Below are 65475 nucleotides of genomic sequence, written 5' to 3' on the forward strand. Positions count from 1 at the left end.
AACTGATGGAATGATCTGGAAAGTGCAGAATACATACTTAATTTTAGGGATTGGAGAAGATTCACTGAGTCCTGCAGGATTCTATCGAACCTCTGCAGATGCAGCACAGAGGGTATCCTGATGGGCTGTACCTCAGCCTGAACAGCTTCAGAATCATACAGTACGGAAACAGGCCATTCGGCCCGACAATTACCTACCTGAGCTATTCCCATTTGCCCGTGCTCGGCCCAAGTCTCTCTGAACCCTTCCAAACCATGTACCTGACCAAACATATTTTCAACGAGGTTCAATGTTTGCAAGCCACAGAAGTAAATAAATAGTGTGAAAAAATAACAACGTAGTTCATGGACTGTTCAGAAATATGATGGCGGAGAGGAAGAAGCTGTTGCTGAATCTTTAACTCCAGGACCCTGTACCTCCTCCCTGGTCAAGTCAAGTCAAGTCACTTTTATTGTCATTTCGACCATAATTGCTGGTACAGAACACAGTAAAAATTAGACAATGTTTTTCAGGACCATGGTGTTACATGACACGGTACAAAAACTAGACTGAACTACGAAAAAAAACAACATGGAGAAAGTCTACAGACCTACACAGGACTGTGTAAGGTGCACAAAAACAGTGCAGGCATTACAATAAATAATAAACAGGACAGTAGGGCAAGGTGTCAGTCCAGGCTCTGGGTATTGAGGAGTCTGATAGCTTGGGGGAAGGAATTCAGAACTGAAGCAGGTAGGTACATAGGAAATTCCATGTTGATGATGGTCTTCAGTCATTCTCTAATGCAGAGGAAGCGGTCTCTGTTGTTTGATAGTGGTTGGTTGTGGAGAGCAGAATGGAAGGGGAGCTGCCCAACTTGTCTTTGTTATACTCTTTGGAGGAAGACCTCATCTTTGATGAAAGGTGCCAGTGACAGACCAACTTGCCTGAATCTAGTTGAGCAAAGCTAAGTATGTCTAGGTGCTTGGTTTGCTCAGCTAAAATCTTTTTCATATAGATTCTAGTCTGACAGGTTCTGGAATGACGGGTACCCGTTATCCAGGATATTAATCTCAAATGTACTGCGAATGGGCCGAAGAGCACCATCAAGGTAGGCTTCACCCACTATGACCCAACACAACTCCAGTCATTGGGCATAGTGTGCACTGTCATCTGCCTGATGGAACTGACCCTCTAGTTTGCTGTGGTTTTCTCAATTGGCATCCAAGAGCTTCACAGAGATCATATTTGCTCTCTTGTACAGTGTGAATCAGTTGGGCTTTATGATGACCTACTGACACTGAATTTTCCAAATTTCACACCTCAAGAAGGGATGGCACCCTCAAACGTGGCATGTAGATTGCACATCTTTTTCCTGGGGGTGTAGTTTCTAGTTTTCTGGTAGAGAAAAAGAAAGAGAAAGAACCTCCTGTATCGGAAAAGTTGACATTGAAGATTTTGACTCACCAGTACCAGAGGAATGGATAAAAGGAATGAATTGATAAGATGTTGGGACACAAAGGTGTCTTTTCTACTGTTGAATATGAAGCTGATTTTTTTTTTTCAAAAGTACTTTCTACCCTATCAAGGTGACAGAGGAAACAGCTTTCTGAGAGAGGTCTTTCAAATTAACACCAGCACGGGTTGAAGATGTTACACATCTCCTGCTGAAAATGAATGAAGCTAGAATTGTCACTGAGTTAAGGAGTCCCTATGTGTTATCTATAATTGTTGTGAGGAAAAAGAACGGGAACATATGAATGTGTGATGATTATCACTGAACAGACATATAATCCCAGACCCACACACAGTTCCATTGTGATAGAGGATACTCTGGCCTACAGAAGTGGAAGAAAATGATTCAGTGTGTTGGATCTAAGAACTGGGGATTACCATAAGAGCATAAGATATAGGAGCAGAATTAGGCCATTTGGCCCATTGAGTCTGCTCCACCATTTCATCATGGCTGATCCAATTTTCCTCTCAGCCCCAAACTCCTGCCTTCTCCCCATATCCCTTCATGCCCTGACCAATCAAGAATCTATCAACCTCTGCCTTAAGTATACAGGTGTCTATCGTAAAGCATTCCACAGATTAACCACTCTCTGGCTAAAGAAATTCCTCCTCATCTTAGTTCTAAAAGGACACCCCTCTTTTCTGAGGCTACGTCCTCTGGTCTTAGACTCTCCCACCATAGGAAACGTCCTTTCCACATCCACTCTATCAAGGCCTTTCACCATTCAATAGGTCACACCACATCGAATATAGCAAATATTACCTAATACCAATGGTTGAATCTGCTAAAGGAAAAAGAGCATTCTTATGTCCTCGGAGTTTTTCCCAGTTTGAAAGGATGCCCCGGGGCATATCAGGAGCACTGGCTAGCTTCCAACGTGTCAGGGAGCAGACTGCTGGAGACATGAACCTGCTTGAAGTAGTTGTGTAATTGGATGATCTCACAGTGTTTGAGTCAACACTGGAGCAGCAGGAGACCAGGCTACTGAAGGTGTTAGACTACCTGAAAGCTGAACGTTTAAAACTGTCTCTGGACAAATGTCAGTCTGTAAAACATCAGTCAACTATGTACGACACATAGATTCTCAGAATAGAGGGGCTACAGATCCTTCTAAGATAGACGTGGTAACCACATGACCAAGAACTGTGAGTGCTCTGCACTCATTCCTTGGATTCTGTGCGTACTACTGGAGATTTGTAAAGAACGACTCCAGAGTGAGTCACCATTTGAATCAACTCCTTGCAAGACTAAAGAGCTGATTATGGAGCAATCACAAGGAAATCTGCAGATGCTGGAAATTCAAACACACACAAAATGCTGGTGGAACGCAGCAGGCCAGGTAGCATCTATAGGGAGAAGCACTGTTGACGTTTTGAGCCGAAACCCTTCGTCAGGACTAACTGAAAGGAGAGATACTAAGAGATTTGAAAGTAGTGGGGAGAGGGGGAAATGCGAAATGATAGAAGACAGGAGGGGGTGGGATGAAGCTAAGAGCTGGAAAGGTGATTGGCGAAAGGGATACAGAGCTGGAGAAGGGAAAGGATCATGGGACGGGAGGCCTAGGGAGAAAGAAGGGGGGGGGGGGAGGGAAGCACCAGAGGGAGATGGAGAACAGGCAAACAATTAAATATGTCAGGGATGGGGTAAGAAGTGGAGGAGGGGCATTAATGAAGTTAGAGAAGTCAATGTTCATGCCATCAGGTTGGAGGCTACCCAGCTGGTATATAAGGTGTTGTTCCTCCAACCTGAGTTTGGATTCATTTTGACAATAGAGGAGGCCATGGATAGACATATCAGAATGGGAATGGGACGTGGAATTAAATTGTGTGGTCACTAGGAGATCCTGCTTTCTCTGGCGGACAGAGCGTAGGTGTTCAGCGAAACGGTCTCCTAGTCTGCGTCGGGTCTCACCAATATATAAAAGGCCACAACGGGAGCACCGGATGCAGTATACCACACCAGCCGACTCACAGGTGAAGTGTTGCCTCACCTGGAAGGACTGTCTGGGGCCCTGAATGGTGGTGAGGGAGGAAGTGTAAGGGCAGGTGTAGCACTTGTTCCGTTTACAAGGATAAGTGCCAGGAGGGAGATCGGTGGGAAAGGATGGGGGGGATGAGTGGACAAGGGAGTCACGTAGGGAGCGATCCCTGCAGAAAGCAGAAGAGGGGGGAGGGAAAGATGTGCTGGGTAGTGGGATCCCGTTGGAGGTGGCGGAAGTTACGGAGAATTATACGTTAGACCTGGAGGCTGGTGGGGTGGTAGGTGAGGACAAGAGGAACCCTATCCTGAGTGGGGTGGCGGGTGGATGGGGTGAGGGCAGATGTGCGGGAAGTGGGAGAGCTGATAATGGACTTTAGGAAGGGTAAGACGAGGGGAAACAAACCAATCCTCATAGAGGGATCAGAAGTGGAGAGAGTGAGCAATTTCAAGTTCCTTGGTGTCAATTTCTCTCAGGACCTAACCTGGATGCAACATATGGGTGCAGCTATAATGAAGACAACATAGTGGCTATATTTCAGTCGGAGTTTGAAGAGATTTGGTTTGTCAACTAAAACACAAAAACTTCTACAAATGTATCATGGAGAGCATTCTGACTGGCTGCATCGCAAAGGACCAGAAAGCATCCACAATTGCAAATGCTTTGTTGGGAGAAATACTTTATTCATTACGGCCTCCCGAGCAGGATGCACAGTGATCAGGGAAAGGATTTTGTGAGCAGTCTCATACATGTGTTACTGAGCATGTTTAGAGTCCAGAACTTCAAGGACAATGTATATCATCTTCAAGATGATCCTCAGCCTGAGAGATTCAACAGGACATTGTTAGACATGCTCGGAACTCTTGATGCCAAGAAGAATAATTAGTGTCAGCATATTGGACATTTGGTACAGTTGTAACTGTACTCAGAATGAAGCCACTGGCTACTCATCATACCATTTAATGTTCGGACGTGAAGCCAGATCACTCCTGCAGAAACACCACTAGTCTCCAGTAGCAAACCCAAAAAGCTCCCCTTAGTCCCATTCTTTCAAATTTTCTTTTGACTTGCCGTGTTCCTCTAGCATTGTGTGAGTATTACTCTGGATTTCCAGCATCTGCACTCTCGTGTATTATACAGAAAAGAACAGGAAATAGGGAGGTTAACAACCAATGCCATTCTTCCTCAGCACAAAGGTTTGAGGGATGAAGAACATGTCGAACATAACTGCATTGACCTTGTATTCAGTTTGTAGAAAGTCATGCAGGAAATTCAAGGGGAACCTTTTCACCCACAACTGGTGACTATTTGGAACCCATCACCACAGGGAGAATGAGAGGTGAAAAGCAGGGATGGATTTAAAAGCATATTAGTGGAACAGAAACATGGGCGTGGACCAGCTGGACTTTGTTGGTTCCGAATGGTAAACTGGGTGTGTTGTAGATTAACCAAGTAACTGAGACAATGTTTAAAATAGAACTCATTTATTTGTCACTGATCCAAAATATTAAACTCCATTCCCATTTTATCAACATTAAGAAACCCCTCCCATCTCAGTGACTAGAGCAGCAATCATTACAGTCTGACACCAACAGTCACTTTTGAACTTGTCTCTAGATTCAGAAACTGTGAGGGTTAAATATCCAGCAGGCTGCTTATTTAAACACTTTCCCGAGTGTGAACTCGGTAGTGAGTCACAAGGTGGGCTGACTGAGTGAATCCCTTCCCACATTCAGAGCAGGTGAATGGTCTCTCCCCAGTGTGAATTCGCTGGTGTGCCAGCAGGTGAGATGACAGAGTAAACCCCTTCCCACATTCAGAGCAGGTGAACGGCCTCTCCCCAGTGTGAACCCGCTGGTGTGCCAACAGGTAAGATGACTGAGTAAATCCTTTCCCGCATTCAGAGCAGGTGAATGGCCTCTCCTCAGTGTGAACTCGCTGATGTACCAGTAAGTTAGATGACTCAGTAAATGCCTTCCCACATTCAGGGCAGGTGAACGGTCTCTCCCCGGTGTGGATTCGCTGGTGCCTCAGAAGCATAGAAGACCGAGTAAATCCCTTCCCACATTCAGAGCAGGTCAATAGCCCCTCCCTAATGTGACCTCGCTGGTGTCTCATTAGGTGAGTTGACTGAGTAAATCCCTTCCCACACACAGAACAGATGAACGGGCTCTCCCCAGTGTGAATTCGCTGGTGTGTCAGTAGGTTAGATGACCGAGTAAATCCCTTCCCACATTCAGAGCAAGTGAATGGTCTTTCACCACTGTGAATTCGCTGGTGTGCCAGTAGGTTAGACGACCCAGTAAATCCCTTTCCACATTCGGAGCAGGTGAACGGCCTCTCCCCAGTGTGAAGTCGCTGGTGTGTCCGTAAGTGAGATTGCAGAGTAAATCCTTTCCCACATTCAGAGCAAATGAATGGTCTCTCTCCAGAATGAATTCGCTGGTGTGTCAGTAGGTTACATGACTGAGTAAATCCTTTTCCACATTCAGAACAGGTATATGGTCTCTCCCCAGTGTGAACTCGTTGGTGCACCAGTAAATTAGAAGACTCAGTAAATCCCTTCCCACATTCAGGGCAAGTAAATGGCCTCTCCCTGGTGTGAACACGCTGGTGTGAAAGCAGTTTTGATGGCCAAGTAAATCCCTTCCCGCATTCAGAGCAGGTGAACGGCCTCTCCCCATTTTGAATTTGCTGTTGTCTCATCATGTATGGTGAATTAGTGAATTTCTGTCTACACACTAAACTGTGGAACAATCTCTCTCTCTCGTGAACTTGCTTACGTGTCTGCACGTAGACTTGGTGAGTGAATTTCTTCCCACAAGGAGCAGGTGAACGGCCTCTCACTGGTGTGGATTTTATTTGATTTTATTTGGAGATACAGCATGGAACTGGCCTCTTCAGCCCAATGAGCTGCTCCATCCAGAAATCCACCTGTTAACCCGGCTTTATCGGGGACAATTTACAATGACCAATTAACCTATTATCCGATCAGTCTTTGGACTGTGAGAGGAAACTAGAGCACCCGGAGGAAACCCATGTGATCACAGCAAAGACGTACAAACTCCTTACAGACAGTGTCTGAACTGAAATCCAAACTATGACACCGCAATCTGTAATCTTCAATTTGGATGACAGAATCCTGCAGAACAGGTGAACCGCCTCACTATAGTGTGAACTTGCTGATGTATCTTCAGGCTGGATGACTGAGTATATCCCCTCCCAAAGTGCAGATCATTGGCCTCTACCTAGTGTGATCTCATTGATATATCTGCCGGTTGGCTTAGTGAGTGAATTCATTCCCACACTGAGAGCAGGTGAATGATATCTCCCTGCTATCAATTGTCTGACAATTCACCAAGTCCGATGTTAGTCAGAGTGAATCCCGTGTCAAATCAATGCAGTTGAAGAACTGATCTCTGGTGAACAAATGCTGGTGTGTTCTCAGCACCCCAGTTCCAGCGGAATTCACTGAATTAAAACAGTATGTTTCCTTTCAGACACAAAACACATTTCCAGCTGGGATTAGATACATCTCCATCTCCAAGGATCGACAACTGATATATCGGTGTATCAAAGGAAATATCTGGTCACTCCTTTAATAATTTGAAGACAACTTACAAGCTTTATCTCCTGGTGGGTTCATCCAAATTTCACCCCTACACTGAACACATGTTCGGATTCTCCTTGCTGTGAGTGCTGTGCTGTCTTCTCAAGCATCTCCTCCTCTACAGTCAGAGACTGATTGTTTTCAAGTGCTGGTGAGCTGACAAAGACAGTAGAATTGATGTGTTTTTGTTTTCAAGATTCCCATTCAGAAATTATTTGTTGTTTCCAAACTGTAAGAAGATTTACAAAAGACATCAATGGGAGAAGGAAAGCATTTTAAATTAAATAGTTTTAGTCTCCTAACATTACACTGTTATAGTGAGATTCAGCCTAAGTTGGAGGGACAACTCCTCAACTTTCACCTGGCCACAGTTCAGGAATCCTGACTGACAATTCAATTCTTTGTCTTTACTTCTGTGGCAGAATGGACACGTCAGCCCATCATCAATCTGTGACTTGGCTCAGTTTGTCTCTCCCAGTCAGTATTATTTCAGGTTCTGGGCACGTCCCACAGAGCTACAAAGAGCACATGATATGACATGGCTGCTCTGGAGGCTTTCTAAGTATTCAAACTCCCTTCCCCACCACTGTGAGTGCTACAGGTCACTGGTCACCCCGGACAAAGGTGTCTGATATCAGTCTGTTCCCAGAGAGAATGGGACTAAACATGTTCTCATGGGTAGAAAGATCCGGAACCAGAAGAGGTAGAACAGAGGCAATTTTAGAAAAGAACTAAAGTAAATGCAATGCCACAAGATAAAGAAGCAGAAGTAGGCCATTCAGCCCATCGAGTCTGCTCCGCCATTCAATCATGGAGTGATCCAATTCTTCCAGTCATCGCCGTCACCTGCCTTCACCCATACCCTTGATGCCCTGGCTGACCAAGAACCTATATCTCTCTGCCTTAAATACACCCAATGAATTGGCCTCCACAGCTGCTTGTGGCAACAAATTCCACAGATTTACCACCCTCGGACTAAAGTAATTTCTCCGCATCTCTGTTCTAAATGGATGTCCTTCAATCCTCAAGTTGTGTCCTTTTGTCCTATAATCCCCTACCATGGGAAATAACTTGGCCAAATCTAATCTATTCAGGCCTTTTAACATTCGGGAATGTTTCTATGAGATCACCCCTCATTTTCCTGAACTCCAGGGAATACAACCCAAGAGCTGCCAGATGTTCCTCATACGGTAACTCTTTCATTCCTAGAATCATTCTCGTGAATCTTCTCTGAACCCTCTGCAAAGTCAGTATATCTTTTCTAAAATAAGGAGCCCAAAATGCACAGAAAAATCCAAGTGTGGTATCATGAGTGCCTTAGACAGCCTCAACATCACATCCCTGCTCTTATATTCTATACCTCTAGAAATGAATGCCAACATTACGTTCAACTTCTTCACCACCGACTCAACCTGGAGGTTAACCTTTAGGATATCCTGCACAAGGACTCTCAAGTCCCTTTGCATCTCTGCATTTTGAATTCTCTCCCCATCTAAATAATAGTCTGCCCATTTATTTCTTCCACCAAAGTGCATGACCATACACTTTCCAACATTGTATTTCATTTGCCACTTCTTTGCCCATTCCTCTAAACTATCTAAGTTTCTCTGCAGGCTCTGTTTCCTCAACGCTACCCACTCCTCTACCTATCTTTGTATCATCAGCAAATTTAGCCACAAATCCATTAATACCAGTCCAAATCCTTGTCATACATCGTAAAAAGCAGTGGTCCCAACACCGACCCCTGTGGAACTCCACTGGTAACCGGCAGCCAGCCAGAATAGGATCCCTTTATTCCCACTCTCTGTTTTCTGCCGACCAGCCAATGCCCCACCCACGCTAGTAACTCCCCTGTAATTCCATGGGCTCTTATCCTGATAAGCAGCCTCATGTGCGGCACATTGTCAAAGGCCTTCTGAAAATCCAAGTTCACCACATCTACCGCATCTCCTTTGTCTACCCTGCTCAAAGAATTGCAGTAGGTTTGTCAGGCAGGATTTTCCTTTCAGGAAACCATGCTGGCTGTGGCCTATCTTGTCATGTGCCCCCAGGTACTCTGTAATCTCATCCCTAACAATCGATTCCAACAACTTCCCAACCACTGATGTCAGGCTAACAGGTCTATAGTTTCCTTTCTGCTGCCTCCCACCCTTCTTAAATAGCGGAGTAACATTTGCAATTTTCCAGTCATCTGGTACAATGCCAGAATCTATCAATTCTTGAAAGATCATTGTTAATGCATCCACAATCTCTCCAGTTACTTCCTTCAGAACCCAAGGGTGCATTCCATCAGGTCCAGGAGATTTATCCACCCTCAGACCATTAAGCTTCCTGAGCACCTTCTCAGTCATAAATTTCCCTGCACAAACTGCACTTCCCTGGCACTCTTAAATGTCTGGTATACTGCAGATGTCTTCCCCTGTGAAGACTGATGCAAAATACGCATTCAGTTCCTCTGTCATCTCTGCATCTCTCATTACAATATCTCCAGCATCATTTTGTATTGGTCCTATATTTGCCCTCAACAGTCTTTTACCCTTTATGTACTTAAATAAGCTTTCAGTATCTTCTTTGATATTAGTCATCAGCTTCCTCTCACAATTCATCTTTTCCTTTCTAATGACCTTCTTAGTTTCCTTCTGCAAGTTTTTAAAAGCTCCCCAATCCTCTATCTTCCCACTAGCTCTGACTTCCTTGTATGCCCTGTCTTTTGCTTCTACTTTGGCTCTTGACTTCACTTGTCAGTCACGATAGTGACCTCCTTCCCTTTAAAAATTTCTTCTTATTTGGAATATATCGGTCTTGCACTTCCCTCATTTTTCACAGCAACTCCAGCCATTGCTGCTCTGCTGTCCTTCCTGCAAATGTCCCTTTCCAGTCAACTTTGACCAGTTCCCCCTCTCATGCCACTGTAATTTCCTATATTCCACTGAAATACCAACACATTAGATTTTATTTTTTCCCTTTCAAATTTCAAAGTGAACTCAATCATATTGTGATCCTAAGGGTTCCCTAACTTTAAACTCTCTTATCACCTCCGGATCATTGTACACAGTCGATCCCTGAGTGGTCTCAACAAGTTGTTCTAAAAATCCATCCCTTAGACATTCTATAAATTTTCTCTCTTGATGTCCAGTACTGACCTGGTTTTCCCAATCCACTTTCATGTTAAAATCCCCAACGATTATCATGATGTTGCCTCTCTGACACGCCTTTTCTATCTCCTGTTGTAATTTGTAATCCACATCCCGGCTGTTGTTTGGAAGCCATTGGGGTCCTTTTACCCTTGCCATTTCTTAACTCAACCCATAGAGACTCTACACCTTCCACACCACCCCCTCTGCCTACTAACCTATCTTTCTGATACACCGTATATCCTTCGATGTTCAGCCCCAGTGGCAGCCATCCTTTAGCCAAGTTTCAGAAATGGCCACAATGTCATAGTTGCCAATCTGTAGCTGAAGCTCAAGATCATCTGTTTTATTCCTTATGCTGCATGCACTCAAATACAACACTTTCAGTCCAGTATGTGTTGCTTTTTGTTTTAACTTCACCACGCCTCTATTGCTCTGTAACTCATCCCACTGGCTATGATTAAGCCTCATCTCCTGCCTGTTCTTTCTATCATCTCTGTTGCACATTATCTTTGATTTATTTCTGTTTTCCCCTTCCTCAGCCCTATCACTCCAGTTCCCATTCCACTGTCAAAATAGTTTAAACCCTCCCTAACAGCTCTATTTAATGTGCCCATTAGACCCCTTTGGGTTCAGGTGTAACCCGTCCTTTTTGTACAGGTCGTACCTCTCCCAGATGAGGCCCCAATGATGCAGGAATCTGAATCCCTGTCCCCTCTCAGCTACACATTAATACGCCTGGTTATTCTTGCACTCGCTAGCAGATGGAACAGGTGGCAATCCTGAGATGACTCCCTAGAGGTCCTGCTTTTCAGCTTCCTACCCAACTCCCTGTATTCTCAGTTCAGGACCTCCTCCCTTTTTCTACCTACGTCACTGGTACCAACGTGTACCAAGACTTCTGGCAGTTCGCCCTCTCCCTTCAGAATACTCTGCACCCGATCTGAGACATCCTGTATCCTGGCACCTGGGAGGAAACACACCATGTGGGTATCTCTATCAGGCTGACAGAACCTCCTGTCCATTCCCCTCACTATGGAATCCCCTATGACTACCGCATTCCTCATCTTCTTCTCTCCCTTCTGCACCACTGAACCAGGCTCAGTGCCAGAGACCCGAACACCGTGGTCGTCCTCCGTCAGGTCATCCCCCTCAACCACATCCAAAATGAGATCACGATTACTGAGGGGGATGGACACAGGGGTGCTCTCTACTATCTGCACTCTTTCCCTCGCTTCCCCGACCGTCCCCCACTATCTAACTCCTTGGGGTGACTGCCTGTAGCTGCTCTCTATCTCCTGTTCGCCCTCCCTAATAAGCTTTTGATTTCTATTCTATTCACACTACTTTACCGAACGGAGAACCACTGCCTTGTTTTAAGCCTCAGTCTTAACTAAGCACATTCTCTGCCAAGAAGTTGCCTTGGAAGATTTTCCAGCTGAGACTCTGAGACGTTGTCAAGAAGGTGACAAGTCTAGGAGCTCCAGTGAAAGTCAGATATTCCCATTTTAGGCTGCTACAGCTGAAAACCACAGCTACAGCGATGGATCATGCAGTTAGTAAAATCATTTTAAGGCCATAAAAAAAATCCATGGCAAAGTCGATGATACCCAAACAGACTGGTACGTTTCCCTTTTGAGAGAGTGGAAGAGGGGATATTGCTCTGGATAAAAGTTAATTTAAGGAAGCGTGGATTCCAGTCGAGTCTGAATGAGTACACCACAGTTGTCACTGCCTTCATTAAAACCTGTGTGGATGAGCGTGCATCTACGAGAACATATTGTACATGAGAATAAAAAGCCATGGATGAAGCAGGAGGTTTGTAGTCTGCTGAGAGCTAAATCTGGAGTATTTAAGTCTGGTGACCCAGGACAAAACAAGAAGACCAGGTACGTCTTACGGAGGACTTCCTCCTGAGCATGGAAACAATTCCCAATGAAGCTGGAGGTGGAATTATATGCATGTCAACTCTAGCCAGGTTTACAGGCCATTACTTCCTACTAAGCGAAGCCTGGCATCATGTATGGTAGCGATGCTTCACTCACAGACGGGCTCAACGCCTTTCATACACACTTTGAAATACAGCACCTGGTGACCCTGTGATCTGTCTCAGAGACTGACATTAGCGCATCTTTAAAGAGGTGCCAGGCCCCAGTGGAGCACTGATAGGGCTCTGAAAATCCGCACCAACCAACCAGCAGGTGCGCTCGAACACATTTCAAATCTCTCAGTGCTACAGTCAGAACTTTACACCTGCTTCAAAAGGGCAACCATCACACCAGTGCCCAAGAAGTGCAGGGTGAGCTGTCTTAATGCCCTCTGTCCAGTAGCACCCACATCTACGGTGATGAAATGTTTTGAGAGATTGGCTTTGGCTAGAATTAACTCCTGTCTCAGTGAGGACCTGGACTCAGTGCAATTTGCCTATCGCAAAGTCGGTCTATGGTGGACACGATCTCATTGGCTCTCCACACGGCCTTGGATCACCTGAACAACACAAATACTTCTGTCAATATGCTGTTTATTGACCACAGCTCAGCATTTAACACAATCACTCCGATCTAACCTACGTCCAACATATTGATGCAGCTAGAAAGGAGAAAGGGGGGGGAGGAGGGAAAGGAGGCTATTGTACAAGATTGAAAGAAGCTACAGATGTTGTGAACTCATTCAGCTCCATCGTGGCCACTAGGCTCTGTAGCATTCAGTATATCTTCGAGGATCGATGCCGAAACAAGGTAGCATCCAGCATTAAGGATCCCCATCACCCAGGCCATGCCCTCTTCTCATTGCTACCATCAGGAAGGAGGTACAGGAGCCCGGATGACCACATCTGCACCAGGTGCAGCTCGATGACTTTCATCTGGTCAGGGAGAATGAGGAGGTGATAGAGAGGAGCCACAGGTAGCTGGTCACCCCAGGACCACAGGAGACTGAGAAGTGGGTAACAGGAGAGGGAAGGGCAAGAAGCAGGTACCAGAGACTACCCCAGTGGCTGTCCCCCTTAACGATATGTATTCCTGCTTGATTACTGTTGGGGGGGGGGGGGGGCTGCTGACCTGGGGGAAGCAACAGTGGCCGCGCGTCTGGCACAGAGTCTGGCCCTGTGGCTCAGAAGGGTAGGGATAGGAAGGCAGCAGTGACAGGGGGCTCTATAGTTAGGGGGTCAGACAGGTGATTCTGTGGACGCAGGAAAGAAACACGGATGGTAGTTTGCCTCCCAGGTGCCAGGGTCCGGGATGTTTATGATCGCGTCCGCGATATCCTGAAGTGGGAAGAAGAACAGCCAGACGACGTGGTACATATTGGTACCAACGACATAGGTACGAAAGGGGAGGAGGTCCTGAAAATAGATTACAGGGAGTTAGGAAGGAAGTTGAGAAGCAGGACCTCAAAAGTAGTAATCTCGGATTACTGCCTGTGCCACGTGACAGTGAGTATAGGAATAGAGTGAGATGGGGGATAAATATGTGGCTGAGGGATTGGAGCAGGGGGCAGAGACTCAGATTTCTGGAACATTGGGACCTCTTTTGGGACAGATGTGACCTGTACAAAATGGATGGGTTGCACTTGAATCCCAGGGGGACCAATATCCTGGCAAACACGAGGAAATCTGCAGATGCTGGAAATTCAAACAACACACACAAAATGCTGGTGGAACACAGCAGGCCAGGCAGCATCTATAGGGAGAAGCACTGTCGACGTTTCGGGCCGAGACCCTTCATCCATCCTGACGAAGGGTCTCGGCCCGAAACGTCGACAGTGCTTCTCCCTATAGATGCTGCCTGGCCTGCTGCATTCCACCAGCATTTTGTGTGTGTTGTTGTTAATGTCGACAGTGCTTCTCCTTATAGATGCTGCCTGGTCTGCTGTGTTCCACCAGCATTTTGTGTGTGTTGTTTGAATATCCTGGCAGGCAGGTTTGATAAGGCTATTGGGAAGAGTTTAAACTAAAATTGCTGGGAGGTGGGAGTCGAACTGAAGTGACGGAGGAAGGGGAGATTAGCTCAGAAATAGAGAAAGTTTGGAGGCAGTACAAAAGGGATGATAGACAGGTGATAGAGAAGGGACGCGCTCAGTCCGATGGTTTGAGATGTGTCTATTTTAATGCGAGAAGTATCATGAATAAAGCAGATGAGCTTAGAGTATGGATCAGCACTTGGATCTATGATGTTGTGGCCATTACAGAGACTTGAATCGTGTGGAGGCAGGAATAGCTACTTCAAGTGCCAGGCTTTAGATGTTTCAGAAAGGACAGGGAGGGAGGCAAAGAGGTGGGGGCGTGGCACTGCTGATCAGAGATAGTGTCACAGCTGCAGAAAAGGAGGAGGTCATGGAGAGGTTGTCTACGGAGTCTCTGTGGATGGAAGTTAGGAATAGGAAGGGGTCAATAACTCTACTGGGTGTTTTTTATAGACCACCCAATAGTAACAGGGATATCGAGGAGCAGATAGGGAGACAGATTCTGGAAAGGTGTAATGATAACGGCGTTGTCGTGGTGGGAGATTTTAATTTCCCCAATATTGATTGGCATCTCCCTGGAGTGAAGGGTTTAGACAGGGTGGAGTTTGTTAGGTGTGTTCAGGAAAATTTCTTAACACAATATGTAGATAAATCGACAAGAGGAGTGGCTGTACTTGATCTGGTATTGGGAAATGAACCGGGTCAGGTGTCGGGTCTCTCAGTGGGAGAGCATTTTGGAGATAGTGATCACAATTCTATCTCCTTTACCATAGCATTGAAGAGTGATAGGAATAGACAAGTTATGGAAATGTTTAATTGGAGTAAGGGGAAATTTGAGGCTATCAGGCAGGAACTTGGAAGCATAAAATGGAAACAGATGTTCTCAGGAAATGTACCGAAAAAATGTGGCAAATGATCAGGGGATATTTGTGTGGGGTTCTGAGTAGGTACGTTCCAATGAGACATGGAAAGGATGGTAGGGTACAAGATCCGTGGTTTACAAAGGCTGTTGTAAATCTAGTCAAGAAGAAAAGAAGAGCTTACGAAAGGTTCAAAAAACAAGGTAATTATATGAATCTAGAAGATTATAAGGCTAGCAGGAAGGAGCTTAAGAATGAAATTAGGAGAGCCAGAAGGGGCCATGAGATGGCTTTGGCAGACAGGATTAAGGAAAACCCCAAGGCATTCTACAAGTATGTGAAGAGCAAGAGGATAAGAAATGAGAGAATAGGACCAATCAAGTGTGACAGTGGAAAAGTATGTATAGAACCAGAGGAGATAGCAAGGTACTTAATGAATACTTTGCTTCAGTATTCAAAATGGCAAAGGATCTTGGTGATTGTAGGGATGATTTGCAGTGGACTGAAAAGCTTGAGAATGTAGATATTAAGAAAGAGGTGTGTTGGGAGCTTTTGGAAAGCATCAAGTTGGATAAGTCACTGGGACCTGACGCGATGTACCCCAGGCTACTGTGGGAAGCGAGGCAGAAGATTGCTGAGCCTCTGGCAATGATCTTTGCATCATCAATGGGGACGGGAGAGGTTCTGGAGGATTGGAGGGTTGCGGATGTTGTTGCCTTATTCAAGAAAGGGAGTAGGGATAGCCCAGGAAATTATAGACCAGTGAATCTTACTTCAGTGGTTGGTAAGTTGATGGAGAAGATCCTGAGCGGCAGGATTTATGAACATTTGGAGAGGCATAATATGATTAGGAACAGTCAGCATGGTTTTGTCAAAGACAGATCGTGCCTTACGAGCCTGTTTGAATTTTTTGAGGATGTGATTAAACACATTGATGAAGATAGAGCTGTAGATTTAGTGTACATGGATTTTAGCAAGGCAGCCCAAGTAAGGTAGCCCATGCCAGGCTAATTGAGAAAGTAAAGAGGCATGGGATCCAAGGAGACACTGCTTTGTGGATCCAGAACTGGCTTGCCCACGGAAGGCAAAGAGTGGTTGTCGACAAGTCATATTCTGCATGGAGGCCGGTGACCAGTGGTGTGCCTCAGGGATCTGTTCTGGAACCCTTACTCTTTGTGATTTTTATAAATGACCTGGATGAGGAAGTGGAGGGATAGGTAAATTTGCTGATGACGCAAAGGTTGGGGGTGTTGTGGATAATGTGGAGGGTTGTCAGAGGTTACAGCGGGACATTGATAGGATGCAAAACTGGGCTGAGAAGTGGCAGATGGAGTTCAACCCAGATAGGTGTGGAGTGGTTCATTTTGGTAGGTCAAAAATGATGGCAGAATATAGTATTAATGGTAAGACTCTTGACAGTGCAGAGGATCAGAGGGAACCTGGGGTCCGAGTCCATAGGACGCTCAAAGCAGCTGCGCAGGTTGACTCTGTGGTTAAGAGGGCATATGGTGTATTGGCCTTCATTAATCGTGGGATTGAGTTTAAGAGCCGAGAAGTAATGTTGCAGCTATAAAGGACCCTGGTCAGACCCCACTTGGAGTACTGTGCTCAGTTCTGGTTGCCTCACTACAGGAAGGATGTGGAAACTATAGAAAGGGTGCAGAGGAGATTTACAAGGATGTTGCCTGGATTGGGGAGCATGCCTTGAGAACAGATTGAGTGAACTCGGCCTTTTCTCCTTGGAGTGACGGAGGATGAGAGGTGACTTGATAGAGGTGTAAGATAATGAGAGGCCTCGATTGTGTGGATAATCAGGGACTTCTCCCCAGGGTTGAAATGGCTATCACTAGCGGGCACGGGTTTAAGGTGCTGGAGAGTTGGTACAGAGGAGATGTCAGGGGTAAGTTTTTTTACGCAGGGAGTGGTGAGTGCGTGGAATGGGCTGCTGGTGCCGGTGGTGGAGGCGGAAAAGATAGGGTCTTTTAAGAGACTCCTGGATGGCTACATGGAGCTTAGCAAAACAGAGGGCTATGGATAAAGCCTAGGCAGTTCTAAGATAAGGACATGTTCAGCACAGCTTTGTGGGCCGAAGAGCCTGTATTGTGCTGTAGGTTTTCTATGTTTCTGTGATTCAGGAACAGTCTCTTCCCTTCTGTCACCCGGTTTCTGAATGGACATTGAACCCATGAACACATTTCACGACATATGCCGGTGATATTAAACCAGAATCTGAACTGGAAACTCTAGTTTTGTTCCGTTCCAGATCCTTGGAGTCAGACAGCTGAGGCTCGGCTGTGTCTGGGAGGTGAACCGGCTGCCAGTCCCTCAGCCTGCGGACTGAGGGGAAAGCCTTGGCAGCATCACCCATTGCTGCCTCTAGACGAGACATTTTCACGAACCCCAGACCCGTCACGGGCCCCGCGATACGCATGCGCCGCAAGATGGCGTCGGCAGCACCCATCATCAGTAGAAAATTCCCCGGGGTTCGGGTGTGAAGCGTGGAGCTGAGAGAGAGGGGGAAATACGCGGGACCATCCCGGGGTCCGTAGTGTGTCCGGTTCCCGGAGTAACTGTCCCTCAGTCCGGCTGCGGACGCCGGGCTGATGAAAACCCGCCAGAACCCCGCTCCTACCTGCTCCCGATGCTCCAGAGCCGCTTGTCCACTGGGCGCATGCGCGAATTTGGCAGCTTGCTGTCATCTATGCGCATGCGTCCAGTTTGACAGCGGACAGACGGTGATTTCTGAAGCGCTGTGCTTTCTGGGTATGCACGGTGCCATTTCAAAGTTCAAGGTTCAAAGTGTATTTTATTTTCAAAATAAAGATATGTCACCATATATAGCCCTGAGATTTTCTTGTGGGCATATTCAGCATATCTATAGCATAGTAATGATGACTGAAAGATCAAGTAGCGAGCAGTAGGCAACAACCTGTACAAATGCAAATATAAATAAATAGCAATAAATAACGAGAACATGAGATAATGAGAATAATAATGAAATTAAACATGAGATAACGTGCTTTAAAGTGTGATCACTGCTTGTGGGGTATTTCAATGATTGGGCAAGTGAAGTTGAGTGTAGTTATCCCCTGTTGTTAAAGCACAGTGAGGACTGCCGAGCGCATCATTGGAGCTTCCCTGCCCTCTATTGTGGACCTGTACTCTTCCAGGTTGAAGAAGAGGGCGGGGAACATCATAAAGGACTCCTCCCATCCTGCGCACGGACTGTTTGATCTGCTTCCGTCTGGTAGGCGCTTCAGATCCCTCCAGACTAAGACTAATAGGCATTGGAGAAGTTTTTTCCCTACTGCGGTCACTTTGCTGAACAGTTAACTGCCGGTTAACTGTCGGCTAACTATTACTTGGATTGCACTACCTGTATGTATAATCTATATTTTCATTTATATTTATCATTATTATTGTTATGAGCAGAGAGACAACATCTGCCGGAAGTAAATTCCTTGTATGTGCATAGGTACTTGGCGATTAAAGTCTGATTCTGATTCTGATTCTGATTCTGGTTGTTCAAGAGCCTGTTGGCCTTCACCCTTCCTTGTGCAGCTGGATCCTGGATTTCCTGTCAGATCGCCAGCAGGTGATAAGAGTGGGCTCCCTCCCCTCTGACTCTCTACATGGTGCCCTTCAGTGCTGTGGCCTAAGCCCCCTCCAGTACTCTCTCTATATTCATGACTGTGTCACCATCCACAGCTCCAAGTTGCTAATTAAATTTGCTGATGATACATTGATTGGCCTTATCTCAAATATTAATGAGGCAGCATACAGAGAAGAAGTCATCACCCTGATGCAGTGGTGTCAAGAAAACAACCTCTCCCTCACTGTTGCAAAAAGAAAGGTGCTGGATATGGACGACAGGAGGAATGGAGACAGGCTAACCGCTATGTATCAATGTATGTGGGGTTGAGCTTTAAGTTTCTCGACATACACATCACCAAGGGTCTCATGTGGTCTGTACATCCCGGCTGTGTAGTGAAAAAACCACAACAGTGCCTCTTTCACCTCAGATGGTTGAAGAAGTTTGGCATGATCTCACAAAATCCTAAGGTCCTTCTACAGGGGCACCAGGCTGCACCACTGCTTGTACTTCCCTCTGTCACGTACCCCGTGACCGGGTTACCAAACCAGCAGAAATGGAATGATACGTTGGAGTCTGGTGGTACTGCAACTAAAGGTGTTTATTAGTAAACTAAGTAATACGGTATCAAAAATGCAAATATACATATAAAACAGGTTAGCAATGATAAATACAGAAGTGTAGGAATAAGGATCAAAACCAAGCTCTATCGTAGTCTAGGGGTAAATGAATAGTCTTAAGATAATGCAGAGTTCAGTTTGGGTTGAGGTAGTTGCTGTTGTGACGTTGGAGAGATAGAAAGGGCGAGCGAGCGAGAGATGAGCAGCTGCAGCAGGCAAACCTTCCGTTGTCTTCTTGTTCCGTTGTACTGTTGTGGTCACCGACTGTGACCCCTCCATTCCTGGCCAGACGGTTCTTCAGTGGTGAGCCTGTCACCCAGGCGAGGGTGGACACACACGCAAGCCCCCACCGGCCTGCCTTCACACACTGTGAGCCTCTGACCGATTCCCCCGAATCGATCCTCCAAACCCCCACCTTCCTGTGGGTGCACAACACTCTTTCAGTGTCCAGTGGCGTGTCTGCCTGTGTCTCAGCAGACTCATCTTTTCTCTCTCCAGCCAGGGTACCAGCCATCCATCAACTGACCATGTTCATCAAACTGGGCCACTCCTTGCTGTCTCAGCAGACTCATCTTTTCTCTCTCCAGCCAGGGTACCAGCCATCCATCAACTGACCATGTTCATCAAACTGGGCCACTCCTTGCTGTCTCAGCAGACTCATCTTTTCTCTCTCCAGCCAGGGTACCAGCCATCCATCAACTGACCATGTTCATCAAACTGGGCCACTCCTTGCTGTCTCAGCAGACTCATCTTTTCTCTTTCCAACCAGGGTACCAGCCATCCATCAACTGACCATGTTCATCAAACTGGGCCACTCCTTGCTGTCTCAGCAGGCACCCGGCATCACTCTGCTGTCTCAGCAAGGACTCACACAAGCAGGCAGAGTCCTTGGAAGTAAAGCCAACAATCAGCAGAGAAGCCATAATTTTAAATCCTTGTGTCTCTCTCATTATCAGCATGTGCAGCATGGCGCCTCTCTCCCTCTTTATCTGTCTCTCTCATTAGCAGCATAGTTCACGGGGGAGTCAACTCTGGACCCCATCTCCCCATGGTTTGCTCATCACACATAACACCTCAATTGCAGGACTCTGCAGGGAGTGGTGTGGACAGCCCTGTGCATCTGTAGACGTGAACTTCCCACTATTCAGGACAGTTATGAGACAGGTGTATAAAAAGGATCAGAGGATCATTGGGACCCTGAGTCACCCCAACTGCAAACTGTTCCAGCTGCAACCATCCGGGAAACGGTACTGCAGCATGTCCTGTTGTACATACGATTTATTACAAATGACCATAAGTCATTGTACATTTAGACCGGGACGTAACAAAGATTTTTACTCCTCATGTATGTGAAGGACATAAGAAATAAAGTCAATTCAGTGATGGTTGAGGAGTAGTAATATTCTTGAACCTGATGGTGAGAGTCCCGAGGCTCTTGCACCTTCTACCTGATGGCAGCAGAGAGAAAAGTGCAAGGCCTGGCCAGTGGGAACCCCAGATGATGGATGCTGCTTTCCTACGACAGTGTTTCATGTAGATGTGCTCACTGGTTGGGAAGGGCCAATAGCCAATACCTATTGGAGGACTTACCAATTGGCATTGGTGTTTCCGTACCAGGCTGTGATGCAGCCAGTCAATGTACTCTCCAATACACACCTTTAGAAGTTTGTCAAAGTTTAAGCTGTCATGCCGAATCTCCACAAACTCCTAATGAAGTACAGGTGCTTGGTACTTTGTTCACAATTGCACTTATTATTGCACCAAGGACAGGTCCTCAGTAATAGTAAAATTCATGAATTTAAGACTGCTGACCCCCTTCATCTCTGATCTTCTGATGAGGACCGCTGATTTCCCCCTCCTGAAGTCTATAATTAGTTTTTTGATCTTGCTGAGATTCAGAGAGAGGTTGTTTTATGACACCACTCAGCTATATCTGGAATCTCCTTCCATACGCCGATTCATCACCACCTTCGATCTGGCCTATGACCGTGGCGTTGTCAGCAAACTTGAGTATAGCATTGGAGCTGTGCTTAGCCACTCAGTCGTAAGGGTGAAGTAGAGCAGGGGGCTAGGCACACAGCCCTGTGGGGCACCTGTGCTGATAGAGATCGTGGAGGAGGTGTTGTTGCCAAACCTAGCTGACTGCGGTCTGCAAATGATGAAAACCAGGATCCAATTGCAGAATGAGGTATTGAGGCAAAGGTCTTGAGCCTTATTGATTAGTTTTGAGGGGATGATGGTATCGAATGCTGAGCTGTAGTTGATAAAGAGCATCCTGATGTGTGCACCTTTGCTGTCAAGGTGTTCCAGGATTGAGTAAAGAGCAAATGAAATGGCATCTGTTGTGGATCTGTTGCTCCGGTAGGTAAATTGGAGCAGATCCAAGTCACCTCTCAGGCAGGAGCTGATGTTTCATCACCAACCTCTCAAAGCTCTTCGTCACTGTGGCTGTAAGTACAACTGGGCAATAGTCATTGAGACAGGTCACCGTGTTCTTCTTGAGCAACAGGGTGAACAAAACCTGCTTGAAGCAGGTGGGTACCATGTAATGCTGGACAGAGAGGTTAAAAACCTCAGTGAACACGCCAGCCAGTTGGTCAGCACAGGCCTCTAGTGTGTGTCCAGGTACCCTGTCCAGTCTGGATGATCTCCGTGGATTCACCCTCCGGAAGGCAGCCCTCACATCAGCTTCAAAGACCGAGACCATGGGATCATCAGGGAATGTGGGAGCTCTATGTTCTGATGTTCAAAGCGAGCATAGAAGGCATTGAGCTCATCTGGAGACAAGGACCTTCTGTCTCCCATGTCGCCTGATTTAACTTTTAGGGTATCGGCAAGCACTGTTTCCGCTTCAAATCCAGTCAATGTTTTTACGTGGAGAACTCAGCAGCTACTTTAACACAGCAAGCTCCCACTTGATATACTCGATATCAACCTGCTTCAAATTCAAAGTCTACACACAAGTGCAGATAGAAACCAAAAACACAACAGATTCTTCAGATGCTGGAAATATAGAAGACACACAATGAGGAATTAAGCTGGTCAGTTACCATCTATGCAGAGGAATAAACAGTTGAGGCTTCAAGCCAAAAACCTCTATTCCTGAAATATTGGCTGTTAATTCCACTCCACTGATACTGCTTCACTGCTGAGTTCCTCCAGCATTTTGCAGGAATAAACAACTTTTTTCCCCCACAGTCAATCAGTTTCTACATGTGAATTCCATCCAAACTGAGAGCCAGTCATTGGCACCTCACTGCCATAAACTCTCCGGCCACGCATCAGGTCAGATCACAGACGTAGTGATCCCTCCAACAATAAAGCAGTCGAGCGTCTGAGTGAAGAACTGCTTGGGTGTTCTCAGGGCCCTGGCCCAACTGAGATTCAATGAGAAGTTAAAACAGAAAACTTCATTTCAGGCACAGAGCAGATGTACATTTCCAGCTGGGAAGAGATTTCACTTCTGTTCCAAGGATCGACAATCATATGTTGTCATTACAAATGTAATCTGCTAACTCCTTCAATGAATCAAAGACAATTTATATGTCTTATCTCCAGGTTGGTTCATACTCATCTCATCCCTGCTACAAACACTGTTTGGGTTCTTCTTGCTACAGCTGTCTTCTCACGCATCTCCTCCTCCACATTTAAGCAATTCGACTGCTGATCCTGACCAACACAGCAGATCTGATGCACTGTTATGTTTGAGAAACCCATCCATAAATACTTTACCTTTTCTACCTGTAGATTATTTACAAAATATATCAATAGGTGAAGGACATCATTTCAGCTGATATAATTTTAGTCTCTATGGTAACCTCTGACATCACAGCAAGGCCCAACACCATTTGGAGGAACAAGACCTCATATTCTAACTGAGCACAGTCAAGGCATTCGGACATAGCATCAAATTTTCTGTCCTCCTGTCTGATGTTGTCCTGTTGTCCTCCATCAATCTATGACTTGGCTCAGTTAGTCTCTCTCCATTAGTATAGCTTCACATAGTCCCACAGACCTACTGAGAGCGCATGGTAATGACACAGCTACCACTAGACACTTTCCGATTATTCTGACCCTCCCAACATTTGACATTGGTAAAGTCAACACTAACAACATCTTTGAACCTCAAGAGTAGGTGATCAGGCTTCCTCCTTGGAGACTGACACTGTGTGGGAGTTTTGTGGTGTGAATGCTACTGGTGACTTGTTACCCAGTACGTTATTACGTACGCGCGGAGAACAGTAGAGGAACGTGGTCTCGGTGGCAGAAGGTCAGACCAGAGGACGTTGAATGAAGGTGATTTTCTAAAGGAGCAAAGGTGATGTGATGATTTTGTTTCAGTAATGGGAGAGAAGGACAAAGGCTATCTGAAGTTGAAGGGTCATGGTGCCACTGAAAATGTGTACAAGCCCACCACGGTCGTGTCATCGGTGAACTTGATGATGTGGTTCGAGCTGCGTGTTGCAGCACAGTCGTGGGTCAGCAGAGTGAACAGCAGTGGACTGAGCACACAGCCCTGGGGGGCCACATGCTCAGTGTGATGGTGTTGGAGATGCTGCTCCCAATCCTGACTGACTGTGGTCTCCCAGTCAGGAAGTCTAGTATCCAGTTGCAGAGGGAAGTGTTCAGGCCCAGTAGGCTCAGCTTTCCAATCAGGTGCTGAGGAATGATTGTGTTGAATGCCGAACTGAAGTCTATGAACAGCATTTGAACGTACGTGTCTTTTTTGTCCAGGTGGGTGAGGGCCAGGTGGAGGGTGATGGTGATGGCATCGTCTGCTGAGCGGTTGGGACGATACACAAACTGCAGAGGATCCAGTGAGGGGGGCAGCAGGGTCTTGATATGCCTCATGACGAGCCTCTCGAAACACTTCATGATGATGGATGTGAGTGCAACGGGACGGTAGCCGTTGAGGCAGGACACTGAAGACTTCCTCGGCACGGGGACGATGGTGGCGGCCTTGAAGCACGTTGGAACGACGGTGCTGCTCAGGGAGATGTTGAAGATGCCAGCTGGTCTGCACATCCTCTGAGCACTCTGCCAGGAATATTGTCTGGTCCAGCAGCCTTCCGTGGGTTGACCCTGCATAAAGTTTTCCTCACATTGGCCATGGTGAGACGCAGCACCTGGTCATTGGGAAGAGGAGCGGTCTTCCTCACCACCACGTCATTTTCCACCTTGAAATGGGTGTAGAAGTTATTCAGCGCATCTGGGAGGGAGGCATCACCCGCACGGTCAGATGATGTTGTCCTGTAACTGGTGATGTCCTGGATGCCCTTCCACATGCGCTGAGTGTCGCCGCTGTCCTGGAAGTGGCTGTGGATTCGCTGGGCATGTGCACGCTTTGCCCCTCTGATGGCTCGGGACAGTTTGGCCCTCACTGTTGTTAGGGCTGCCTTGTCGTCTGCTCTGAAGGCAAAGTCACTGGTCCTCAGCAGCGCACGCACCTCCACGGTCATCCATGGCTTCTGGTTATCGCGTATAGTGATGGTCTTGGACACAGTGACATCATCAATGCACTTGCTGATGTAGCTGGTCACTGATGCCGTGTACTCCTCTAAGTTGGTAGAGTCGCCATCGGTTGCAGCCTCCCTGAACATGTGCCAGTCAGTGTGCTCAAAGCAGTCTTGAAGAGCAGAGATGGCTCCTGCTGGCCAGGTTTTCACCTGCTTCTGAACTGGTCTGGAGTGCCTGACGAGTGGTCTGTACGCTGGGATTAGCGTAACAGAGATGTGGTCTGAGTAATCGAGGTGGGGGTAACCACACACAAAGCTATGCTGACTCTCCCTGATTTCTGAATGTCCTATCCCTAAAAATTTTCTCCAGCAGTTTGACTGATGTGAGACTTACTGGTCTATAGTTCCCTTCTTATATAGAGGAACAACATTAGCTACTCGCCAGTCCTCCAGGACCTCGCCTGTGGCTAGAGAGGACAAGAAGATACTGGTCAAGGGCCCAGCAATCTCATCTCCTGCCTCCTTCAAAACCCTGGGATAAATCCCACCAGGCCCTGGGGACTTATCCATTTTAATACTCTTCAGGAGGCGCAACACTTCCTTCTCCTTGACCTTTAAATGTTGTAACATATTTATACATTCAGCACTGATCTCCTGGTCCTCCATTTCCTTTCCCTTGGTAAATACTGAAGTAAAGTGCTCACTAAGTACCTCACTCACATTCTCTGCATCCAAGCAAATGTTCCCCCTTTATCCTTGAGTGGTCCCACCCTCTCCCTAGTTATCCTCTTGCTCTTGATATATGTATAGAATGCCTTGTGATTGACTTGCCAAGGACTTCCTATGGCCCCTACCGGTTTCCTAATTCACTTTGTTAGTTCTTCTCTGGCTTCTTATACTCCTCATGTGCTTTGTTTTAATCCTGACTTCCAAAGCTTTACATCCTTTCCCTTTTTCTTCTTGACTAAACATCACCTCTCTGGACATCCAAAGTTTTCTTACCTTTCCATCCCCGTCCTTCCTTCGAACAGGAACATCCCCTTCCTGTACTCTGTGCAACTGATCTTTAAATACGGTACCCTCCACATCTGATGTGGACTTTCCAGAGAAAAGATATTTCCACTTCACTTTCTTAGTTTCTGCCTAATGCTCTTGTAATTTGCCTGACTCTAATTTAAAAACTCCTCCATAAGGACCATACCTATCCTTATCTATAGCTATCCTAAATGATAAGGAGTTGTGGTCACTGTTCCCTAACTGCTCACCTACTGAAAGGTTAGTCACCCTGGCCAGGATCATTACCCTACAGCAGGTCCAGTACGGCCCCTCATCTCATTGGACTATCAAGAAACTTTCCTGGATACAATTATTGAGTTCTGCCCCATCTAAACCCCTTACACCAAGCAGGTCCCAGTTCATATTAGGTAAGTTGAATCCCCCAGGACATAAATCCTACTACTGTTAGACATTTCCTTAATCTGATTACATATCTGTTCCTTGTGTGGCTATTAGGGGCTTTGTAGTACAATCCCTCAGTGTGATTGCACCCTTCCTGTTCCCGAGTTCCACCCAAATGGACTCAGTGTCTGACCCTCCATTTCGTCTCCTCTGAGTGCAGCTGTGATATTGTCCCTGATTAGTAGTCCAGCTCCACCCCCTCTTTCATCTTTTCTAAAACTTCAAAAGCCTGGCACATAGTCACCCATTGCTGCCCCTCTCTTAACCAAGTTTCAGTAAAGGCCACATCATCCATGTACTGATCCACACTCTCTAAGTTCATCACCTTTACCCATAATATTCCCAGCATTGAAACACACACACTTCAAACTATCCAACCCATCATACCTGATAATTTGATTTTGCCTTTCAATATTTACTCTGACAGGTCAACGACGCTTGTTTGGAAGGAGACCTTTGCAGGCATTTGGGCTCATTCTGGTGGCCCGATCAGTGGCAGGAGCAGGGCACAGTGTTGAGGTTTCTCACAGGTCCTGACCAGGATCTGGGCCGTACCTTCCAAATATCTGGACCTGACTTGCACTACCTTACTTTCCCTTTGCTATTTTCTAATTATGATTTATAATTTAAATTTTTATTATATTTACTTTGATTTGTACTTCTGGGAGCGCGAAGTGCAGAAACAAGTATCACTGTAGTATCAATTGTTTGGTGACAATAAAGTAAAGGTTGGCGAAGCTTGTTTAAAAGTACAGAAGGGACAAGCAGGGCAGCCATTGTCCGGAGTAGGCCAGTGGTGAGAATAGGAATCGCAGGCTGTGGCTCAAGGAGGCTTCAGCTCGAAAGAGACATGGCTCCAGCTAAGTTTCTATTAATGTTCCCATTTTACCCTCTCTTACTGAGTCTAATGTAGTAAATCACCGTTGTGTGTTCTTCATCCCGGATGTTGGATTCCTGGGAGACCCAGGCTCCCAGGGAACTACATCTGCATGAAGTGCATTCAGCTGCAGCGCCTTAAAGACTGTATTAGGGATCTGGAGCAGTAGCTTCGGCTTGTACAGGAGAGTGAGGAAATAACGGATCAGAGTCACAGGGAAGTCGTCAACCCGAAGTTGCAGGAGGCGAGTAGCTGGGTGACTGTCAGGAGAAATGGAAATGTGAATAGGCAGTTCGCGCAGAGCATCCCTGTGGCCATTCCTCTCAATAATAAGAATACTGTTTTGGATACTGTTGTGGAGGACGACCTCCCAGAGAAATGCCGTGACGACCGGGTTACTGGCATTGCACTTGGGTCCATGGGGCAGAAGGGAAAGAGGGGAGCGGTAGTGATAGGGGACACAATGGTCAGGGGAACAGACAGTAGATTCTGTGGACATGAATGGGACATCCAGGTTACTGGCACAGAGCATGGGGCCGTGGTGCAGAAGGGGAAGAGGGAGAAGAGGGGAGCAGGAGTGATAGGGGACACAATGGTCAGGGGAACAGACAGAAGATTCTGCGGATGAGAATGGGACATCCGGATGGTATGTTGCCTCCCAGGTGCCAGGATCAGATTGCATCCACAACATTTTGGAGAGGGGGGGAGAGCAGCCAGATGTCTTGGTACATATTGGTACCGATGACATAGGAAGAAAAAGCAAAGAGGTCCTGAAAAGAGAATTTGGAGAGCTAGCTAGAAAGCTGAGAAGCAGGACCTCCCGGGGAGTAATTTCTGGATTGCTGCCTGTTCCACGTGCCAGTGAAGGTAGAAACAGGGTGATATGGCAGATTAATGTGTGGCTGAGAAGCCGGTGCAGGGGACAGGTTCTAGGACCATTGGAATCTATTCTGGGGAGGTATGACCTGCTCAAAAGTGATAGGCTGCTCCCGAACCCGAGGGGAACCAATATTCTCGTGGGCAGGTTTGTTAGAGCTGTTGGGGAGGACTTAAACTAATCTGGCAGAGGGATGTGAACAGGAATGAAAGGACTCAGGATAGGACAGGTGGTAAAAAAAGCTAAGATAGTGTGCGGGTAGACCATCAGGAAGAACAGGCAGATGATGGGACAAAATTGCAGCTAGCAGGGTGAGTATCAGTGCATTATGGATGCAGAATCACTCACTCATGGCTTGGCTTCGCGGACGAAGATTTAGGAAGGGGGCTGCCCACGTTTGCTGCAGTCGTAGACATGGGCGTGCCCTTCAGTTTGTGCAATGGTTCTTTTTAGGTGGAGTGTAGTGGGCGCGGTACTGGCCCCACACTTTACACCCAGGGTTCATCTGCCATAGCCTAGCAAGCTGGGATGGTGACAGCGAGGTCCTCGGGTCATAGGAGTGTTACGTCGGAGTGTCCTTCTCCTAGGTGGATGGCCTGACAAGACTGACGACCCCCACCTGCCTGGGTTTGGAGACAGAGTTGTCCTTCTGCAGCTTTTTGATGCAGAATCAAAAACAGTAGCAAATGCAGTACTCAAAGTGTTATATCTCAATGCATGGAGTATAAGGTGGATGATCTTGATGCACTATTACACATTATCAGGTGGCTATCACTGAATCACGGCTGAAGGATGGCTGTAGTTGGGACTTGAATGTCCAAGAGTACACATTGTATCGGAGTGATGGGAAGGCAGGCAGAGAGGGTAGCATGGCTAAGCTGGTGAAGAATGGCATCAAATCAGTAGAAAGATGTGACATGGGATCAGAAGATGTTGAATCCTTGTGGGTTGAGTTAAGAAACTGCAAGGGTAAAAGGACATTGATGGCAGTTATATACAGCCCTCCCAAAGTCAGCTGGGATGTGAACCAGAGGTTACAATGGGAAACAGAAAAGGGCAAAGTTATGATGGACATGGGAGATTTCAACATGCAGATGGATTGGGAAAATCGGGTTGGTAATGGATCATAAGACAGTAAGTTTGTTGAATGCCCACGAGATGGCTTTTTAGAGGTGTTTGTTGTTGAGCCTAGTAGGGAATCAGCTATGCTGGATTGGGTGTCATGTAATGAACCAGAGATGATTAGGGAGCTCAAGGTAAAAGGACCCTTAGGAGGCAGTGATCACAGTATGATTGAGTTCAACTTCAAATTGGATAGGGAGTGATGTAGCAGTATTTCAGTGGAGTAAAGGAAATTACAGTGGTATGAGTGAGAAGTTGGCCAAAGTAAATTGGAAGGCAGGGATGACAGCAGAGCAGCAATGGCATAAGTTTCTGGGAAAAAGGAGGAAGGTGCACGATAGATGTATTCCAAAAACAAAGAAATATTCAAATGGCAAAATAGTACAACTGGGGCTGACCAGGGAAGTCAAAGCTAATGTAAAAGCAAAAGAGAGGGCATACACAAAGCAAAAATTAATAGGAAGAGAGAGGATTGGGAAGCTTTTAAAAAACTTACAGAGAGCAACTAAAAGAATCATTAGGAGGGAAAAGATGAAATATGAAAGCAAGCTAGCAAACAATATCAAAGTGGATAGTAAAAGCTTTTTCAAGTTTGTAAAAAATAGAGAGATGAAAGTGGATATAGGATGTAGGACCACTAGAAAATGAGGCCAGAGGTAATTGGGAGTCCTCTCAATTCCCTAACTGCCTAAAGGTCAGCTTACAGGTAGAGTCAGTGAGGAAGGCAAATGCCATTTTTGCATTCATTTCAAGATGTCTAGAATACAAGAGCAGGGATGTGATGATGAGGTTTCATGTCACTGGTGAGGCCTCACCTTGAGTATTGTCAACAGTTTTGGTCTCCTCATCTAAGAAAGGATGTGCTGACATTGGAGAGGATTCAGAGGAGGTTCACAAGGATGATTCCAGAAATGAGAGGTTTATCATATGAGGGACGTTTGATAGCTCTGTGTCTGCACTCGCTGGATTCTGAAGGACGGGTGGGGGGGGGGGGGGCGGATTTCATTGAAACCTTTTGAATGTTGAAAAGCCTACAGAGAGTAGATGTGGAAACAATGTTTTCCATAGCGGGGGAGTCTAGGGCAAGGAAGCACAGCCTCAGGATAGAGGGGGATCCATTTAAAAGGGATGCGGAGAAATTCTGTCATTGTCACTTTTCACATTTCTCTTTGCAGTAAAGACAACTCTGTTTCCCTGGCAGTACGCATGTACAAAGCTACGCAGCGAGTTAAACAACGTCTCAAAAATCAGCCGAGACGGAAGCTTCCTTCAGGGTTTTTAATCAGACGGGAACCATTGCAAGAACTCAGCACACTAAGATGAGAAATTCTGCAGGTGCTGGAAATCCGAGCAACACACTCAAAATGCCGGGGAACTCAGCAGGCCAGGCAGCACCTATGGAAAAGAGTGGAGCGATGAAGGGTCACGGCCTGAAACGTCGACCGTTTACTCTTTTCCATAGATCCTGCCTGGCCTGCTGAGTTCCTCCAGCATTTTCTGTGTGTTGCTAAGACCTCAGCGCAGTTGGATGTGATCTTATGCAACCTGAGATTGGAGTACGTCAGCATGTCTAGCACCACATTCAGCACACTGACCGCTTCCTCTGCATTAGAGAATGATTGAAGACCATCATCAACATGGAATTTCCTCTCTACGTACCTACGCGCTCCAGTTCTGAATTCCTTAGCTCCCTCAATAGCAGTCCTCTTAAGGCCATAGATTGCTACAGCAGGAGAGGGACAGTTACCGCACACATGAAGTCTCATACGGGACTCCAGAATCTCACTGTCTAGTTGGTGGTTACAAAACCACAAGGATCTGAGGTAGACTCGGTGACCCTCTCTCACTAGGAAACTGTGGAACAGTGGTTTGATGTCTGCCATCACTGCAACGGAATCAGTTCTGAAGTACGAGACCCCGAGCAGACTGCTATTGAGGTCAGGACCCCACAAGAGTGCATTGTTCAGTGAGACATGTTTGAAATGCATACTTACATCAAAGACAATTTGTACTGTTCGTTATCTGTCATCTGCCTGATGGAACTGACCCTCTAGTTTGCTGTGGTTTTCTCAATTGGCATCCAAGAGCTTCACAGAGATCATATTTGCTCTCTTGTACAGTGTGAATCAGTTGGGCTTTATGATGACCTACTGACACTGAATTTTCCAAATTTCACACCTCAGGAAGGGATGGCACCCTCAAACGTGACATGTAGATTGCACACATTTTTCCTGGGGGTGTAGTTTCTAGCTTTTTGGTAGAGAAAAAGAAAGAGTCTCCTGTATCAGAAAAGTTGACTTGAAGTCACCAATACCAGAGGAATGGATAAAAGGAATAAACTGATAAGATGTTGGGACACAAAGACATCTTTTCTATGATGAGTATGATACTGTTTTTTTAAAGTACTTACACTATCACAGTGACAGAGGAAACAGCTTTCAGAGAGAGGTCTTGCCGGCTAACACCAGCAGAGATTGAAGATGTTACGCATCTCCTACTGAAAATGAATGAAGCTAGAATTGTCACTGAGTTAAGGAGTCCCTATGTGTTATCTATAATTATTGTGATGAAAAAAAAACAGGAAAATATGAATGTGTGATGATTGTCACTGAACAGACGTATAATCCCAGACCCACACACAGTTCCATTGTGATAGAGGATGCTCTGGCCTGCAGACGTGGAAGAAAATGGTTCAGTGTGGTGGTTCTAAGAACCAGGATTACCGTAAGATATAAGAGCAGAATTAGGCCTTTTGGCCCATCGAATCAGCTCCACCATTTCATCATGACTGATCCCATTTTCCCTCTCAGCCCCAATCTCCTGCTTTCTCCCCATATCCCTTCATGCCCTGACCAAATCAAGAATCTATCAACCTCTGCCTTAAGTATACAGGTGCCTATGACAAAGCATTCCACAGATTAACTGCTTTCTGGCTGAAGAAATTCCTCCTCATCTTAGTTCTAAAAGGACACCCCTCTTTTCTGAGGCTACGTCCTCTGGTCTTCGACTCTCCCACCATAGGAAACGTCCTTTCCACATCCACTCTAACAAGACCTTTCACCATTCAATAGGTCACACCACATCGAATATAGCAAATATTACCTAATACCGATGAGTGAATCTGCTAAAGGAAAAAGAGCATTCTTATGTCCTCTTGGAGTTTTTCCCAGTTTGAAAGGATGCCCCAGGGCATATCAGGAGCACTGGCTAGTTTCCAACGTGTCATGGAGCAGACTGCTGGAGACATGAACCTGCTTGAAGTAGTTGTGTAATTGGATGATCTCACAGTGTTTGAGTCAACACTGGAGCAGCAGGAGACAAGGCTACTGAAGGTGTTAGACTACCTGAAAGCTGAACGTTTAAAACTGTCTCTGGACAAATGTCAGTCTGTAAAACATCAGTCAACTATGTACGACACATAGATTCTCAGAATAGAGGGGCTACAGATCCTTCTAAGATAGAGGCGGTAACCACATGACCAAGAACTGTGAGTGCTCTGCACTCATTCCTTGGATTCCGTGTGTACTACTGGAGATTTGTAAAGAACGACTCCAGAGTGAGTCACCATTTGAATCAACTCCTTGCAAGACTGAAGAGCTGATTATGGACTTGAGTTCAAATCCAAGTTGGGCCACCCCTCGAGCACACTTTCCATTTGTGCAGGGTTGAGCGCCGAGCTAGCCACTCGGCCTCGTAAACAAAAGGGTTGAGTCAGGAACGTTCATATTGTGACCTGGGTAATCCAAAAGGCGACCAATCCTGACACCACACGCCAGACAAGAATGGCTGACTGTCTGGTGCGACACACAAAAAGATAATGGACTTTAGGAAGGGTAAGACGAGGGGAAACAAACCAATCCTCATAGAGGGATCAGAAGTGGAGAGAGTGAGCAATTTCAAGTTCCTTGGTGTCAATTTCTCTCAGGACCTAACCTGGATGCAACATATGGGTGCAGCTATAATGAAGACAACATAGTGGCTATATTTCAGTAGGAGTTTGAAGAGATTTGGTTTGTCAACTAAAACACAAAAACTTCTACAAATGTATCATGGAGAGCATTCTGACTGGCTGCATCGCAAAGGACCAGAAAACATCCACAATTGCAAATGCTTTGTTGGGAGAAATACTTTATTCATTACGGCCTCCCGAGAAGGATGCACAGTGATCAGGGAAAGGATTTTGTGAGCAGTCTCATACATGTGTTACTGAGCTTGTTTTGAGTCCAGAACTTCAAGGACAATGTATATCATCTTCAAGATGATCCTCAGCCTGAGAGATTCAACAGGACATTGTTAGACATGCTCGGAACTCTTGATGCCAAGAAGAAGAATTAGTGTCAGCATATTGGACATTTGGTACAGTTGTAACTGTACTCAGAATGAAGCCATTGGCTACTCATCATACCATTTAATGTTCGGACGTGAAGCCAGATCACGCCTGCAGAAACACCACTAGTCTCCAGTAGCAAACCCAAAAAGTTTCCCTTAGTCCTATTCTTTCAAATTTTCTTTTGACTTGCTATGTTCCTCTAGCATTGTGTGAGTATTACTCTGGATTTCCAGCATCTGCACTCTCGTGTATTATACAGAAAAGAACAGGGAATATGGAGGTTAACAACCAATGCCATTCTTCCTCAGCACAAAGGTTTGAGGGATGAAGAACATGTTGCACATAACTGCATTGACCTTGTATTCAGTCTGCAGAAAGTCATGCAGGAAATTCAAGGGGAACCTTTTCACCCACAACTGGTGACTATTTAGAACCCATCACCACAGAGAGAGTGAGAAGTGAAAAGCAGGGATGGATTTAAAAGGACATTAGTGGAACAGAAACATGGGCGCGGACCAGCTGGACTGTGTTGGCTCCAAGTGGTAAACTGGGTGTGTTGTAGATTAACTAAGTACCTGAGACAATGTTTAAAATGGAACTCATCTATTTGTCACCAATCCAGAATATTAAACTCCATTCCCATCATATCAACAATAAGAAACACTTCCCATCCTAATCACTAGGGGGCAGACTTCATCTAAGAGATCAACAATAATTACAGTCTGACACAACAGTCACTTTTGAACGTGTCTCTGGACTCAGAAGCTGTGAGGGTTAAATATCCAGCAGGCCGCTTACTTAAACTCGGTAGTGTGAATTCGGTAGTGCTTCACAAGGTGGGCTGACTGAGTGAATCCCTTCCCACATTCAGAGCAAGTGAATGGTCTCTCCCCAGTGTGAATTCGCTGGTGTGCCAGTAGGTTAGATAACAGAGTGAATCCCTTTCCACATTCAGAGCAGGTGAATGGTCTCTCCCCAGTGTGAATTCGCTGGTGCGCCAGTAGGTTAGATGACGAAGTAAATCCCTTCCCACATTCAGAGCAGGTGAATGGTCTCTCCCCAGTGTGAATTCGCTGGTGCGCCAGTAGGTTAGATGACCGAGTAAATCCCTTCCCACATTCAGAGCAAGTGAACGGCCTCTCCCCAGTATGAATTCGCTGGTGTGTCAGTAGGTTACCGAACTGAGTAAATCTCTTCCCACATTCAGAACAAGTATATGGTCTCTCCCCAGTGTGAACTCGTTGGTGCACCAGTAAATTAAAAGACTCAGTAAATCTCTTCCCACATTCAGAACAAGTATATGGTCTCTCCCCAGTGTGAACTCGTTGGTGCACCAGTAAATTAAAAGACTCAGTAAATCTCTTCCCACATTCAGAACAAGTGAACTCCCTGGTATGAACTCGCTGGTGTGAAAGCAGTTTTGATGACGAAGTAAATCCCTTCCCGCATTCAGAGCAGGTGAACGGTCTCTCCCCAGTTTGAACTTGCTGTTGTCTCATCATTTGGGATGCAACAGTGAATCCCTGTCCACACACAAAACTGTGGAACAATCTCTCTCTCACTTGTGAACTTGCTTATGTGCCTGCACGTAGACTTGGTGAATCAGTCTTTTCCCATAGGGTAGGGTTCTCACCCTGACACTGAACACGTGATCGGATTCTCCTTGCTGTGAGTGCTGTGCTGTCTTCTCAAGCATCTCCTCCTCTACAGTCAGAGACTGATTGTTTTCAAGTGCTGGTGAGCTGACAAAGACAGCAGAACTGACGTGTTTTTATCTTTAAGATTCCCATTCAGAAATTCTTTGATGTTTCAAACCTGCAAGATGATTTATAAAAGACATCAATGGATGAAGGACAGTATTTTAAATTAAACAGTTTTAGTCTCTAACATATAGTGAGATTCAGCCCAAGTTGGAGAAACAACTCCTTATCTTTTACCTGGCCCCAGTTCAGGAATCCTGACTGACAATTAAATTCCTGTCCTTCCGCCTCTGTCAGAATGGACATGTCTGCCCATCATTGATCTGTGACTTGGCTCAGTTTGTCTCTCCCAGTCGGTATTATTTCAGGTTCTGGGCACGTCCCACAGAGCTACAAAGAGCACATGATATTACACGGCTGCTCTGGAGGCTTTCTAAGCACTCAAACCCTCCTCCCTCACCAGTGTGAGTGCTGCAGGTCACTGGTTACTCCAGACAAAGGTGTCTGATATGCAGTAAATCTGTTCCCAGAGAGAATGGGATTAAACATGTTCTCGCAGGTAGAGAGATCCAGAACCAGAAGAGGTAGAACAAGGGCAATTTTAGAAAAGATTGAAAGTGAATGCAAGGCTTTGAGACCACAAGATATAGAAGCAGAAGTAGGCCATTCGGCCAATTAAGTCTACTCTGCCATTTAATCATGGGCTGATCCAATTCTTCCAGTCATCCCCTTCCCCTGCTTTGATGCCCTGGCTAATCAAGAACCTATCTACTTTTTGCCTTAAATACCCCCAATGACTTGGCCTCCACAGCTGCTCAAAGCAACAAATTCCACAGATTTACCACCCTCTGACTAAAGTAATTTCTTCACATCTCAGATCTAAAAGGACGTCCTTCAATCCTGAAGTCGTGCCCTCTTGTCCTAGAATCCCCTACCATGGGAATCTGTTCAGGCCTTTTAACATTCCGAATGTTTCTATGAGATCCCCCCTCATTCTTCTGAACTCCAGGGAATACAGCCCAAGAGCTGCCAGATGTTCCTCATACGGTAACCTTTTCATTCTTGGAATCATTCTCGTGGATCTTCTCTGAACCCTCTCCAATGTCAGTATATCCCTTCTGAAATAAGGAGCCCAAAACTGCACACAATACTCCAAGTGTGGTCTCACAAGGGTCTTATAGAGCCTCAACATCACATCCCTGCTCTTATATTCTATACCTCTAGAAATGAATGCCAACATTGCATTCACCTTCTTCACAACCGACTCAACCTGCAGGTTAACCTTTAGAGTATCTTGCACAAGGACTCCCAAGTCCCTTTGCATCTCTGCATTGTGAATTCTCTCTCCATCTAAATAATAGTCTGCCCATTTATTTCTGCCGCGAAAGTGCATGACCATACACTTTCCAACATTGTATTTCATTTGCCACTTCTTTGTCCATTCCCCTAAACTATCTAAGTCTCTCTGCAGGCTCTGTTTCCTCAATGCTACCCACTCCTCCACCTACCTTTGTATCATCAGCAAATTTAGCCAGAAATCCATTAATACCATAGTCCAAATCATTGACATACATCGTAAAAAGCAGCAGTCCCAACACTTACCCCTGTGGAACTCCACTGGTAACCAGAAGCCAGGCAGAATAGGATCCCTTTATTCCCACTCTCTGTTTTCTGCCGATCAGCCAATGCTCCACCCATGCTAGTAACTCCCCAGTAATTCCATGGGATCTTATCCTGCTAAGCAGCCTCATGTGCGGCACCTTGTCAAAGGCCTTCTGAAAATCCAAGCACACCACGTCTACTGCATCTCCTTTGTCTACCCTGCTCAAAGAATTGCAGTAGGTTTGTCAGGCAGGATTTTCCTTTCAGGAAACCATGCTGGCTTTGGCCTATCTTGTCATGTGCCCCCAGGTACTCTGTAATCTCATCCCTAACAATCGATTCCAACAACTTCACAACCACTGATGTCAAGCTGACTGGTCTAGTTTCCTTTCTACTGCCTCCAACACCTCTTAAATAGCAGAATGACATTTGCAATTTTTCGGTCATCTGGTACAATGCCAGAATCTATCGATTCTTGAAAGATCATCGTTAATGCCTCCGTAATCTCTCCAGCTATTTCCTCAGAACCCGAGGGTGCATTCCATCAGATCCAGGAGATTTATCCACCTTCAGACTATTGAGCTTCCTGAGCACCTTCGCAGTCATAATTTTCAGTGCACAAACTTCACTTCCCTGACACTCTTGAAAGTCTGGTATACTGCATATGCCTTCTACTGTGAACTGATGCAAAATACTCATTTAGTTCCTCTGTCATCTCTGCATCTCTCATTACAATATCTCCAGCATCATTTTCTATTGGTCCTATATCTACCCTCAACTCTCTTTTACCCTTTATATACTTAAAAAAGCTTTTAGTATCTTCTTTGATATGAGTCACCAGCTTCCTGTCATAATTCATCTTTCCCTTCCGAATGACCTTCTTAGTTTCCTTCTGCAAGGTTTTAAAAGCTCCTCATTCCTCTATCTTCCCACTAGCTGTGGTTTCCTTGTATGCCCTCTCTTTTGCTTTTCCTTTGCCTCTGACTTCACTTGTCAGCCACGGTAGTGTCCTTCTTCCCTTGGAACATTTCTTCTTATTTGGAATATATCTGTCTTGCACTTCCCTCATTTTTCGCAGAAACTCCAGCCATTGCTGCTCTGCTGTCCTTCCTGCAAATGTCCCTTTCCAGTCAACCTCGGCCAGTTCCCTTCTCCTGCCACTGTAATTTCTTTTATTCCACTGGAATACTGACACATTGGATTTTATTTTTTCCCTCTCAAATTTCAGTGTGAACTCAATCATATTGTGATCACTATCCCCTAAGGGTTCCTTAACCATAAGCTTTCTTATCACCTCCGGATCATTGCACAACACCCAATCCAGCACAGCCAATCCCCTAGTGGGCTCAACAACAAGCTGTTCTAAAAAGCCATTCCTTAGACATTCTACAAATTCTCTCTTTTGAGGTCCAGTACTGACCTGGTTTTCCCAATCCACTTTCATGTTAAAATCCCCAACGATTATCATGACGTTGCCTCTCTGACACGTCTTTTCTATTTCCTGTTGTAATTTGTAATCCACATCCCGGCTGTTGTTTGGAGACCATTGGGGTCCTTTTACCCTTGCCATTTCTTAACTCAACCCATAGAGACTCTACACCTTCCAATCCTATGTCACCTCTTTCCAATGATTTAATATTATTTCTTATACAGAGCCACACCACTCCCTCTGCCTACTAACCTATCTTTCCGATACCAAATATATCCTTGGATGTTCAGCTCCCAGTGGCAGCCATCCTTTAGCCAAGTTTCAGAAATGGCCACATCATATTTGCCAATCTGTAGCTGAATTTTAAGATAGTTCATTTTATTCCTTATGCTGCGTGCATTCAAATGTAACACTTTCAGTCCAGTATGTGTTGCTTTCTGTTTTAACTGCACCACGCCTCTATTGCCTGTAACTCATCCCACTGGCAGTGATTAAGCCTCATCTCCTGCCTGTTCTTTCTATCATCTCTGTTGCACGTTATCTTTGATTTATTTCTGTTTTCCCCCTCCTCAGTCCTATCACTCCAGTTTCCATCCCCCTGCCAAAATAGCAAACCCTAACAGCTCTATTTAATGTGCCCACTGGGATATTAGCCCTTTGGGTTCAAGTGTAACCCGTCCTTTTTGTACAGGTCGTACCTCCCCCAGAAGAGGCCCCAATGATCCAGGAATCTGAATCCCTGCCCCCTCTCAGCCACACATTAATATGCCTGGTCATGCTATTCCTGCACTCGCTAGCACGTGGCACAGGCAGCAATCCTGAGATTACTACCCTGGAGCTCATGCTTTTCAGCTTCCTAACTCCCTGAATTCTCTCTTCAAGATCTCCTCCCTTTTTCTACCTACGTCACTGGTACCAATGTGTACCAAGACTTCTGGCTGGTCACCCTCTCCTTTCAGAATACTCTGCACCTGATCTGAGACATCCCATACCCTGGCACCTGGGAGGAAACACAACATGCAGGTATCTCTATCAGGCTGACAGAACCTCCTGTCTGTTCCCTTCACTATGGAATCCCCTCTGACTACCGTATTCCTCATCTTCTTCTCTCCCTTCTGCACCACAGAACCAGGCTCAGTGCCAGAGACCCGATCACCGTGGTCGTCCTCCGTCAGGTCATCCCCCTCAACCACATCCAAAATGAGTTAACGATTACTGAGGGAGATGGACACAGGGGTGCTCTCTACTATCTGAACTCTTTCCCTCGCTTCCCCGACCGTCACCCACTATCTAACTCCTTGGGGTGACTGCCTGTAGCTGCTCTCTATCTCCTGTTTGCCCTCACTAATAAGCTTTTGATTTCTATTCTATTCACACTACTTTACCGAACGGAGAACCACTGCCTTGTTTTAAGCCTCAGTCTTTCTTTTTCTTTTTTTTAAATTGAATTTTCAAATAGGTTACAGAAAGAAAAAAATTATCAACCCTTCTCCCCCCCAACATATCCCTATAGAAAAAAAAGAGAAGAAAAAAGAAAGAAAAAGGAAAGAAAGAAAGAATGCCTGGATTTCGGAAGATCCTCACATGCTCCATGGAGTTCATATTAGCTTTAATACATATATTTATTTCTTTCCCCAGATAACCAATAATGAAGATAAACCGGCATGGATTAGAATAGAATTAGATAAAATAGGAGAAAATATACCAGAAGATTTTATATATAAATGGGAATCTAAATGGATACGGGAAAAGAAAATCTCCTTTACGAAAACGTTTGATTGATTTATGGAATAAGATAAATGTTGATGATGAGATAAAGAAATCTTTATTAGCAAAGAGACCTTTAATTCAAAATAAACTTATCCCTTTTACAATGGATAATCAACTTTCATATAACTGGTTTCACAAAGGGATTAGATATATAGGAGACTGTTTTGAAGGAGGTATATTAATGTCATTTGACCAATTAAAGCCTCAGTCTTAACTAAGCACATTCTCTGCCAAGAAGTTGCCTTGGAAGATTTTCCAGCTGAGACTCTGAGACATTGTCAAGAAGGTGACAAGTCTAGGAGCTCCAGTGAAAGTCAGATATTCCCATTTTAGGCTGCTACAGCTGAAAACCACAGCTACAGCGATGGATCATGCAGTTAGTAAAATCATTTTAAGGCCATTAAAAAAAAATCCATGGCAAAGTCGATGATACCCAAACAGACTGGTATGTTTCCCTTTTGAGAGAGTGGAAGAGGGGATATTGCTCTGGATAAAAGTTAATTTAAGGAAGCGTGGATTCCAGTCGAGTCTGAATGAGTACACCACAGTTGTCACTGCCTTCATTAAAACCTGTGTGGATGAGCGTGCATCTACGAGAACATATTGTACACGAGAATAAAAAGCCATGGATGAAGCAGGAGGTTCATAGTCTGCTGAGAGCTAAATCTGGAGTATTTAAGTCTGGTGAACCAGGACTATACAAGAAGACCAGGTACGTCTTACGGAGGACTTCCTCCTGAGCATGGAAACAATTCCCAATGAACCTGGAGGTGGAATTATATGTGTGTCAACTCTAGCCAGGTTCACAGGCCATTACTTCCTACTAAGCGAAGCCTGGCATCATGTATGGTAGCGATGCTTCACTCGCAGACGGGCTCAACGCCTTTCATACACACTTTGAAATACAGCACCTGGTGACCCTGTGATCTGTCTCAGAGACTGACATTAGCGCATCTTTAAAGAGGTGCCAGGCCCCAGTGGAGTACTGATAGGGCTCTGAAAATCTGTGCCTGCCAACCAACCAGCAGGTCGGCTCAAACACATTTTGAATCTCTCAGTGCTACAGTCAGAACTTTACACCTGCTTCAAAAGGGCAACAATCACACCAGTGCCCAAGAAGTGCAGGGTGAGCTGTCCTAATGCCCTCTGTCCAGTAGCACCCACATCTATGATGATAAAATGTTTTGAGAGATTGGTTTTGGCTAGAATTAACTCCTGTCTCAGTGAGGACCTGGACCCAGTGCAATTTGTCTATCGCAAAGTCGGTCTATGGTGGACACGATCTCATTGGCTCTCCACACGGCCTTGGATCACCTGAACAACACAAATACTTCTGTCAATATGCTGTTTACTGACCACAGCTCAGCATTTAACACAATCACTCCGAGAGGTTTGATCAGAAAACTCCAGAACCTGGACCTCTGTACCTTCCTCTGCAACTGGACCGTCGACTTCCTAACTGAAAGGCCGCAATGTGTGCGGATCGGAAAAAAACATCTCCACCCCGCTGACAATCAACACTGGCGCATCTCAGGGATGTGTGCTTAGCCCACTGATCTCTCTCTCTCTACACCTAGGCACAGTTCAAATGCCATCAATAAATTTACTGACGACACAACTACTGTTGACAGAATTTCAGATGGTGACGAGGGGTGTTACAGGAGCAAGATATACCAGCTCGTTGAGCGGTGTCATAGTGACAACCCTACACTTAATGTCAGTAAGACTGAAGAACTGATAGTGGTTTCCAGAAAGGATAAGATGAGGGAACTCACAGCAGTCCTCATAGAGAGGTAAGAAGTGGAAAGAGAGAGCAACTTCAAGATCCTGGGTGTCAAAATCTCCAAGGATCTAACTTATGTCCAACAGCTAGAAAGGAGAAAGGGGTTACGTCTAACTTACAGCTAGAAAGGAGAAAGGGGTTGGGGGAGGGAAAAGAGGTTATTGTACAAGATTGAAAGAAGCTGCAGACATTGTGAACTCAGTCAGCTCCATCATGGGCAATAGACTCCGTAGCATTCAGTATATCTTTGAGGATTGATGCCTGACCAAAGCAGCATCCAGCATTAAGGATCCCGATCACCCAGGCCATGACCTCTCCTCATTGCTGCCATTAGGAAGGAGCTACAGGAGCTAAACTCAATGATTCAGGAACAGTTTCTTCCCTTCTGCCACCCGGTTTCTGAATGGACATTGAACCCATGAACCCTACCTCACTACTTTTTTGCACTGCTTATTTAATTTTTATTATGTATGTTTTAACTGTAATTGGCTATTTTTATTATTATATATTGCATTGTACTTCTGCCGCAAAGACAACACATTTCACGACATATGCCGGTGATATTAAACCAGAATCTGAACTGGAAACTCTAGTTTTGTTCCGTTCCAGATCCTTGGATTCAGACAGCTGAGGCTCGGCTGTGTCTGGGAGGTGAACCGGCTGCCAGTCCCTCAGCCTGCGGACTGAGGGGAAAGCCTTGGCAGCATCACCCATTGCTGCCTCTAGACGAGACATTTTCACGAACCCCAGACCCGTCACGGGCCCCGCGATACGCATGCGCCGCAAGATGGCGGCGGCAGCACCCATCATCAGTAGAAAATTCCCCGGGGTTCGGGTGTGAAGCGTGGAGCTGAGAGGGGGAAATACGCGGGATCATCCCGGGGTCCGTAGTGTGTCCGGCGCCCGGAGTAACTGTCCCTCAGTCCGGCTGCGGACGCCGGGCTGATGAAAACCCGCCAGAACCCCGCTCCTACCTGCTCCCGATGCTCCAGAGCCGCTTGTCCACTGGGCGCATGCGCGAATTTGGCAGCTTGCTGTCATCTATGCGCATGCGTCCAGGTTGACAGCGGACAGACGGTGATTTCTGAAGCGCTGTGCTTTCTGGGTATGCACGGTGCCATTTCAAAGTTCAAGGTTCAAAGTGTGTTTTATTTTCAAAATAAAGATATGTCACCATATATAACCCTGAGATTTTCTTGTGGGCATATTCAGCATATCTATAGCATAGTAACGATGACTGAAAGATCAAGTAGCGAGCAGTAGGCAACAACCTGTGCAAATGCAACTATAAATCAATAGCAATAAATAATGAGAATAATAATGAAATTAAACATGAGATAACGTGCTTTAAAGTGCAATCATTGCTTGTGGGACACTTCAATTATTAGGCATGTGAAGTTGAGTGTAGTTATCCCCTTTTGTTAAAGAGCCTAATGGTTGTTCAAGAGCCTGTTGGCCTTTACCCTCCCTTGTGTAACTGGGTCCTGGATTTCCTGTCAACTTGCCAGCAGGTGGTAAGAGTAGTCTGCCTCACCTCTGGCCCTCTGACCCTAAACACAGATGCCCCTCAAGGCTGTGTCCTAAGCCCCCTTGTGTATTCTCTGTATACTCATGACTGTGTCACCATCCACAGCTCTAACCTGCTAATTAAATTTGCTGATGATACAACATTGATTGACTTTATCTCAAATAATAATGAGGCAGCATACAGGGAAGAAGTCATCACCCTGACACAGTGGTGTCAAGAAAACTACCTCCCCCTCACAAATAGAAAGGTGCTGGATATGGACTACAGGAGGAATGGAGACAGGCTAACCGCTATGTATCAATGTATGTGGGGTTGAGCTTTAAGTTCCTCGACATACACATCACCAAGGGTCTCATGTGGTCTGTACATCCTGGCTGTGTAGTGAAAAAACCACAACAGTGCCTCTTTCACCTCAGATGGTTGAAGAAGTTTGGCATGAGCTCCCAAAATCCTAAGGTCCTTCTACAGGGGCACCGGGCTGCATCACTGCTTGTACTTCCCTCAATCACAGGACTCTGCAGGGAGTGATGCAGATAGCCCAGTGCATCTGTAGATATTCAGGAAATTTATGAGACAGGTGCATAAAAAGGATCAAAGGATCATTGGGATCCTGAGTCACTCCAACAGCAAACTGTTCCAGCTGCAACCATCCGGGAAACGGTACCGCAGCATGTCCTGTTGTACAGACTATTTATTACAAATGACTATAAATTGCACATTTAGACGGGGACGTAACATAAAGATTTTTACTCCTCATGTATATGAATGCTCCTTTGATCTAAAGAGAAACACCCTGGCTCTCTTAACCTATACTCAGGAGACATGCTCACTAATCCAGGTAGCATCCTGGTGAATCTCTGCATCCTTACTATAAGGCCGTAAGACTAGGATGAGAATCAGACCATTCACTCCATTGACTCTGATCCACCATTCCATCACGGCTAATTTATTGTTCCTCTGAACCTCATTCGCCTTTCTGCTCCCCATAATCTCTGATACCCTGACTAATGAAGGACCCATCAACCTCCACTGTAAATCAAACCAGCGAGGACTGGACTGGGGTTCAGCCAGGAATGGCAACACGCCTCTGATGCCAACACAGCATCACCAACCCAACCTCGACCATGTGTCCCTGGACCGTGGGAGGAAACTGGAACACCAGTTGTAAACCCAGGCAGCTACAGGAGAACACACAGCCTCCTCACAAGCAGCGGCAGGAACCTTCATCATTCTTGAGTTGGCTCCAATCCATCTGTTTTCCCAAGGGGAACACAGCAGCCAATTTAACTCTGTAACCTACGCAATTACAGCAGGTGTTTCAGATGACAAGTCAAACTCAACAAACAGTTGCAGAAACAAAATGACATTTTCCTATCAACCAGCGTCCAAATGTCGCCAATCTTTTATTTGTTGCCACGTCCTCCTCGTCTAGTTCCCTGGGACAATGCTCTCGGTGAGATTGTTTCACTCTTCAATCCGCAGAAAGCCATGCAGGAACTTCAAGTCAACCCTCTTCTCCCACAAAGTGCTGACCAGTGTAACACGTGGTCACTGGGAGGGAGAGAGGTAAACAGTAGGAAAGAATTTTAAAAGACCTGTTGAACAGAAATGAGGCTAGGAACCAGCTGACTGGCCTCAGTACTGTGCAGTGGGCGCGTTGAAGAGACAGAAGTCGGCTGAGGCACAGGATTTGAAATATAACTGATTTATTTGTCACACATCCACAATTTAAAACAGCAGACTAATTTAAGGCTGACAACCGCCTTCCTTGCTCAGTGACCAGGGTTCAATTCTGGGTGTGATGAGCAGCCGCAATAACTTCAGAATCCGATATCGACAGTCTGTCGGGAAATCGCAACTGGGTTCAGCCACCACGATGGCTAAAAAATTAACCTTTTGGACTTCATGTGAACATGTGAAGTTGCTGGTGTTTCAGCAGGAAGAATCATTGAGTAAAACTGTTTGATTATTTGGAACTGGTGTGGCCTTTCCTTATTGAGAACTCACTGGAGACTCGCAGGCTGGTTTAACTGAATGAAAGCATCCAGACCGGACAGAGTTCCTGGCCCAGTACTGAAGACCTGTGTTCATCCATATCTTCAGCCTCTCGTTCGGGCAGTGTGTGGTACCCACCTGCTTCAAGCAGGCTTCAGTCATATCGGTGCCCAATAGACAATAGACAATAGACAATAGGTGCAGAAGTAGACCATTCGGCCCTTCGAGCCTGCACCGCCATTTTGAGATCATGGCTGATCAATTACTATCAATACCCGGTTCCTGCCTTGTCCCCATATCCCTTGATTCCCCTATCCATAAGATACCTATCTAGCTCCTTCTTGAAAGCATCCAGAGAATTGGCCTCCACTACCTTCCGAGGCAGTGCATTCCAGACCCCCACAACTCTCTGGGAGAAGAAGTTTTTCCTTAACTCTGTCCTAAATGACCTACCCCTTATTCTCAAACCATGCCCTCTGGTACTGGACTCTCCCAGCATCTGGAACATATTTCCTGCCTCTATCTTGTCCAATCCCTTAATAATCTTATATGTTTCAATCAGATCCCCTCTCAATCTCCTTAAATCCAGCGTGTACAAGCCCAGTCTCTCTAACCTCTCTGCGTAAGACAGTCCAGACATCCCAGGAATTAACCTCGTGAATCTACGCTGCACTTCCTCTACAGCCAGGATGTCCTTCCTTAACCCTGGAGACCAAAACTGTACACAATACTCCAGGTGTGGTCTCACCAGGGCTCTGTACAAATGCAAGAGGATTTCCTTGCTCTTGTACTCAATTCCCTTTGTAATAAAGGCCAACATTCCATTAGCCTTCTTCACTGCCTGCTGCACTTGCTCATTCACCTTCAGTGACTGATGAACAAGGACTCCGAGATCTCTTTGTATTTCTCCATTACCCAACTCTACACCATTCAGATAATAATCTGCCTTCCTGTTCTTACTCCCAAAGTGGATAACCTCACACTTATTCACATTAAACACCATCTGCCAAGTATCTGCCCACTCACCCAGCCTATCCAAGTCACCCTGAATTCTCCTAACATCCTCATCACATGTCACACTGCCACCCAGCTTAGTATCATCAGCAAATTTGCTGATGTTATTTTCTATGCCTTCATCCAAATCATTAACGTAAATGGTAAACAGCTGTGGTTCCCAATATCGAGCCCTGTGGCACCCCACTAATCACCACCTGCCATTCCGAGAAACACCCATTCACCGCTACCCTTTGCTTTCTATCTGCCAACCAGTTTTCTATCCATGTCAATGCCTTCCCCCCCGATGCCATGAGCTTTGATTTTACCTGCCAATCTTCTATGTGGGACCTTATCAAATGCCTTCTGAAAATCGAGGTACACTACATCCACTGGATCTCCCCCGTCTAACTTCCTGGTTACATCCTCGAAAAACCCAAGAAGAGCACGGTAACCTGCCTCAATGACTATTGCCCAGTGGCACTTACATCCACTGTGATGAAGTGTTTTGAGGGGCATATCAGCTCCTGTCTGAGTGGTGACTTGGATCCGCTCCAATTTGCCCACAGAAGCAACAGGTTCTTACAAGAATCACCCCTTGCGACGCTGATCAGGGAGTCAGAGAGAGAACCTGTAATTACTGATAAGTCCCTTTATTGACAAGTACCGTTACTGTTGTGAACTTACATGACCACATACCCGTGTGCACACCTACTAGGTTTGCCTGGCCCTCCACGAACAGTCAAAGAATAGAAGGGATATTACCAGATAATAAAGAGTTTCTGCTGCTGACCACATGTGCCTCGTGCTCCCATTTTGAATTCCCACGTATCCACGGGGCCTTCACTTCCGTGATAGTTGGTCTCCGACAGAGTTACAGCGGCCAGCACACTTGAAGCGTCTGTTTTCACATTCGTTCCTTACCAATTCTAATATTGCAGTCCAGCGTCATCGGCTGTAGGTCATGTTTCTGACCTTCAACTCCTTTTTATTGGCTCTGCTCCAGGCCCTCTTCCCTGCGTCCAGGCCCTCTTCCCTGCGTCCAGGCCCTCTCCCCTGCGTCCAGGCCCTCTTCCCTGTGTCCAGGCACTCTTCCATGCATCCAGTCCCTCTTCCCTGCATCCAGATCCTCTTCCCTGCATCCAGGCCCTCTTCCCTGCATCCAGGCCCTCTCCCCTGCATCCAGGCCCTCTTCCCTGCATCCAGGCCCTCTTCCCTGCGTCCAGGCCCTCTCCCCTGCATCCAGGCCCTCTTCCCTGCATCCAGGCCCTCTTCCCTGCGTCCAGGCCCTCTTCCCTGCATCCAGACCCTCTTCCCTGCGTCCAGGCCCTCTTCCCTGCATCCAGGCCCTCTTCCCTGTGTCCAGACCCTCTTTCCTGTATCCAGGCCCTCTTCCCTGCATCCAGGCCCTCTTCCCTGTGCCCAGACACTCTTCCCTGCGTCCAAGGCCTCTTCCCTGCATCCAGGCCCTCTTCCCTGCGTCCAGGCCCTCTTCCCTGCGTCCAGGCCCTCTCCCCTGCGTCCAGGCCCTCTCCCCTGCGTCCAGGCCCTCTTCCCTGTGTCCAGGCACTCTTCCATGCATCCAGGCCCTCTCCCCTGCATCCAGGCCCTCTTCCCTGCATCCAGGCCCTCTTCCCTGCATCCAGGCCCTCTCCCCTGCGTCCAGGCCCTCTTCCCTGTGTCCAGGCACTCTTCCATGCATCCAGGCCCTCTTCCCTGCATCCAGGCCCTCTCCCCTGCATCCAGGCCCTCTTCCCTGCATCCAGGCCCTCTCCCCTGCATCCAGGCCCTCTTCCCTGCATCCAGGCCCTCTTCCCTGCGTCCAGGCCCTCTTCCCTGCATCCAGGCCCTCTTCCCTGCATCCAGGCCCTCTTCCCTGCATCCAGACCCTCTTCCCTGCGTCCAGGCCCTCTTCCCTGCATCCAGGCCCTCTTCCCTGTGTCCAGACCCTCTTTCCTGTATCCAGGCCCTCTTCCCTGCATCCAGGCCCTCTTCCCTGTGCCCAGACACTCTTCCCTGCGTCCAAGGCCTCTTCCCTGCATCCAGGCCCTCTTCCCTGCGTCCAGGCCCTCTTCCCTGTATCCAGGCCCTCTTCCCTGCGTCCAGGCCCTCTTCCCTGCATCCAGGCCCTCTCCCCTGTGAGAGACAGTCGGTAATTTATGGTTCTTTGTTCTCGATCAGCAACAATCTGGAATCACGCGGTACAGATTTAGACCCCAGTCAAAACCTGCGTTTTATCTCCAACCGAATGATCCCTAGTTCAGCAGATTACCTGAGACATCTTTATGTCACCTTCTAAAATTCTGATCAAGCCAAATGACTGACTCACAAAATGGAGGACGTAGTCTCTTCATAAATAGACATGTACTCCCTCAGGGAAAGAACATCTGCTTCTACAATCCTGGATTCATTCAAGTTCATCAATTTCTAGACTTCAGTTCTTCCTGGCCAACAAGGTCTACAGAAGATGGCATCTCACGCACTTCACACAACCCTGGAACATCTGGACAACAAGGTCTACAGAAGATGGCATCTCACTGGCACTTCACACAACCCTGGAACATCTGGACAAGGATGTTTACATCAGGATGCTCCTTTTTGATTACAGCTCAGAGTTTAATACCATCATGCCCTCGAAACTAATCAGTAAACTCCAAGACCTGGGCCTCAATACCCCCTTGTGCAATTGGATCCTGGGTTTCCTCACTTGTAGACCCCAGTGGGTTTAGATTGGCAAAAAAACATCTCCTCCACAATTTCGATCAGCACAGGAATAACACAGAGATGTGTGCTTGGTCCTCCACTCTACACCTATGACTGCCTGTCCAAGTACAGCTCGATTACCACACACACTTGATGCTCTCACCACTGCTGTGGGTTTATCAAAGGTGGTGATGAGTCAGAACACAGAAGAGAGATTGATAATTTGACTGAGTCATGCAGTAACAACGACCTCTCGATGTCAATAAGATGGAGTAGAGAGAGTCAGAGTCGAGGTGAGGTAAGTTACTTCTGAGGAATAGGAATAGGAAGTATGTCTGTGGGGCCGGTGTTCTGTACTGGGTGTCGGATGTGGGAAGTCTGGGAGACTCCCAGCCTCCCGAACGGCCACAGCTGCACCAGGTGCGTCGAGCTGCAGCATTAGGGAACTGGAGATGCAGCTCGATGACCTTCGTCTGGTCAGGGACAGTGAGGAGCTGATAAGAGAGGAGCTATAGGCAGGTAGTCACACCAGGGTCTCAGGAGATAGATAAGTGGGTAACAGTCAGAAGAGGGAAGGGCAAGAGTCAGAAATGAGAGAGCACCCCTGTGGCTGTCTCCCTTAACAATAAGTACTCCTGCTTGAGTACTGTTGGGTGGGGGGGACGGGGAACGGCCTACCTGGGGGAAGCAACAGTGGCTGTGCCTCCAGCACAGGGTCTTGCCCTGTGGCTCAGAAGAATAGGGGAAGGAAGAGGATGGCAGTAGTGATAGGGGACTCTATAGTTAGGGGGTCAGACAGGTGATTCTGTGGACGCAGGAAAGAAACACAGATGGTAGCTTGCCTCCCAGGTCCCAGGGTCTGGGATGTTTCTGATTGTGTCCACGATATCCTGCAGTGGGGGGGGGGGGGTGGAGAACAGCCAGAGGTCGTGGTACATATTGGTACCAAAGACAAAGGTAGGAAAAGGGAGGAGGTCCTGAAAACAGGCAACAGGGAGCTAGGAAAGAAGTTGAGAAGCAGGACCTCAAAGGTAGTAATCTCGGATTACTGCCTGTGCCATGCAGCGGTGAGAATAGGAATAGAGTGAGGTGGAGGATAAATATGTGGCGGAGGGATTGGAGCAGGGGGCAGCGATTCAGATTTCTGGATCACTGGGACCTTTTTTGAGGCAGGCATAACCTGCACAAAAAGGAAGGGTTATACTTGAATCCGAGGGGGACGAATATCCTGTCAGGGAGGTTTGCTAAGGCTATTGGGGAGAGTTTAAACTAGAATTGCTGGGGGGTGGGAACCGAACTGAAGAGACGGAGGCTCACAAATAGAGAAAGCTTGTAGGCGGTGTGAGAGGGAGGGTAGACAGGTGATAGAGAAGGGATGGTTTGAGATGTGTCTACTTTGATGTAAAAGCATCATGAACAAAGTGGATGAGCTTAGAGCGTGGATCAGTACTTGGGGCTATGATGTTGTGGCCATTACAGAGATTTGGATGGCTAAGGGGCAGGATTGGTTACTTCGAGTGCCAGGCTTTAGGTGTTTCAGAAAGGACAGGGAGGGAGGGAGGCAAAAGAGATGAGGGCGTGGAACTGTTGATCAGAGAGAGTGTCACGGCTGCAGAAAAGGAGGAAGTCATGGAGGGGTTGTCTATGGAGTCTCTGTGGGTGGAAATTAGGAACAGGAAGGGGTCAATAACTCTACTGGGTGTTTTTTATAGACCACCCAATAATAACAGGGACACTGAGGAGCAGATAGGGAGACAGATTTTGGAATGGTGCAGTAATAACAGTGTTGTCGTGATAGGGGTTTTTAATTTCCCCTGCATTGATTGGCATCTCCCTAGAGCAAGGGGTATAGATGAGGTGGAGTTTGTTAGGTGTGTTCAGGAAGGTTTCCTGACACAGTATGTAGATAAGCCTACAAGAGGAGAGGCTGTACTTGATCTGGTATTGGGAAATAGAGATCCAAGATGGCGGCGTGACGCAGCTTGCAGCGGCCACTCCAGAGCTGATTACCTGTTATTTGTGAAGTGGGGTGCCGTGCGCAATCATAATCGATTGAAAACGGACGTGGAAGCATGAAGAAACATCGGGAAATTCCAGGAAGACCTTCTTCGTTGCTGCTGCTGCTGTGAGGTCCGGGACTCTGCTGGGAAGAACAGGCCCCCAGTCCTCGGGGTCACGTAGTCTTAATATGCTCGGCAGAGGATGGTGCTCGGAGAAGCAGTGCCAGAGGGAATGGTCGTCGGCTCGGAGGTTCGACGGACTCGGAGTCCTTTCGACGGATTCAGGTCGCTTTCATTGTGTGCTGCGTCTGCGAGGCTGTTTTTGACGGAGTTTCCATTGTGTGCTGTCTGTGAGGCTGAGTCGGGCGGCGCCTTGGAAGTCCATAGCGGGGGTACTCCCTTCTGCCGCCAGCGTGGGATAGCGAGTCTATCGGGACCCTGAGGACTTGTGGAAACTGTGGTGATTTCTTTTGAACTTACAGTCCTTTAACATCTTGGACTATTTTTACTGTGCCCATAGTCTGGTTTTTTTTTAAATCAGTTATGCTATTGTTTGCTCTGTTGTAATTATGTGGTTTTGTGCAGGTCTTGTAGCTTTAGTTTTTGGTCTTGTTTTGTCTGGTGGATTTGGAGCTCCTTTCCGGGAAACGCGCTAGATGGTAGCGCGATATTAATACGCAGCAGCCTCTCCGGACTCTGGATTGGGGATTGCCAAACGTTATGTGGATTTTCTGGTGTAGTCTGTTTTGTCATGTGCTTTTGTGATATCATTCTGGGGGAACGTTGTCTCATTTTTTAACTGCATTGCATTTGTGGTTTCTAAATGACAATAAACTGAATCTGAATCTGAAATGAACCTGGTCAGGTGTCAGATCTCTCAATGGGAGAGCATTTTGGAGATAGTGATCATAATTCTATCTCCTTTACCATAGCATTGAAGAGGGATAGGAACAGACAAGTTAGTAAAGCGTTTAATTGGAGTAAGGGGAAATATGAAGCTATCAGACAGGAACTTGGAAGCATTAATTGGGAACAGATGTTCTCAGGGAAATGTATGGAAGAAATGTGGCAAATGTTCAGGGGATATTTGCGTGGAGTTCTGTACATGTAGGTTCCAATGAGACAAGGAAAGGATGGTAGGGTACAGGAACCATGGTGTACAACGGCTATTGTAAATCTAGTCAAGAGGAAAAGAAAAGTTTACAAGAGGTTCAAAAATCTGGGTAATGATAGAGATCTAGAAAATTATAAGGCTAGCAGGAAAGAGCTTAAGAATGAAATTAGGAGAGCCAGAAAGAGCCATGAGAAGGCCTTAGCAGGCAGGATTAAGGAAAACACCAACGCATTCTACAAGTATGTGAAGAGCAAGAGGATAAGAAATGAGAGAATAGGACCGATCAAGTGTGACAGTGCAAAAGTGTGTATGGAATCAGAGGAGATAGTGGAGGTACTTACTGAATACTTTGCTTCAGTACTCAAAACGGCAAAGGACCTTGGAAATTGTAGGGATGACTTTCAGCAGGCTGAAAAGCTTGAACATATTGACATTAATAAATATGGAGCTTTCAGAATGCACCAAGTTGGATAAGTCGCCGGGACTGGATGAGATGTATCCCAGGCTGCTGTGGGAGGCGAAGGAGGAGATTGCTGAGCCTCCGGCAACGATCTTTGCATCATCAATGGAGATGGGAGAGGTTCCAGAGGATTGGAGGGTTGCAGATGTTGTTCCCTTATTCAAGAAAGTAAGTAGAGTTAGTCCAAGAAATTATAGACCAGTGAGTCTTACTTCAGTGGTTGGTAAGATGATGCAGAAGATCCTGAGAGGCAGAATTTATGAACATTTGGAGAGGCATAATATGATTAGGAATAACAGACAGACATACTTTATTGATCCCGAGGGAAATTGGGTTTCGTTACAGCCGCACCACCAAAAATAGTGAAGAAATATAGCAATATAAAACCATAAATAATTAAATAATAATAAGTTAATCATGCCAAGTGGAAATAAGTCCAGAACCAGCCTTTTGGCTCAGGGTGTCTGACACTCTGAGGGAGGAGTTGTAAAGTTTGATGGCCACAGGCAGGAATGACTTCCTATGACGCTCAGTGTTACATCTCGGTGGAATGAGATGCAACTTGGACAGCATCCTCTTTTCAGACACCACCGTCAGAGAGTCCAGTTCCACCCCCACGACATCACTGACCTTACGAATGAGTTTGTTGATTCTGTTGGTGTCTGCTACCCTCAGCCTGCTCACCCAGCACACAACAGCAAACATGATAACACTGACCACCACAGCCTCGTAGAACATCCTCAGCATCGTCCGGCAGATGTTACAAGACCTCAGTCTCCTCAGGAAATAGAGACGGCTCTGACCCTTCTTGTAGACAGCCTCAGTGTTCTTTGACCAGTTCTTTGTCACTCCTGATGAAGGGTTTAGGCCCGAAGTGTCATCACTACCTCCTCCCATAGATGCTGTCTGGCCTGCTGAGTTCTGCCAGCATTTTGTGTTTTTATGGTTTTGTCAAAGGCAGTTTGTGCCTTATGAACCTGACTAAATTTTTTGAGGATGTGACTAAACATATTGATGAAGATAGAGCAGTAGCTGCAGTGTAGATGGATTTCAGCAAGGCATTTGATAAGGTACTCCATGCAAGGCTTATTGAGAAAGTAAGGAGGCATGGGATCCAAGGGGTCATTGCTTTGTGGATCCAGAACTGGCTTGCACACAGAAAGCAAAAAGTAGTTGTGGACAAGTCATATTCTGCATGGAGGTTGGTGACCAGTGGTGTGCCTCAGGGATCTGATCTGGGACCCCTACTCTTTGTGATTTTTATAAATGACCTGGATGAGGGATGGGTTAGTAAATTTGCTGATGACACAAAGGTTGGGGGTGTTGTGGATAGTGTGGAGGGCTGTCAGAGGTTACAGAGGCACATTGATAGGATGCAAAACTGGGCTGAGAAGTGGCAGGTAGAGTTCAACCCAGATAAGTGTGAGGTGGTTAATTTTGGTAGGTCAAATATGATGGCAGAATATAGTATTAATGGTAAGTCTTTTGGCAGTGTGGAGGATCAGAGGGATTTTGGGGTCCGAGTCCATAGGACACTCAAAGCTGCTGCACAGGTTGACTCTGTGGTTAAGAAGGCATATGGTGCATTGGCCTTCATCAACCGTGGGATTGAGTTTAGGAGCCGAGAGGTAATGTGGCAGCTATGTAGGACCCTGGTCAGACCCCACTTGGGAGTACTGTGCTCAGTTCTGGTCATCTCACTACAGGAAGCATGTAGAAACTATAGACAGGGTGCAGGGATTTACAAGGATATTGCCTGGATTGGGGAGCATGCCTTATGAGAATAGGTTGAGTGAACTTGGCCTTTTCTCCTTGGAACAACGGAGTATGAGAGGTGACCTGATAGAGGTGTATAAGATGATGAGAGGCATTGATCGTGTGGATAGTCAGAGACTTTTTCTCCAGGGCTGAAATGGCTGCCACAAGAGGACACTTGTAGTGCTTGGAAGCAGGTACAGAGGAGATGTCAAAGGCTTCGAGGAAAGAGCAGCAGAATAAAGGGTATAAAGGTAGTAAGGTAGAAGGGCTAAAGTGTGTGTACTTCAATGCAAGAAGCATCAGGAACAAAGGTGATAAACTGAGAGCTTGGATACATACATGGAATTATGATGTAGTGGCCATTACGGAGACTTGGCTGGTACCAGGGCAGGAATGGATTCTCAATATTCCTGGATTTCAGTGCTTTAAAAGGGATGGCAGGGGGAGAAAGGGGAGGAGGGGTGGCATTACCGGTCAGGGATACTATTACAGCTGCAGAAAGGGTGGGTAACGTAGCAGGATCCTCTTTTGAGTCAGTATGGGTGGAAGTCAGGAACAGGAAGGGAGCAGTTACTCTACTGGGGGTATTCTATAGGCCCCCTGGTAGCAGCAGAGATACTGAGGAGCAGATTGGGATGCAGATTTTGGAAAGGTGCAAAAATAACAGGGTTGTTATCATGGGTGACTTTAACTTCCCTAATATTGATTGGCACTTGATTAGTTCCAAGAGTTTAGATGGGGCAGAGTTTAAGTGTGTCCAGGATGGATTCCTGTCACAGTATGTCGACAGGCCGACTAGGGCATAGGTCGGCAACCCGTGGCTCCCTGTGGCTTTGGAAAATAAATGATGAATATTTAATTAAAATGTATTTTATGTTAGTTTGTTAGTTTTTGAAATGTAATTCTAAATTTGAAGATTATGGTGATCTTCTGCAATCTAAATAAAACGTGTTTTTTGTCGCTATTAATATACGTCACCACTGCCAATGCCTGACACCCGCCAGTGCGCGATTTCTTTAATTTTTCAATCCAAGGTAGGCTAACTATGGAGAATTCTAAAAAAAGAGACGTGACTGAAGAAAACAGAACGTTTAGTGATACGTGGGCAGATTCATTTGCTTTCACTGCTGACGAGACTGGTTTACCGGTATGCTTAATATGCAATGAGAAACTAGCAAACAACAAAAAGTCAAATGTCGCAAGACATTTCCAGAATAAACACGCAGCCTTTGCTCAAAAATATCCGGATGGAGATGAGAGAAAAAAAGCCGTTTCGGAACTGATGCGGAAGGTTGATCTGAGCAAAAATCATTTCAAGAAGTGGATGAAGTCTGGAAAATCAACTACATATGCTAGTTTTGTTGCCGCTCAGGAAATAGTCAGGCACGGGAAGCAGTTTACAGATGGTGAATATATAAAATAATCTTTCATTAAGATTTCAGACATCTATTCACGGACTTTAAAAACAAGAGTGAAATTGTGCAGAAAAGCAGGGATATGCCCCTCTCTGCAAAGGCTGTCAAAGACAGAACCATAAAAATGGCAGAAGACATCACAAGACAGCAAATTAAAGACATCAATTCAGCTGTGGCCTACTCGATTGCCTGTGCCGAGTCTAAAGACAAAGGTGATATTGAACAAATAGCGCTGTTCTGCCGGGCCACAGGAAGAAATGATTGAGTTGATACCTCTAAAAGGCCAAACACGGGGGGAGGACATCTGTGAGGCTGTCTTGAATTGTTTAAGAGCCAAAAGAATGAAGACCACCCACCTGGTGTCAGTAGCTACTGATGGGGCACCAAGTATGACAGGAGCGCACGAGGGGTTTGTGGCTTTACTGCAGAAGTCGCTGGACAGAAAGCTGCTGACTTTTCACTGCATCTTGCACCAAGAGGCACTGTGCGCTCAAACATTTCCTCCGGAATGCACAGAAGTAATGGATGTTGTCATTCAGATTGTCAATAAAATAATGGCAAAAAGTTTAAATCACCGTCAATTCCGTTTGTTACTGGACGAGCTGGAAAGCGTATATTCTGATCTCCTGCTGCACAACAAAGTCCGGTGGCTGTCCAGAGTGGAGGTGCTGAAACGCTTTGTCGCGTGTCTGGAAGAAGTGAAAACTTTCCTGGGCAGCAAAGGGCTCACCTTTCCTGAGCTGGAACAGCCAGAGTGGCTGGAAAAGCTACACTTCATGGTAGACATGACAGCGCACCTGAACACGCTGAACACAGCTCTTCAGGGGAAAGGACGCACAGCCCTGCACATGTTGGAGGATGTTTTGGCATTCGAGCGCAAGTTGACAGTGCTTGCCAGAGATTTACAGAAAGGCACATTGTCTCACTTCCCCAATTTGAGAGAGTTCAAACAAGCTCACGACATGATAAATTCGGAGTATTTACATTCTGCAATCATCGCAATGCAAACATCGTTTGGGAAACGCTTCTGTGAGTTCACAGAGGAAAAAAACACATTATCCTCCCGGTCACTCCCCTAAGCATCGATCCATCCCTACTGAATACGACTGCATTGGCAGGTGTGAGTCAACCTGATCTTGAGATGGAACTGGCCGACATAGCCGACAAAGACATAGGGGTGTCCAAGTTTAGACGCTTGACAGCAGACCTTGAAGATGTTGCCCGTCAGAAGGCTGTTCTTGCTCAGAATCACAAATGGAGTGATATTGAAAACCTTCCCAAACCGGACAAACTTGTGTTCGAAACATGGAATGCTACTCCCGACATTTATGTAAACATTAAAAAGTATGCGCTTGGAGTCCTGTCGATCTTTGGATCCACATATGTATGTGAGCAGGTGTTCTCCAACATGAACTTTATTAAAAACAAACATCGCGCACACCTCACAGATGACAGCTTGCGATTCTGTGTAAAGATGAAGGTGACGTCATACAGTCCTGATGCGCAGACGCTGTGCGCTGAGGTCCAGGAGCAGAAATCCCATTAACCAAGTACGATAAATATTTTAATTGCCTATTATTTTACGTATATTCATATTTTTTCATTGTTCAGTGAAATAGTCCTTTTATTTTTCAGGTTGACAGCTGGCTGACGTTAATTTTGGTTTGCTGCTGGCGGACAATTTAAGTTCGGCGTTTTTCATAAATACAAGAAGGACTCAAATAGACATTGATTATTTTACTTAAAAGTAACTTCAACCCAACGTCTTTTTTTCGGAGTTCAAAATGTTTTTGTTGCATGCAGAAATGTAATTTCGTTTTCTCTGCAGGAGTTCATCGATTTCATAAATGCAACACATTATAGTTTGTTTATACATAGCATAAAGGCAAAAAAAAAACGTTGTATGCAGTGTTATTTCATTTTAAATGTCAAACGGGTTTTGTGGCTCCCAGTGTTTTCTTTTCTGTGGGAAACGGGTCCAAATGGCTCTGTCAGTGGTAAAGGTTGCCGACCCCTGGACTAGGGGAATGCCATACTAGAACTAGTATTAGGTAACGAACTGGGTCAGGTCACAGATCTGTCAGTGGGTGAGCATCTGGGGGACAATGATTACCGCTCCCTGGCCTTTAGTATTATCCTGGAAAAGGATAGAATCAGAGAGGATAGGAAAATTTTTAATTGGGGAAGGGCAAATTATGAGGCTATAAGGCTAGATCTTGTGGGTGTGAATTGGGATGATGTTTTTGCAGGGAAATGTACTATGGACATGTGGTCGATGTTTAAGGATCTCTTGCAGGATGTTAGGGATAAATTTGTCCCGGTGAGGAAGATAAAGAATGGTAGGGTGAAGGAACCATGGGTGACAAGTGAAGTGGAAAATCTAGTCAGGTGGAAGAAGGCAGCATACATGAGGTTTAGGAAGCAAGGATCAGATGGGTCTATTGAGGAATATAGGGTAGCAAGAAAGGAGCTTAAGAAGAGGCTGAGAAGAGCAAGAAGGGGGCATGAGAAGGCCTTGGCGAGTAGGGTAAAGGAAAACCCCAAGGCATTCTTCAATTATGTGAAGAACAAAAGGATGAAAGGAGTGAAGGTTGGACCAATTAGAGATAAAAGTGGGAAGATGTGCCCGGAGGCTGTGGAAGTGAGCGGGGTCCTCAATGAATACTTCTCTTTGGTATTCACCAATGAGTGGGAACTTGATGACGGTGAGGACAATATGAGTGAGGTTGATGTTCTGGAGCATGTTGATATTAAGGGAGAGGAGGTGTTGCAGTTGTTAAAATACATTAGGATGGATAAGTCCCCGGGGCCTGACGGAATATTCCCCAGGCTGCTCCACGAGGCAAGGGAAGAGATTGCTGAACCTCTGGCTAGGATCTTTATGTCCTCGTTGTCCACAGGAATGGTACCGGAGGACTAGAGGGAGGTGAATGTTGTCCCCTTGTTCAAAAAAGGTAGTAGGGATAGTCCAAGTAATTATAGACCAGTGAGCCTTACGTCTGTGGTGGGAAAGCTGTTGGAAAAGATTCTTAGAGATAGGATCTATAGGAATTTAGAGAATCATAGTCTGATCAGGGACAGTCAGCATGGCTTTGTGAAGGGCAGATCGTACCTAACAAGCCTGATAGAGTTCTTTGAGGAGGTGACCAGGCATATAGATGAGGGTAGTGCAGTGGATGTGATCTACATGGATTTTAGTAAGGCATTTGACAAGGTTCCACACGGTAGGCTTATTCAGAAAGTCAGAAGGCATGGGATCCAGGGAAGTTTGGCCAGGTGGATTCAGAATTGGCTTGCCTGCAGAAGGCAGAGGGTCGTGGTGGAGAGAGTACATTCAGATTGGAGGGTTGTGACTAGTGCTGTCCCACAAGGGACCTCTACTTTTTGTGATTTTTATTAACGCCTTGGATGTGGGGGTAGAAGGGTGTGTTGGCAAGTTTGCAGATGACACAGAGGTTGGTGGTGTTGTAGATAGTGTAGAGGATTGTCAAAGATTGCAGAGAGACATTGATAGGATGCAGAAGTGGGCTGAGAAGTGGCAGATGGAGTTCAACCCGGAGAAGTGTGAGGTGGTACACTTTGGAAGGACAAACTCCAAGGCAGAGTATAAAGTAAATGGCAGGGTACTTGGAAGTGTGGAGGAGCAGAGGGATCTGGGGGTACATGTCCACAGATCCCTGAAAGTTGCCTCACAGGTAGATAGGGTAGTTAAGAAAGCTTATGGGGTGTTAGCTTTCATAAGTCGAGCGATAGAGTTTAAGAGACACAATGTAATGATGCAGCTCTATAGAACTCTAGTTAGGCCACACTTGGAGTACTGAGTCCAGTTCTGGTCGCCTCACTATAGGAAGGATGTGCAAGCATTGGAAAGGGTACAGAGGAGATTTACCAGGATGCTGCCTGGTTTAGAGAGAATGGATTATGATCAGAGATTAAGGGAGCTAGGGCTTTACTCTCTGGAGAGAAGGAGGATGAGAGGAGACATGATAGATGTGTACAAGATATTAAGAGGAATAGACAGAGTGGAGAGCCAGCGCCTCTTCCCCAGGGCACCACTGCTCAATACAAGAGGACATGGCTTTAAGGTAAGGGGAGGGAAGTTCAAGGGGTATATTAGAGGAACGCTTTTCACTCAGAGAGTGGTTGGTGCGTGGAATACACTGCCTGAGTCAGTGGTGGAGGCAGATACACTAGTGAAGTTTAAGAGACCACTGGGCAGGTATATGGAGGAATTTAAGGTGGGGGGGTTATATGGGAGGTAGGGTTTGAGGGTCGGCACAACATTGTGGGCCGAAGGGCCTGTAATACGCTGCACTATTCAATGTTCTATGTAAATTTTTACGCAGAGAGTGGAATGGGCTGCTGGCGACAGTGGTAGAGAAGGAAATAAAAAGGGTCTTTTAAGAGGCTCCAGAATAGGTACATGGAGCTTAGAAAAATAAAGGACTACGGGTAACTATGGGTAAGTAATTTCTAAAGTAAGTACATGTTTGGCCCAGAATTGTGGGCCAAAGGGCCTGTATTGTGCTGTAGGTTTTCTATGTTTCTAAGACCAAGGAACTGATAGTAGATATCAGGGTTTGGAAGCAGAAGTCAGAGTTTGAGAGGTGGAGAGGGTCAGTAACTTTAAATTCCTGGGTGTCACTATCTCAGAGGACCTGTCCTGGACCCATCATATAAATATAATTGCAACAAAAACACAACCCTGCCTCTACTTCATCAGAGGTCAGCATGCCATCAAAAACCTGGGCAAACTTCTATAGATGCGTGGTGTTAGTTTAAGGCCTCTTTATACTGTTATATCATACTTGTTATTTAGTGCTATTTATATTTGCATTTGCACAGTTTGTTGTTTACTGATTCTGTTTACAGTTAATGTTTTATAAATTTGCTAAGTATGCCCACAGGACAAAGAACCTCAGCATCACTTGTGGTGACATGCACGGCCTCCGATAATAAAGTTAACTCTGAACCCTTCCTACAGTCAGAACAGGTGTATTGCTACTCCGCTGTCTGCACTCGCTGGTGTTACAGTAGCTCAGATGATTGAATGAATTCCTTTCTACACCTGCAACACTTTCATTGATGCTGATCCACACAAGAAAATTAATCTTGTACTGTACACCAATACAGTACATATATACTTCTATAATAAATTTAATTTGAATTTTTAATGAATCGCGTCCCAGGTTTAGAACAGCTCTACGATTGCTGTGGGAAGCAAACTCAATAAACCTCCACCAGGTGGAAAACTGAGAGGATTTATTCCCACACTCACAGTAGGTCCTCTCCCCACTGTGAATTCATTGGTATGCTTGCAAATGAGATGACTGATGAACTACCTTCCCACAGTCTGATCAGATGAATACCTTCTCCCAAGTGTGGACTTCCTGATGTTTCCACAGTTCAGGTTATTGGGTGAATCCCTTCCCACAGACAATGCTGATCAATGGCCTCTCCCCACTGTGAACTCATTGGTGTGTTTGCAAGTGAGAAGACTGATGACAACCCTTCCCACAGTCTGATCAAATGAATATCTGACTGGCAGGTGTCTTATCAGGTGGGATTGAGTGAGTGAATCCCTTCCCACACACAGAATGGTCACTCACCTGTGTGAACTCTTGGGCATATCATCAGATCAGAAGATTGAGTGCATCCCTTTCCACAGACAGAGCAGATGAACGGTCTGTCCCCAGAGTGAACTCGCTGGTGCCTCACCACATGGGATGTGTGAGTGAATCCCGTCCCACACACAGGACAGATGAACAGTCTCTCTGCTGTGAACTCACTGGTGTGTCAGTAGGTGGAATGATTAAGTGAATCTCTTCTCACTGTCTGAGCAGGTGAACAATCTCTCATCAGAGTGAATATTCCGATGTCTTCAGCTTGGATGTCAGAATGAATTGCTTCCTGCAGTCAAAACAGGAGAACCATTTCACTCTGGTGTGAGCTTACTGATGTATCTTCAGGCTGGGTAACTGAGTATATCCCTCCCATGCAGAGCAGGTGAATGGCCTCTCCATAGTGTGAACTCACTGGTGTGTCAGTGGGTGGGCTGAGTGAGTGAATCCCTTCCCACACTAAGAGCAGGTGAATGATATCTCCCTGCTATCAATTCTCTGGCAATTCATCAAGTGAGATGTCAGACCTATTGAATCCCTCACACAGTCAATGCAGTTGAAGAACTGATCTACAGTGAACAAATGCTGGTGTTTTCTCTCTTGAGGCAAAACTTCTTTTCAGACACAAGGCATATTTCCAACTGGGCCAGATACACCTTCTTCTCCAAGAATCAACAACTGACATCTTGGTGTTACAAAGGTAATATTTGTTTTCTCCTTCAACTTGAAGACAATCTACAGATTTATCTCAAGTTTAAATTTAATCAAGTTTAAGTTTAATTGTCATTTCACCATACATGGATACTGATAAATATAGCCAAATGAAACAGAGTTACTGCGGGGCCAAGGTTCAAAACGCAGTACCAACAGTCATACACAAGATGCAAGATGCATGGTGGATTGGATAGTGGACTACTTGACAGATAGACCTCAGTATGTGCGGTTGGGAGACTGTAGGTCTGACACAGTGGTCAGCAGCACAGGAGCGCCACAGGGAACCGTACTCTCTCCGGTCCTGTTCACCCTGTACACATCTGACTTCCAATATAACTCGGAGTCCTGCCATGTGCAGAAGTTCGCTGATGACACGGCCATAGTGGGGTGTGTCAGGAATGGACAGGAGGAGGAGTATAGGAAACTGATACAGGACTTTGTGATATGGTGCAACTCAAACTACCTGCGTCTCAATGTCACCAAGACCAAGGAGATGGTGGTGGACTTTAGGAGATCTAGGCCTCATATGGAGCCAGTGATCATTAATGGAGAATGTGTGGAGCAGGTTAAGACCTACAAGTATCTGGGAGTACAGTTGGACGAGAAGCTAGACTGGACTGCCAACACAGATGCCTTGTGCAGGAAGGCACAGAGTCGACTGTACTTCCTTAGAAGGTTGGCGTCATTCAATGTCTGCAGTGAGATGCTGATGATGTTCTATAGGTCAGTTGTTGAGAGCGCCCTCTTCTTTGTGGTGGCGTGTTGGGGAGGAAGCATTAAGAAGAAGGACGCCTCACGTCTTAATAAGCTGATAAGGAAGGCGGGCTCTGTCGTGGGCAAAGTACTGGAGAGTTTAACATCGGTAGCTGAGCGAAGGGCGCTGAGTAGGCTACGGTCAATTATGGAAAACCCTGAACATCCTCTTCATAGCACCATCCAGAGACAGAGAAGCAGTTTCAGCGACAGGTTACTGTCGATGCAATGCTCCTCAGACAGGATGAAGAGGTCAATACTCCCCAATGCCATTAGGCTTTACAATTCAACTGCCAGGACTTAAGAACTTTTTTTTTTTAAAGCTATTATTAATGCTTTTTGAGTTAGTGATTTAGATGCATATCATATTATTACTGAGTTAAGTATTGTATGTAAGGAGTTTTTGCTACAACAAGTGTATGGGACATTGGAAAAAATGTTGAATTTCCCCATGGGGATGAATAAAGTATCTATCTATCTATCTATAGCACTACGGTAGCAGTAATATACCCTCACACAAAACAAGTTTACAAAAGACAGACAGACAGACTTTATTGATCCCGAGGGAAATTGGGTTTCATTACAGTCGCACCAACCAAGAATAGTGTAGAAATATAGCAATATAAAACCATAAGTAATTAAATAATAATAAGTTAATCATGCCCAGTGGAAATAAGTCCAGGACCAGCCTATTCGCTCAGGGTGTCTGACTCTCTGAGGGAGGAGTTGTAAAGTTTGATGGCCACAGGTAGGAATGACTTCCTATGATGCTCAGTGTTGCATCTCGGTGGAATGAGTCTCTGGCTGAATGTACACCTGTGCCTGATCAGTACATTATGGAGTGGATGGGAGACATTGTCCAAGATGGCATGCAACTTGGCCAGCATCTTCTTTTCAGACACCACCGTCAGAGAGTCCAGTTCCACCCCCACAATGTCACTGGCCTTACAAATGAGTTTGTTGATTCTGTTGGTGTCTGCTACACTCAGCCTGCTCACCCAGCACACAACAGCAAACATGATAGCACTGGCCACCACAGACTCGTAGAACATCCTTAGCATCGTCCGGCAGATGTTAAAGGACCTCAGTCTCCTCAGGAAATAGACAATAACACCTTTAGTTGGCTCCATAGTAGCTGTTGTGTCCAAACATACCACCATCTTACCAGGGGTCCAGTAAGATTTCCTGGTTCCATCTCCAGATTGGTTTATACAAATCTTACTCCTACACTTAACACGACTAGTGTGCTGTCTTCTCTAGCATTCCCCACATTTGAAGATTGATGGTCCTCAATTGGTGGTTATAAAACTGATGTGATGTTATAAAACCGATGTTTCATTGTGCTTGAGATTTGGTATACAACCCCTTTTCCCTTTCTGCCCTGTAAAATGATTTATAAAGTTCATCAGTTTGGGAAGTACAGAACTTCAGCTGAGATATTTTAATTCCTATGGGTGAGTCTGACGTCACGCTGTTAGAGCAGGACTCAACACAAGTCAGGAGAATGACTCCTCGTCTTTCACTGGGTTCAGATATCCGCTGAGAATAAATTTCTCCAACTCTGGATCTGTATCAGAGTGGGCCACTTCTGCCCATCATCAGTCTCTGAATTGGTTCGGTTTATCTCACTTCATTGGCACACCTTCATGTTCTGGAAGCAAGAAATTCTACAGATGGTGGAAATCCAGAGCAACACACACAAAATTCTGGAGGAACTCAGCAGGTGAGGCAGCATCATTTGAGGGGAATGTACAGCTGATGTTTTGGGCTGTGACTCTTCACCACGCTGCATCCCCTAGCATTTTGCACTTCAGATAATCAGCTTCCAAACATTGCTGATCTGTCATTCATTGCCACAGGTTCCTGGTCTGATTCCCTCCTTGCCCCCATTGATTCATATACACCCTTGCCCCCGCCCCACCACCACCGCCACTTTTTAGAGCTCCAAAGCTCTGCTCTGTGATGGATCCCCTTTGGTTTCTGACCTTGCTCCGTTGTATATCCAGCTTCTTCCCACTTCCTTTCCAGCCCCGAGCCCAAAATATTGTCTCTGTATTACTTTAAATAAGACGGTACGACACGCAGCAGAATTAGGCCATTTGGCTCATGGAGTCTACTCCACCATTCTGTTATGGATAATTTATTATCACTCTCAAACCCATTCCTCTGCCTTATCCCTATAACCTCTGTCACCCTCACTAAACAAATATACACAATGACTGGGACTGCACAGTCATCTGTGGCAATGAATTCCATAGATTCACCAGTCTTGAGCTAAAGAAATATCCCCTCATCTCTGTTCTAAAGGGACGTCCACCTATTTTGAAGCTGTGCCTTCTGGCCCTAGGCTCCCTCATTATAGGAAATATTCTTTACACATCCACTCAATCCAATGCTTACAATATTCGATAGGTTTCAGTGAGACCCCCTCCCCTCATTTTTCTAAATTCCAATGAGTACAGGCCCTGTGGCATCAAACACTCCTCATACATTCACCCTTTCATTCCTGGAATCACTCTCGTGAAGCTCCTCTGGATGCTGCCAGCAGATCTTTTCTCAAACAAGGGGCTCAGGACTGCTCACAATACTCCAGATGCAGTCTGAGCAAAGCCTCAGCAATACATCCCTGCCGTTATAGTCCAGACCTCTTGAAATGAATGCTAACACGGCATTTGTCTTCCTTACCATGGAATCAACCTGCAGGACACTCAAGCCCCTGATTTTTGAGCTTTCTCCCCAATCAGAAATTCACCTATACCTTTACT

At 46.0% G+C, this 65475-nt stretch overlaps 1 protein-coding gene across 1 annotated transcript; it reads right to left on the bottom strand.

Annotated features, from left to right (window-relative positions):
• Nucleotides 1-4940: 4940 nt before the first annotated feature.
• LOC140716437 (uncharacterized) lies at nt 4941-42664 on the bottom strand. The gene is made up of 4 exons (XM_073029173.1): nt 42631-42664; nt 34177-35187; nt 25650-25652; nt 4941-6147 (listed from the first exon to the last, which is right to left on the bottom strand). Exons 2-4 carry the CDS (start codon nt 34872-34874, stop codon nt 5133-5135), a joined length of 1716 nt encoding a protein of 571 aa, XP_072885274.1. The 5' UTR covers nt 34875-35187; nt 42631-42664; the 3' UTR covers nt 4941-5132.
• Nucleotides 42665-65475: the final 22811 nt, after the last annotated feature.

This window comes from Hemitrygon akajei, chromosome 25 (assembly GCF_048418815.1).
Source record: "Hemitrygon akajei chromosome 25, sHemAka1.3, whole genome shotgun sequence".
In the NCBI taxonomy this organism is placed as follows: Eukaryota; Metazoa; Chordata; class Chondrichthyes; order Myliobatiformes; family Dasyatidae; genus Hemitrygon; species Hemitrygon akajei.

Bases quoted from the DNA above. Each gene is read 5' to 3' on its own strand.
- LOC140716437 (XM_073029173.1), bottom strand. From the start codon at position 34,874: ATGATGAGACAACAGCAAGTTCAAACTGGGGAGAGACCGTTCACCTGC.